The 72,089-nt window shown below is 43.4% G+C and overlaps 3 protein-coding genes and 1 long non-coding RNA gene across 4 annotated transcripts; all 4 read left to right on the forward strand.

Moving 5' to 3' along the window:
• The first annotated feature begins 9,572 nt into the window (after positions 1-9,572).
• On the forward strand, positions 9,573-11,828 carry LOC128458102 (ice-structuring protein A-like). Its single transcript, XM_053442755.1, has 2 exons — positions 9,573-9,913; positions 10,699-11,828. The coding sequence occupies exons 1-2, from the start codon at positions 9,858-9,860 to the stop codon at positions 10,916-10,918; spliced, it is 276 nt and encodes a 91-aa protein (XP_053298730.1). The 5' UTR covers positions 9,573-9,857; the 3' UTR covers positions 10,919-11,828.
• Positions 11,829-22,065: 10,237 nt separating this feature from the next.
• Positions 22,066-24,314, forward strand: LOC128458103 (ice-structuring protein A-like). Its single transcript, XM_053442758.1, has 2 exons — positions 22,066-22,406; positions 23,185-24,314. The coding sequence occupies exons 1-2, from the start codon at positions 22,351-22,353 to the stop codon at positions 23,402-23,404; spliced, it is 276 nt and encodes a 91-aa protein (XP_053298733.1). The 5' UTR covers positions 22,066-22,350; the 3' UTR covers positions 23,405-24,314.
• Positions 24,315-34,520: 10,206 nt separating this feature from the next.
• LOC128458107 (ice-structuring protein A-like) lies at positions 34,521-36,759 on the forward strand. The gene is made up of 2 exons (XM_053442762.1): positions 34,521-34,844; positions 35,630-36,759. The coding sequence occupies exons 1-2, from the start codon at positions 34,789-34,791 to the stop codon at positions 35,847-35,849; spliced, it is 276 nt and encodes a 91-aa protein (XP_053298737.1). The 5' UTR covers positions 34,521-34,788; the 3' UTR covers positions 35,850-36,759.
• Positions 36,760-45,778: 9,019 nt separating this feature from the next.
• Positions 45,779-48,434, forward strand: LOC128458112 (uncharacterized). The gene is made up of 2 exons (XR_008341985.1): positions 45,779-47,333; positions 48,120-48,434. It is a non-coding gene; the product is annotated as an uncharacterized LOC128458112 (long non-coding RNA).
• The last annotated feature ends 23,655 nt before the right edge of the window (positions 48,435-72,089 follow it).

Below are 72,089 nucleotides of genomic sequence, written 5' to 3' on the forward strand. Positions count from 1 at the left end.
AAGTTCAGGATCGGATCTGGACAGAGGATAAACTTCACACACACTAGACGTGATTCACGCTGAGCGAGGAGGGAGATAAAGGTTGAAGGACGAAGATCCAGAACCAAGACTTCAGAATAAAAATAACTGAAGCAACGAAAAAAAGAGATAAAGAAAGAAAGAAAGAAAGAAAGAAAGAAAGAAAGAAAGGGCAGACAAGGGAAGAAGTCGTCTCTATTTCTAGACGTTTGCACAATTAGATCAGTGGCATTTCTCTGCAATATGCATGAAATCAGACTAATCTGCTGGAAAGTGTGTTAGAGGAGGAGCCGTGACGGAGAGGAGGAGGAGCAGTGACGGAGAGGAGGAGGAGCAGTGACGGAGCGGAGATGAGGAGGAGGAGCAGTGACGGAGAGGAGGAGCAGACGGAGAGGAGGAGAAACACTGCTGGAGACGAGGAGGAGCAGTGATGGAGCGGAGACGAGGAGGAGGAGCAGTGACGGAGAGAAGGAGGAGGAGCAGACGGAGCGGAGAAGGAGCACTGACGGAGAGGAGAGCTGGAGGAGCACTGACGGAGAGGAGAGGAGGAGGAGGAGCAGTAACGGAGAGGAGGAGGAGCAGTGACGGAGAGGAGGAGGAGGAGCAGACGGAGTGGGGGAGGAGAGCTGGAGGAGCACTGACGTAGAGGAGGAGAAGGAGCAGTAACGGAGAGGAGGAGAAGCAGTGACGAAGTGATCATCTCCTCAGGTCATAAACACATAATGTGAAAGTTCTGCTGCTTCAGTTTAATTCATCTTTGAACTTTTTACTGTTGTGTTGAGATATTTTGCACGATAACAACTTTCATTTTTTATTCCTGTTTCTTCCAGACTTTCTTCATGTGGATTGAATTGTAGCTGTGCTGAATAAATCTCTTTTCACTGTCGCTCTGATCAGAGAACCGACTTCTTCTTTTGTGAAAAGACAAACTCCAGAACATTTGTGTCCAGAGTTCAATCTGAGAACAAACTCACACTGAAAGTTTAGATTCAGTTTAAAGCTGAACTCATTTAGTCTCTTCTCCATAAACCAGTAACAATGATGTAATACTTCACTGGGTTTACTGGAGCTCAGCAGAATGACCAGGGACTGAAGCTCTGCTGTGGACAGATGTGGTTTCAGGTTAAACTCTGTCGTCCGGGGCCGTGGAGGCGCTGGCTCCGGCCCTGCCCCTCCCTTTGTAAACCGTTTACTCTCTGATGGCCACATGGGGGCGTCCTCCTCCTCTGTGCTGCTGCAGACTCTCTCCTCATTTGCAGCCTTTGCCAGCTCCCTCCTCCCCCTCCTCCTCCTCCTCCTCCTCCCCCCTCCTCCCCCTCTCCTCCTCCTGGACCCCTCTCCTCGCTGCTCCTCAGATGGTCCGGAGGGAGGAGAGAGATGAACCCGTGCTCCCGCAGGCCGGCCCGGCTCCGCTCCGGGCTCCTGCTGGCGGCGGTGGCCGCGCTGCTGCTGCAGACCCTGGTCGTGTGGAACTTCGGCAGCCTGGACGGAGGCGCCAGGAGCCGGGAGAGGAGAGAGGAGCGAGCCGGCGGGGAGCAGCCGCGCTGGAAGAGGGGCGACCCGCCGCCGCTACTCGGGAAGGCGGCCGCTCGACACCAGCTGCAGGCGGTAGGTTCGAATCCCGAGGGTTGTGTGGTGGACACGTGAAGATGCTGCAGCTGCTTCACGAGCCTCGTTGTGAAGTGTGTAGATTTAACGCTTCTCCCGCGGATCAGCTGAGGAAACAACGACTCGTGTGTGAAGCAGCTCGACTGAACAAATTCATCATTAAACCCAGAAGCGAATCAGACCTGGACACAACTTCACTGGATCGAGCCCGGCTCCGTTCAACCGAGCTGCGAACACAAAACATTGATATCTGCTGAATGAAATGTCGATTAATCGATCATATCCGCGCCGAATGTAAGACCGAGGCGGATGTGTTCCTAAATGATCTTCAGTCTAGTTCTCCATCGTGTGTCCGTGTAACACAAACTAAAACCTGTTAAATGTCCCGTTGTGTTAAAGGACTTTTGTGTGACGTCTCTCTGCCGTTAGAAGCTCGCTGCTCGTTTCCTTCATGTTGTGAATCAGGTCTGAACCTGAACCTCCAGCTAACACGTTCACCTTCAGGTAAACACGCACACATCCTTCACACTGTGAGTCTGTCGTGGAGCTCAGTGATGAAGAGCTTCATTCAAACCCTGATCCACTGGGAGAGGAATCATTAAACTGGTCTGACAACACGACACTGGTCCTTTACACGCACGAGGGGAACGAAGGTTATTTGCTCATTTAAAGCTAATTGTCACTTTCAGGTCTCACTTCTATTTGATTTCCAGCTTTATTCCACTTTGCATCATCTCTGTTTGTGTGTGTGTGTGTGTGTGTTCTTGTAATCATCACGCTGTGGGGACCGTTGACTGTTTACACAGTCACGTGATGGGGACCGGTTGCGTTTTGGGGTCCAAAATCCCGGTCCCCATGAGGATAACCCTTTTAAATGACTACTAGAGCTACTCTGAAGGTGCCCTTGATGTTTTAAGCATTAGCCCATAAGACATGTTTTTTCGTGAGTGTGAGTGTGTGAGCATTGCTCATTGGTGGCCCTTCTGTTTCTAGCTAGTACTGCACCCACTGCTTCACACACACACATCTTCCAAATATGGTTGGGTGCCACCCACTTCCTGGTCCCCATTAGTAATGATTCAAGCAGCGATGACATTTTCAGCATCAAGAGGTAGCTATCATCGAGCGCCGTACATGGTCGCTCACTGCTCTGTGTGTCCTGCACACAGATGGGTTAAATGCAGAGGTTAAATTTACCTACCATTGCATGAGTGTGTAGTGCATGTCTGTACATGTGTTTGGTATAAATAAACTTATCTTAATCTTAATAGAAGATTATTTGCTGGAGAAACTAGCTAAGAAGATAAGAACTTGTGAAGAGGAGCAAAAGTAAAGCATAAGGTAACCACAGTTGTATCTTAAATAAGTATAAGCAGTGTTGAACCCTCAAATTACATTAATTACCTGTACCTAGCTAGCATGATTAATAGTTCTGATTAGCTAAAAAGGCATTTCTGAGTTTTGATTCTCATTTTGTTATGATGAACTTAAGATCAATATAAGTCCTGCTATGCATGTGTGTGTGTGTGTGTGTGTGTGTGTGGGAACAGTGAATTTGTTTTCTCACGTTGAGCAAATTATATTATTGTGTGTGTTGCTTTACCTGCAGGCATCCAGGTGTTCCAACGTGTTGTTAAGAAGTGAAAATACTGTACATGCTGTGAGTGTGTGTGTCTGTTTGTCTGTGTGTGTGTGTCTGTGTGAGAGAGAGAGAGAGGAGCAAAAACATGGGTTATATTGCAGGGATCCATTTTTACAACCTTTCATTACAGTTAACTGGATGCCCTGTGATCTTTCCTGTGTGTGTGTGTGTGTGCTGTGATATGTCCAGACAGTAGAGAGTAGAGACATTAGAGATACATGCCAGCACTTTTTATAGGACGGGAGTTTTGGAGGTGAAGAGAGACGGCGTATGAGAGACGGACGAGAGAAGAAAGAAGGGATGAAATGAAGGAGCAGCAGCTCGGTCTGAAAGTGAAATGACTAATAAGAGACGTGAAGACACAGCGAGCAGGGAACTCCTGTGTGTGATCAGTGTGAGTGTAACACACTGGTTGGTGTGTCTCTGTTTTGGGTAAAGACCTATGGTCGTGTTGACTCGACCATAGAAAGACACAACCAAGGACACACACAAACACACACAAGCTACCTTCCTACCTTATTTTTAAACCAATACATTTTACAAAATGCTTCTTCCAATAAAAACACCCCATAGAAACAGCCACGTTTTCAGCAGTTGATAAATTATTATCTTACATTTTCATACAGTTGCTGTTTTGCCTGCTGCTATGATCCATCAACTGAAGTGTTCAAGACTGCAGCGCCCTCTAGAGGACAGGGTGGGTGTTGCAAAGGTGTTCAAACGACATTTTATTTGTTCAGATCATATTCACAAACCACAGTTTCCCTCATCGTACTCAACAAGGTGCGACATATTCTGTCCAGAGAGAGGAAAGAATACAAGTTTATTTTTGTATTTTATTCACTCCCTGTAATTTAGAGTTCTTCTTCCTCTAAACGTTTGAATTAAACATGATTCACTTTACTGCACCGACATGTGTTATTCAATCACTTATAACAAATATATGATGTATGGTGGACGAGGGTCGTCTCTTTTTCTCATAGAACCACAAACATGAATATACTTGAAACCTTATTGACAGAGTGTATTATATTGATCAACTGAACATATTCATTTACAGACATGTATTGTGGGAGCCTTGCTATGCAAAAGCAGACAGTGGGTACACAAACCGGAAAAAGAGCAGTCAGAAGCGGAGGTTGTGGTGAACATAACATATGAGGTTTATTCATAAGTTGAGGTGAAAAGGGCGCACAAAGGTAACTCAGAACACTAAACCGGACTGGCATCTGGGATTCCGTCGGGCTCTTCCTGATCCAGCGAGAGAGAGAGACAGCAATTAATCCTCTTCATTCACAAACAGGCAGGCCGCTGGCCTCTTACCCTGAGACTGTCTGGCCACAGCGTTTGGGTCTCACTCCTCTGAAGCTCTCGGCCTCTCACTCCCTTGTTTGAGGTTTTAAGATGGCTCCTGATTGCCTGGCTGATTCACTCCAGCTGTAAGGGATAATCAGAGCCACCTGGGAGGGGAGGAGTTCCCTATGAGGATCCTCTGGAGTAGTACCGCCCATCCAACACCACGCCTCTTAGCTTCCTCTGCCTGGCTGTCCTCAGCCATGTGGGGCACTGCTCACCAGCTGGGTCCTCACAGTATATTAATATACATTGATATTGATTGATGTGACTTATTGGTAAAAATAGAAAAAATTCTTCAATTTCAATATAAAAATCTAATCCATTACTTCATGAAATGTGTTTTCTTCTCATCTGAACCACGTTCTTCCTAAAAGACAGAAGTACGAGATGCTAAACTGCTTTAACATATTTAAACTAAGTGCATTTTTAAAAGTTTACCTGATGTGACATGATTTTATTCATAATTAATTTAAATTAATCACATTTCTAGTTAATTCGGCTCTCACGTGATCTATATATCTTGATCTATAAATACCATTTTATTTGTGCATTTTTATTTTTTTATTGTTAAAAAAAAAGTTGAAAGACTCAGAGTGAGTGTGTCGTGTTTTCTTCTGTGATAAAGGTGCAGCAGAGAACTGGTTCATAAACAAACAGAGCAATAGTTTCAGATTAACTTCCTGTTGTAACGTGTCCATGACCTAGATTCAGAAGCAGTTTGTTGATTTGTCTGGCATCATCGTGTTCAAACAGGTTGGAACACTGCGTGAGTCACGTTAAACTGGGAAAAAAACAGTTGAACTGGGTCATAGTTCACTTTGTGACCCAGTTCACACATCATAATCACATTTCTCAGATATGAATCATCACCAATCTTCAGAGGCTGTTAGAAACATCAGAAATATAAAGCGAGACAGGGAGTGAACCTCAGACGATAGAAAAATGAATTCACTCAACATTATTCACTATGATCTTTGACCTTTGACCTCTGAAATATAATCATTGAGTCTGTGATTCCAAGTGAACGTTAGAGACAAAAGGATTCAGTCGAGGCGTTCGTAAGATAACAAGCTCACGTGAGTCAGAGTGAATGTTACGGGGGATTCGGATAAATCACCTTCACAAGAACATGTGGTCATCGTGACCTTGACCTTTGAACTAAAACACCAAAATCTATTCAGTTCATCTTTGAGTCAAACTGAGTGTTTGTACCAAATGTGAAGAGATTCCTTTATGGTGTTGCTGATATATCGTGTTCACAAGGACGGGACGAACAAACAACCTGAAAACACGACGCCTCGGTTTGTTAGATTGATTATTTCTGAACCAGTGTGTTGGAAAGTGAAGAATTGTATTGTCTGAGACGAAGGCACCGTCGACACATGAAAGAAGCACAGAGGAGAAACCTCATCACTGAAGAGTCACCACATGTTGTTCTCTCTGTGAAAAGCTGCAGCGAAGAATTCAGATGGAAACAAAGAAGTTCTCATCAGTGAATCTGAGTTAAATGCAGTTTACCATCGAGTTAAACTGTTGCTGCATCTTTTAAAAGTTAAATCAACTTTTAGAACTGTTTGGTTCAAAGTGTCAATTTCAAAAATAAAATCCCCTGGTTTGGTTCAGAATCATTCACTTACACTCAAAACAGGTCAATCTGAGGAGGGCTGCTTTAAATGATCCTTGTGGTATTTTGACCAAAATATGTTACAGACATTTCATTAAGACCCCAAGGAGCCATATCAACTGTGGTGAAATGGGCATACGATGGGTCCTTAAAATTTTTTCAAAGATTTAAAGAAAGCTTCACAAGAGGAAATACAACCAAGCTGTGGTGCAATACGAATGTTTATTTATTATTTTTTACACGAACCACGCGAGCTGATGAGTTCCATTTAAACTGCGTCATTAATTTTAATGACGCAGGAGACATCCATGTAAAATGTGTTACAAAACAAGTTCATACTGGCCTGGATGTTCGCCACACCTTAATTTTGTGGTGAACCAGTCAGAGCCGACAACCTGCTGCGTCACAAACTCGAAGTGAATAAATAAGAGGTGCTCCCTAAAAGTTTTCATCAGGACTCAGACACTTTTCACTGTCGAACACTAAGGTACGTGAACACTCACTTTGTTTAGCACCGCACGTGCCCATAACTATGTTACTGTATATGTTTTGTTCTATATTGTTTTTATATTGTTGTTTTATGTGCAGTGCACCAACGACACACGGCAATTTCCTGTATGTGCAAACATACTTGGCAAATAAAATAATTCTGATTCTGATTCTACAAATCTGGTTTACTGTAAATATCTTGGGAAGGAAGGAAGGATATCTGCATTATCCCAGAGGGGCCATTTGTTTTACAGCCAGTGGTAAAAGATGAAGATCTTCATCCGTGTTCGTCGGATGGAAAGTTTGTTCTGAAAAACTGGAAAACTAGTTTATATGCACAGAAGAAGAAGAAGTGATCTTTATTTCATCACTGTGGAAACATCAGCAGCAGTTAAAGTCTGTCTGCTTCAGTTTCACCGGCCAGTTCCATTGCTCATGTTTCTGATCAATTTGGTTTGAATGATATAAAACGGATGGAGTCCCTGTTTGACCCTGTTTAACACAAGATGACAACGTAGACCATCTTTATTAACATAATGTTTCACATCAGCACTTCCTGTTTTCAGCCCTAAACCTAAAAAGGCCTCAAGGAAACTTCCTGATGATCTGGTGACACCTGCTGGTTGAAGGAAACAGAGTTTGAGAGGCAGAAGAACAAATGATTTTAGTTTGAATGAAGAAGCTGTCATTTTATTTTATGTTGGGGGGGGTGGGGGGGTGGGATACTGAACACTGTCATCACTGGATTCGGTGAAAGTGACGGACCAGTACATGTTGGGATATATAATATTTTCAAAATAATTTTAATAATACCATTAATTTCTGCAGAATCACTGACATCAACATGGACGCCCCAGCCAAAGCCGCCGCAGCCACCGCAGCCGCCGCCAAAGCCGCCGCCGAAGCCACCGCCGCCGCTGCTGCCAAAGCAGCAGCCGCCACCAAAGCTGGCCATTAATGATCGTGGTCGTCTTGATGTGGGATCATGTGAACATCTGAGCAGCGAGATGTTACCAATCTGCTGAATAAACCTGAGAAGCTGTTTTTTGAAAACCAAGTGTCCTGTTCATTTCATCTCTGAAACTCCTTCACAGTTTCTGTAGATCATGTTTTTAACACATAAACCTCCAGAAATCATGATGCGTCACGTTTGCATTTGGGTCAGAATAAATACATAAGATATGATATGTTGGTGATCTTAAAGAGGTTCTTGTTTCCATTATGCTAAGCTAACAGATGACGGACTGCAGCTTTATATTTACACTTAGACTCCAGAAAGTGATGCCAATGTGCTGCCTGAAACCTGCATTCTCAGTCTGACCAGCAGAGGGCAACACAAAGAAGTCAGTTTCTAAAGAGGTTTACAAGGTTTCATATCAACTGATTTAGATTTTAAAATACTGACTGATTTTCACATTTCTGATTATTCGAGAAAAAGAACGCTCTCACTAGCTTTATGAGTATTCCTCCTTCAAGTAAACATTCAGGGGAAGTCCACCATTTTCGATTCAGGATGTGCCGCCACAGATGTGGCGGCCCGCTCCACGGCGACGAGCTCCCGGGAGGGACCGGCCAGCACCGCGAGAGGGTCGACCGGCTCCCTGAGGGGGCTCGTCGCTCTGGTACCGGAGGTATAAGATAGAGAGACAGACTTGATCAGTAGATGGCGCTGTTGGGACAGTGTCTTTATGAAACCAAAGGCCTTCTCTTCAGCCTATATGTGAAGTCAAAAGCCTGAAACCACATGTTCCATTGTTCTGGAAAAAGCCAGATCACAGGGAACTCAGTCTCCCAGGATTCCTCAACTTCACACAGAGGTGTGAAAAGCCACAAGGGTCACTCCTATTGGTCACTCTGTACCCCATGACCTGTGAGGTCCTGGGCAATATAAGTCGCTTCTCCCCCTCCCCGATCTCTTTCTTCAATCCGTCTGAGGGCGGAAGGATGTCCAGCCTCTCTTGCTGCATCGCAGACAGGAGAAGCCTGATTTCTCCAGCTCGTATCATCTCTACGCGTCCAACTCTACGAGAGGAGCGCAAAGGTGCAGCTTCCAGCTCATCTCACCAAGGAAACCTCCTCGCAACTCAAGCTCTACCAAACTCCTAGTAGCAACTCAATGTCCTGCAGGGGAACTTCAACCAGCAACCGAGTTCCACAGCTCAACAGAACCACGAAGGTAGAAATCAAAGGACCAGCCAGAAGACTTCACAGAATTGCGAACTGAACTGCAACTTCCTTTTTCCCTTTTCCTCGGACGAGTAACACAACTGGGCTTAACAATTATACTAGGCTAAGCAAAACTGTTTATTCGATTTTTTGTGGTGTTTATAAGTTTGATTTGTGTTGTGATACTTTGGTTATAAGTTATTCGAAAGTAATTTTAATTTGCTAGGCTCCTCCTCCCCAGTCTTTCTTTGCATTTCATTCTACACCCTTTGTCTGACTTAGAACCAACACAGACACACGCATATCTCTTCACATAGTTATCTCCTCCCACGCTACCTGTCGTAAAACCACTTCAAAAGAAGGGGGGCTGTTTCTTTAGGTTGACCAGCGACCATCTTAGAAGCACAGAGGAAGATGCTAACCTTTTGGACAGCCGCCATTTTGGGAGAACTCCAATTTACATAGACACACACACTCACATACACAACTTTGTTTAGTTAGCAAGTTGTTAGCAATTTGTGTTTTTATACTATATTATGTTCATAATAAATGTTCATTCATTAATGTTGCAGCAGAGAATTAGCGCAGAAACAAAGAGAGCCACGTTTGAGTTTAACTTCCTGACGCAACGTGTTCATGACCTCGTTTCAGAAGCAGTTTGTTGATTTGACTGAACCATCGCTGGCATCATCGTTTCCCACAGGCTGGAAAACTGTGTGAGTTCATTAAACTGGGAAAAACAAAGTGAACTGGGTCACATTTAAACTATTGATTTAGTTCATGAGATGTTTGAACTTAAACAAAACTGGGGGAGTGTTGTGCCAATCTGCTCAGATTGGTTGACAGTCAAGCGATGACTCAGGCTCCATTTACTACAAAACAGACTCACATTCGCCTGTATCTTTACCACATCTTCATTTTGTAGTGAAGCAGTGCTCCCTAAAAACTCTCAAAATGGCTCTCTCACTCTTCACCGTCGGACAATTAATTTTCTTATTTTGGACAATAAGGTACGTGAACACTCACTTTGTTTCTTCTATAAATCTGGTTTTACTGTAAATATCTTGGGAAGGAAGGAATGATATCTGCATTATCCCAGAGGGGCAGGCACGTGCACAGACATTTTGGGGGGCAAGTGCTAAAACCCCCAAAAAAGGGCACCCATCGCCAAAATTATTTATAAAATTGAAAATAATAATAATGAATAAATAGAAAACACAGTGGGATATTTTCAATTCATACTACTGTCTATTATGAACCATAATTTGTTTTACTAGTTGATGGCCTGATCCAAGATAAAAGAGAGCTGCTACCCTGAGCTGCTTGCTGCAGTTCCGTCCTTCTGCTTTTGGAGTCTCTCTTTTCTGGGCATTATGCTGCAAATTTTGTAAATGAGATAAATCAATGTTGTACATAATTATCAAGAGTGACTTACATATTCTCTATAAAGCTGACAACACAGTACACACAATTTTTTTTTTTACTGTTTTCTGACAGAGTTGAAGTATTAGCAGCATTACACTAATAATATACCACAATATACCTCACCAGACTGGCATATAGCTCAACTTAAGACCTACCTTTCATTTCAATAATTACTTGATTATTATGATTTTAAATGAAACAAAACTAGAGAACTTGTCTAATTTGTAGAACAGTAAAACTGCCTTTAATTTCTATCACACACAGATATTGAACACTGTCATCACTGGGTTCGGTGAAAGTGACGGACCAGTAAATGTTGTGATATATAATATTATCATAATAATTTTAATAATACCATTAATCTCTGCAGAATCAATGAAGCCAACCCCGACCCCGCAGCCAAAGCTGCCGCAGTCGCCGACCCTGCCGCAGCCGCTGTAGCCCCCGCCGCTGACGCCTTCTCAGCAGCCGCCGACACTGCCTCTGACGCCGCCGCCGCCGCAGCCGCCACCGCCGCTGCCGCCAAAGCCGCCGCCGAAAAAACCGCCCGAGACGCCGCTGCAGCAGCCGCAGCCACCGCCAGAGGTTAAGGATCGTGGTCGTCTTGATGTGGGATCATGTGAACATCTGACCAGCGAGATGTTACCAATCTGCTGAATAAACCTGAGAAGCTGTTTGTTGAAAACCAAGTGTCCTGTTCATTTCATCTCTGAAACTCCTTCACAGTTTCTGTAGATCGTGTTTTTAACACATAAACCTCCAGAAATCATGATGCGTCACGTTTGGACTTTGGGTTAGAATAAATACATAAGATATGATATGTTAGTGATCTTAAAGAGGTTCTTGTTTCCATTATGCTAAGCTAACAGATAACGGACTGCAGCTTCATATTTACACGTAGACTCCAGGAAGTGATGCCATTGTGCTGCCTGAAACCTGCAGGTCTACAAGGTTTCATAACTGATTTAGATTTTAAAATACTGACTTATTATTCACATTTTCGTTCTCACCAGCTCTATGAGTATTTCTCCTTCAAGTACAGATGTGGACAGTGTTGGTGGAATCCTGAAGTTTAGTACTTAAGTAAAAGTACAAGTACCCAGGAAAATATATACTTAAGTAAAAGTAAAAGTACTACATCAACAATCCTACTTAATTAAAAGTAAAAAGTACTTACTTTTAAATTTACTATAAGTATTAAAAGTAAAAGTATTGACGCAATGGGTTGCCTCTCAATGTCTAGGCTGTGCCATTTTGATAAAGAATGCAGATATAGCTACTGGTAATACTCATGCCTCTACAGATGTCACTACTAGTAATAATTATAAGCAACAACATTTGTTTATTGGAAAGGTTGGTGTACTTATTGTGCTTACCCTCTGTAATACTGTTCACACTCTATCTTACAATTCTGCGGATGACAAGTTATCTACCAGGGATTATCTGCAAAGTTAAAACCTTTAAGACAAACCAATAAAGACAACATGTTATATCTTTAAATCTTATATTTAATTGTAAGTGTGTAAAAAATGGAAACATGGAACATGAAAAACAACTAAAACTGGTCAGAACAAGGCAGATCTTAGAATGAGAAAATTTAAATGAAGGACCTTGAAATGAAAATTTGACCATTGGTCAGGCATTCAAAATATTCATCTTCTGAATATTTTGAAATGGTTTAGACGGAAGGAGAAATGTTATACTTTTATTTTGAAAAGGTAGTTCCTGAAAAACGAAAAAGATCGCTAAATGGCAGGTGTTCCTCGTTGTTGCATGAAAAAGCATTACGCTTAGTTGTTTAGCACCTGGCTGATAAAGGCACAAGCATTGTGGTTACTTCGTTACTTGTTTTCATTATTATAAACATAATTCTAAACGTCTTTTTGCGGTGTAAGGACACGTGTGTGTGTGTGTCCGTGTTTAAACTTCCAAAACAGCAACGTAATCCATATTTCCCGAAGCTGTGTTCATAAAATGTAACGAGTAACAACACATATTGTAGAAATGTAGTGGAGTAAAAGTATAGATAATAGCTGCAAAATGTAACGGAGTAAAAGTTTTAACTTAAGTCAAGTACAGATACGTAAACATTTTCTTAAGTACAGTAATGAAGTAAAAATACTTCGTAACATTCCACCTCTGGATGTGGATTATTAATAAATGAAAGTTCAGGATCGGATCTGGACAGAGGATGAACTTCACACACACTAGACGTGATTCACGCTGAGCGAGGAGGGAGATAAAGGTTGAAGGACGAAGATCCAGAACCAAGACTTCAGAATAAAAATAACTGAAGCAACGAAAAAAAGAGATAAAGAAAGAAAGAAAGAAAGAAAGAAAGAAAGAAAGAAAGGGCAGACAAGGGAAGAAGTCGTCTCTATTTCTAGACGTTTGCACAATTAGATCAGTGGCATTTCTCTGCAATATGCATGAAATCAGACTAATCTGCTGGAAAGTGTGTTAGAGGAGGAGCCGTGACGGAGAGGAGGAGGAGCAGTGACGGAGAGGAGGAGGAGCAGTGACGGAGCGGAGATGAGGAGGAGGAGCAGTGACGGAGAGGAGGAGCAGACGGAGAGGAGGAGAAACACTGCTGGAGACGAGGAGGAGCAGTGATGGAGCGGAGACGAGGAGGAGGAGCAGTGACGGAGAGAAGGAGGAGGAGCAGACGGAGCGGAGAAGGAGCACTGACGGAGAGGAGAGCTGGAGGAGCACTGACGGAGAGGAGAGGAGGAGGAGGAGCAGTAACGGAGAGGAGGAGGAGCAGTGACGGAGAGGAGGAGGAGGAGCAGACGGAGTGGGGGAGGAGAGCTGGAGGAGCACTGACGTAGAGGAGGAGAAGGAGCAGTAACGGAGAGGAGGAGAAGCAGTGACGAAGTGATCATCTCCTCAGGTCATAAACACATAATGTGAAAGTTCTGCTGCTTCAGTTTAATTCATCTTTGAACTTTTTACTGTTGTGTTGAGATATTTTGCACGATAACAACTTTCATTTTTTATTCCTGTTTCTTCCAGACTTTCTTCATGTGGATTGAATTGTAGCTGTGCTGAATAAATCTCTTTTCACTGTCGCTCTGATCAGAGAACCGACTTCTTCTTTTGTGAAAAGACAAACTCCAGAACATTTGTGTCCAGAGTTCAATCTGAGAACAAACTCACACTGAAAGTTTAGATTCAGTTTAAAGCTGAACTCATTTAGTCTCTTCTCCATAAACCAGTAACAATGATGTAATACTTCACTGGGTTTACTGGAGCTCAGCAGAATGACCAGGGACTGAAGCTCTGCTGTGGACAGATGTGGTTTCAGGTTAAACTCTGTCGTCCGGGGCCGTGGAGGCGCTGGCTCCGGCCCTGCCCCTCCCTTTGTAAACCGTTTACTCTCTGATGGCCACATGGGGGCGTCCTCCTCCTCTGTGCTGCTGCAGACTCTCTCCTCATTTGCAGCCTTTGCCAGCTCCCTCCTCCCCCTCCTCCTCCTCCTCCTCCTCCCCCCTCCTCCCCCTCTCCTCCTCCTGGACCCCTCTCCTCGCTGCTCCTCAGATAGTCCGGAGGGAGGAGAGAGATGAACCCGTGCTCCCGCAGGCCGGCCCGGCTCCGCTCCGGGCTCCTGCTGGCGGCGGTGGCCGCGCTGCTGCTGCAGACCCTGGTCGTGTGGAACTTCGGCAGCCTGGACGGAGGCGCCAGGAGCCGGGAGAGGAGAGAGGAGCGAGCCGGCGGGGAGCAGCCGCGCTGGAAGAGGGGCGACCCGCCGCCGCTACTCGGGAAGGCGGCCGCTCGACACCAGCTGCAGGCGGTAGGTTCGAATCCCGAGGGTTGTGTGGTGGACACGTGAAGATGCTGCAGCTGCTTCACGAGCCTCGTTGTGAAGTGTGTAGATTTAACGCTTCTCCCGCGGATCAGCTGAGGAAACAACGACTCGTGTGTGAAGCAGCTCGACTGAACAAATTCATCATTAAACCCAGAAGCGAATCAGACCTGGACACAACTTCACTGGATCGAGCCCGGCTCCGTTCAACCGAGCTGCGAACACAAAACATTGATATCTGCTGAATGAAATGTCGATTAATCGATCATATCCGCGCCGAATGTAAGACCGAGGCGGATGTGTTCCTAAATGATCTTCAGTCTAGTTCTCCATCGTGTGTCCGTGTAACACAAACTAAAACCTGTTAAATGTCCCGTTGTGTTAAAGGACTTTTGTGTGACGTCTCTCTGCCGTTAGAAGCTCGCTGCTCGTTTCCTTCATGTTGTGAATCAGGTCTGAACCTGAACCTCCAGCTAACACGTTCACCTTCAGGTAAACACGCACACATCCTTCACACTGTGAGTCTGTCGTGGAGCTCAGTGATGAAGAGCTTCATTCAAACCCTGATCCACTGGGAGAGGAATCATTAAACTGGTCTGACAACACGACACTGGTCCTTTACACGCACGAGGGGAACGAAGGTTATTTGCTCATTTAAAGCTAATTGTCACTTTCAGGTCTCACTTCTATTTGATTTCCAGCTTTATTCCACTTTGCATCATCTCTGTTTGTGTGTGTGTGTGTGTGTGTTCTTGTAATCATCACGCTGTGGGGACCGTTGACTGTTTACACAGTCACGTGATGGGGACCGGTTGCGTTTTGGGGTCCAAAATCCCGGTCCCCATGAGGATAACCCTTTTAAATGACTACTAGAGCTACTCTGAAGGTGCCCTTGATGTTTTAAGCATTAGCCCATAAGACATGTTTTTTCGTGAGTGTGAGTGTGTGAGCATTGCTCATTGGTGGCCCTTCTGTTTCTAGCTAGTACTGCACCCACTGCTTCACACACACACATCTTCCAAATATGGTTGGGTGCCACCCACTTCCTGGTCCCCATTAGTAATGATTCAAGCAGCGATGACATTTTCAGCATCAAGAGGTAGCTATCATCGAGCGCCGTACATGGTCGCTCACTGCTCTGTGTGTCCTGCACACAGATGGGTTAAATGCAGAGGTTAAATTTACCTACCATTGCATGAGTGTGTAGTGCATGTCTGTACATGTGTTTGGTATAAATAAACTTATCTTAATCTTAATAGAAGATTATTTGCTGGAGAAACTAGCTAAGAAGATAAGAACTTGTGAAGAGGAGCAAAAGTAAAGCATAAGGTAACCACAGTTGTATCTTAAATAAGTATAAGCAGTGTTGAACCCTCAAATTACATTAATTACCTGTACCTAGCTAGCATGATTAATAGTTCTGATTAGCTAAAAAGGCATTTCTGAGTTTTGATTCTCATTTTGTTATGATGAACTTAAGATCAATATAAGTCCTGCTATGCATGTGTGTGTGTGTGTGTGTGTGTGTGTGGGAACAGTGAATTTGTTTTCTCACGTTGAGCAAATTATATTATTGTGTGTGTTGCTTTACCTGCAGGCATCCAGGTGTTCCAACGTGTTGTTAAGAAGTGAAAATACTGTACATGCTGTGAGTGTGTGTGTCTGTTTGTCTGTGTGTGTGTGTCTGTGTGAGAGAGAGAGAGAGGAGCAAAAACATGGGTTATATTGCAGGGATCCATTTTTACAACCTTTCATTACAGTTAACTGGATGCCCTGTGATCTTTCCTGTGTGTGTGTGTGTGTGCTGTGATATGTCCAGACAGTAGAGAGTAGAGACATTAGAGATACATGCCAGCACTTTTTATAGGACGGGAGTTTTGGAGGTGAAGAGAGACGGCGTATGAGAGACGGACGAGAGAAGAAAGAAGGGATGAAATGAAGGAGCAGCAGCTCGGTCTGAAAGTGAAATGACTAATAAGAGACGTGAAGACACAGCGAGCAGGGAACTCCTGTGTGTGATCAGTGTGAGTGTAACACACTGGTTGGTGTGTCTCTGTTTTGGGTAAAGACCTATGGTCGTGTTGACTCGACCATAGAAAGACACAACCAAGGACACACACAAACACACACAAGCTACCTTCCTACCTTATTTTTAAACCAATACATTTTACAAAATGCTTCTTCCAATAAAAACACCCCATAGAAACAGCCACGTTTTCAGCAGTTGATAAATTATTATCTTACATTTTCATACAGTTGCTGTTTTGCCTGCTGCTATGATCCATCAACTGAAGTGTTCAAGACTGCAGCGCCCTCTAGAGGACAGGGTGGGTGTTGCAAAGGTGTTCAAACGACATTTTATTTGTTCAGATCATATTCACAAACCACAGTTTCCCTCATCGTACTCAACAAGGTGCGACATGTTCTGTCCAGAGAGAGGAAAGAATACAAGTTTATTTTTGTATTTTATTCACTCCCTGTAATTTAGAGTTCTTCTTCCTCTAAACGTTTGAATTAAACATGATTCACTTTACTGCACCGACATGTGTTATTCAATCACTTATAACAAATATATGATGTATGGTGGACGAGGGTCGTCTCTTTTTCTCATAGAACCACAAACATGAATATACTTGAAACCTTATTGATAGAGTGTATTATATTGATCAACTGAACATATTCATTTACAGACATGTATTGTGGGAGCCTTGCTATGCAAAAGCAGACAGTGGGTACACAAACCGGAAAAAGAGCAGTCAGAAGCGGAGGTTGTGGTGAACATAACATATGAGGTTTATTCATAAGTTGAGGTGAAAAGGGCGCACAAAGGTAACTCAGAACACTAAACCGGACTGGCATCTGGGATTCCGTCGGGCTCTTCCTGATCCAGCGAGAGAGAGAGACAGCAATTAATCCTCTTCATTCACAAACAGGCAGGCCGCTGGCCTCTTACCCTGAGACTGTCTGGCCACAGCGTTTGGGTCTCACTCCTCTGAAGCTCTCGGCCTCTCACTCCCTTGTTTGAGGTTTTAAGATGGCTCCTGATTGCCTGGCTGATTCACTCCAGCTGTAAGGGACAATCAGAGCCACCTGGGAGGGGAGGAGTTCCCTATGAGGATCCTCTGGAGTAGTACCGCCCATCCAACACCACGCCTCTTAGCTTCCTCTGCCTGGCTGTCCTCAGCCATGTGGGGCACTGCTCACCAGCTGGGTCCTCACAGTATATTAATATACATTGATATTGATTGATGTGACTTATTGGTAAAAATAGAAAAAATTCTTCAATTTCCATAAAAATCTAATCCATTACTTCATGAAATGTGTTTTCTTCTCATCTGAACCACGTTCTTCCTAAAAGACAGAAGTACGAGATGCTAAACTGCTTTAACATATTTAAACTAAGTGCATTTTTAAAAGTTTACCTGATGTGACATGATTTTATTCATAATTAATTTAAATTAATCACATTTCTAGTTAATTCGGCTCTCACGTGATCTATATATCTTGATCTATAAATACCATTTTATTTGTGCATTTTTATTTTTTTATTGTTAAAAAAAATAGTTGAAAGACTCAGAGTGAGTGTGTCGTGTTTTCTTCTGTGATGAAGGTGCAGCAGAGAACTGGTTCATAAACAAACAGAGCAATCGTTTCAGATTAACTTCCTGTTGTAACGTGTCCATGACCTAGATTCAGAAGCAGTTTGTTGATTTGTCTGGCATCATCGTGTTCAAACAGGTTGGAACACTGCGTGAGTCACGTTAAACTGGGAAAAAAACAGTTGAACTGGGTCATAGTTCACTTTGTGACCCAGTTCACACATCATAATCACATTTCTCAGATATGAATCATCACCAATCTTCAGAGGCTGTTAGAAACATCAGAAATATAAAGCGAGACAGGGAGTGAACCTCAGACGATAGAAAAATGAATTCACTCAACATTATTCACTATGATCTTTGACCTTTGACCTCTGAAATATAATCATTGAGTCTGTGATTCCAAGTGAACGTTAGAGACAAAAGGATTCAGTCGAGGCGTTCGTAAGATAACAAGCTCACGTGAGTCAGAGTGAACGTTACGGGGGATTCGGATAAATCACCTTCACAAGAACATGTGGTCATCGTGACCTTGACCTTTGAACTAAAACACCAAAATCTATTCAGTTCATCTTTGAGTCAAACTGAGTGTTTGTACCAAATGTGAAGAGATTCCTTTAAGCTGTTGCTGATATATCGTGTTCACAAGGACGGGACGAACAAACAACCTGAAAACACGACGCCTCGGTTTGTTAGATTGATTATTTCTGAACCAGTGTGTTGGAAAGTGAAGAATTGTATTGTCTGAGACGAAGGCACCGTCGACACATGAAAGAAGCACAGAGGAGAAACCTCATCACTGAAGAGTCACCACATGTTGTTCTCTCTGTGAAAAGCTGCAGCGAAGAATTCAGATGGAAACAAAGAAGTTCTCATCAGTGAATCTGAGTTAAATGCAGTTTACCATCGAGTTAAACTGTTGCTGCATCTTTTAAAAGTTAAATCAACTTTTAGAACTGTTTGGTTCAAAGTGTCAATTTCAAAAATAAAATCCCCTGGTTTGGTTCAGAATCATTCACTTACACTCAAAACAGGTCAATCTGAGGAGGGCTGCTTTAAATGATCCTTGTGGTATTTTGACCAAAATATGTTACAGACATTTCATTAAGACCCCAAGGAGCCATATCAACTGTGGTGAAATGGGCATACGATGGGTCCTTAAAATTTTTTCAAAGATTTAAAGAAAGCTTCACAAGAGGAAATACAACCAAGCTGTGGTGCAATACGAATGTTTATTTATTATTTTTTACACGAACCACGCGAGCTGATGAGTTCCATTTAAACTGCGTCATTAATTTTAATGACGCAGGAGACATCCATGTAAAATGTGTTACAAAACAAGTTCATACTGGCCTGGATGTTCGCCACACCTTAATTTTGTGGTGAACCAGTCAGAGCCGACAACCTGCTGCGTCACAAACTCGAAGTGAATAAATAAGAGGTGCTCCCTAAAAGTTTTCATCAGGACTCAGACACTTTTCACTGTCGAACACTAAGGTACGTGAACACTCACTTTGTTTAGCACCGCACGTGCCCATAACTATGTTACTGTATATGTTTTGTTCTATATTGTTTTTATATTGTTGTTTTATGTGCAGTGCACCAACGACACACGGCAATTTCCTGTATGTGCAAACATACTTGGCAAATAAAATAATTCTGATTCTGATTCTACAAATCTGGTTTACTGTAAATATCTTGGGAAGGAAGGAAGGATATCTGCATTATCCCAGAGGGGCCATTTGTTTTACAGCCAGTGGTAAAAGATGAAGATCTTCATCTGTGTTCGTCGGATGGAAAGTTTGTTCTGAAAAACTGGAAAACTAGTTTATATGCACAGAAGAAGAAGAAGTGATCTTTATTTCATCACTGTGGAAACATCAGCAGCAGTTAAAGTCTGTCTGCTTCAGTTTCACCGGCCAGTTCCATTGCTCATGTTTCTGATCAATTTGGTTTGATTGATATAAAACGGATGGAGTCCCTGTTTGACCCTGTTTAACACAAGATGACAACGTAGACCATCTTTATTAACATAATGTTTCACATCAGCACTTCCTGTTTTCAGCCCTAAACCTAAAAAGGCCTCAAGGAAACTTCCTGATGATCTGGTGACACCTGCTGGTTGAAGGAAACAGAGTTTGAGAGGCAGAAGAACAAATGATTTTAGTTTGAATGAAGAAGCTGTCATTTTATTTTATGTTGGGGGGGGGGGGGGGGGGGGGGATACTGAACACTGTCATCACTGGATTCGGTGAAAGTGACGGACCAGTACATGTTGGGATATATAATATTTTCAAAATAATTTTAATAATACCATTAATTTCTGCAGAATCACTGACATCAACATGGACGCCCCAGCCAGAGCCGCCGCAGCCACCGCAGCCGCCGCCAAAGCCGCCGCCGAAGCCACCGCCGCCGCTGCTGCCAAAGCAGCAGCCGCCACCAAAGCTGGCCATTAATGATCGTGGTCGTCTTGATGTGGGATCATGTGAACATCTGAGCAGCGAGATGTTACCAATCTGCTGAATAAACCTGAGAAGCTGTTTTTTGAAAACCAAGTGTCCTGTTCATTTCATCTCTGAAACTCCTTCACAGTTTCTGTAGATCATGTTTTTAACACATAAACCTCCAGAAATCATGATGCGTCACGTTTGCATTTGGGTCAGAATAAATACATAAGATATGATATGTTGGTGATCTTAAAGAGGTTCTTGTTTCCATTATGCTAAGCTAACAGATGACGGACTGCAGCTTTATATTTACACTTAGACTCCAGAAAGTGATGCCAATGTGCTGCCTGAAACCTGCATTCTCAGTCTGACCAGCAGAGGGCAACACAAAGAAGTCAGTTTCTAAAGAGGTTTACAAGGTTTCATATCAACTGATTTAGATTTTAAAATACTGACTGATTTTCACATTTCTGATTATTCGAGAAAAAGAACGCTCTCACTAGCTTTATGAGTATTCCTCCTTCAAGTAAACATTCAGGGGAAGTCCACCATTTTCGATTCAGGATGTGCCGCCACAGATGTGGCGGCCCGCTCCACGGCGACGAGCTCCCGGGAGGGACCGGCCAGCACCGCGAGAGGGTCGACCGGCTCCCTGAGGGGGCTCGTCGCTCTGGTACCGGAGGTATAAGATAGAGAGACAGACTTGATCAGTAGATGGCGCTGTTGGGACAGTGTCTTTATGAAACCAAAGGCCTTCTCTTCAGCCTATATGTGAAGTCAAAAGCCTGAAACCACATGTTCCATTGTTCTGGAAAAAGCCAGATCACAGGGAACTCAGTCTCCCAGGATTCCTCAACTTCACACAGAGGTGTGAAAAGCCACAAGGGTCACTCCTATTGGTCACTCTGTACCCCATGACCTGTGAGGTCCTGGGCAATATAAGTCGCTTCTCCCCCTCCCCGATCTCTTTCTTCAATCCGTCTGAGGGCGGAAGGATGTCCAGCCTCTCTTGCTGCATCGCAGACAGGAGAAGCCTGATTTCTCCAGCTCGTATCATCTCTACGCGTCCAACTCTACGAGAGGAGCGCAAAGGTGCAGCTTCCAGCTCATCTCACCAAGGAAACCTCCTCGCAACTCAAGCTCTACCAAACTCCTAGTAGCAACTCAATGTCCTGCAGGGGAACTTCAACCAGCAACCGAGTTCCACAGCTCAACAGAACCACGAAGGTAGAAATCAAAGGACCAGCCAGAAGACTTCACAGAATTGCGAACTGAACTGCAACTTCCTTTTTCCCTTTTCCTCGGACGAGTAACACAACTGGGCTTAACAATTATACTAGGCTAAGCAAAACTGTTTATTCGATTTTTTGTGGTGTTTATAAGTTTGATTTGTGTTGTGATACTTTGGTTATAAGTTATTCGAAAGTAATTTTAATTTGCTAGGCTCCTCCTCCCCAGTCTTTCTTTGCATTTCATTCTACACCCTTTGTCTGACTTAGAACCAACACAGACACACGCATATCTCTTCACATAGTTATCTCCTCCCACGCTACCTGTCGTAAAACCACTTCAAAAGAAGGGGGGCTGTTTCTTTAGGTTGACCAGCGACCATCTTAGAAGCACAGAGGAAGATGCTAACCTTTTGGACAGCCGCCATTTTGGGAGAACTCCAATTTACATAGACACACACACTCACATACACAACTTTGTTTAGTTAGCAAGTTGTTAGCAATTTGTGTTTTTATACTATATTATGTTCATAATAAATGTTCATTCATTAATGTTGCAGCAGAGAATTAGCGCAGAAACAAAGAGAGCCACGTTTGAGTTTAACTTCCTGACGCAACGTGTTCATGACCTCGTTTCAGAAGCAGTTTGTTGATTTGACTGAACCATCGCTGGCATCATCGTTTCCCACAGGCTGGAAAACTGTGTGAGTTCATTAAACTGGGAAAAACAAAGTGAACTGGGTCACATTTAAACTATTGATTTAGTTCATGAGATGTTTGAACTTAAACAAAACTGGGGGAGTGTTGTGCCAATCTGCTCAGATTGGTTGACAGTCAAGCGATGACTCAGGCTCCATTTACTACAAAACAGACTCACATTCGCCTGTATCTTTACCACATCTTCATTTTGTAGTGAAGCAGTGCTCCCTAAAAACTCTCAAAATGGCTCTCTCACTCTTCACCGTCGGACAATTAATTTTCTTATTTTGGACAATAAGGTACGTGAACACTCACTTTGTTTCTTCTATAAATCTGGTTTTACTGTAAATATCTTGGGAAGGAAGGAATGATATCTGCATTATCCCAGAGGGGCAGGCACGTGCACAGACATTTTGGGGGGCAAGTGCTAAAACCCCCAAAAAAGGGCACCCATCGCCAAAATTATTTATAAAATTGAAAATAATAATAATGAATAAATAGAAAACACAGTGGGATATTTTCAATTCATACTACTGTCTATTATGAACCATAATTTGTTTTACTAGTTGATGGCCTGATCCAAGATAAAAGAGAGCTGCTACCCTGAGCTGCTTGCTGCAGTTCCGTCCTTCTGCTTTTGGAGTCTCTCTTTTCTGGGCATTATGCTGCCTAAATGAGATAAATCAATGTTGTACATAATTATCAAGAGTGACTTACATATTCTCTATAAAGCTGACAACACAGTACACACAATTTTTTTTTTTACTGTTTTCTGACAGAGTTGAAGTATTAGCAGCATTACACTAATAATATACCACAATATACCTCACCAGACTGGCATATAGCTCAACTTAAGACCTACCTTTCATTTCAATAATTACTTGATTATTATGATTTTAAATGAAACAAAACTAGAGAACTTGTCTAATTTGTAGAACAGTAAAACTGCCTTTAATTTCTATCACACACAGATATTGAACACTGTCATCACTGGGTTCGGTGAAAGTGACGGACCAGTAAATGTTGTGATATATAATATTATCATAATAATTTTAATAATACCATTAATCTCTGCAGAATCAATGAAGCCAACCCCGACCCCGCAGCCAAAGCTGCCGCAGTCGCCGACCCTGCCGCAGCCGCTGTAGCCCCCGCCGCTGACGCCTTCTCAGCAGCCGCCGACACTGCCTCTGACGCCGCCGCCGCCGCAGCCGCCACCGCCGCTGCCGCCAAAGCCGCCGCCGAAAAAACCGCCCGAGACGCCGCTGCAGCAGCCGCAGCCACCGCCAGAGGTTAAGGATCGTGGTCGTCTTGATGTGGGATCATGTGAACATCTGACCAGCGAGATGTTACCAATCTGCTGAATAAACCTGAGAAGCTGTTTGTTGAAAACCAAGTGTCCTGTTCATTTCATCTCTGAAACTCCTTCACAGTTTCTGTAGATCGTGTTTTTAACACATAAACCTCCAGAAATCATGATGCGTCACGTTTGGACTTTGGGTTAGAATAAATACATAAGATATGATATGTTAGTGATCTTAAAGAGGTTCTTGTTTCCATTATGCTAAGCTAACAGATAACGGACTGCAGCTTCATATTTACACGTAGACTCCAGGAAGTGATGCCATTGTGCTGCCTGAAACCTGCAGGTCTACAAGGTTTCATAACTGATTTAGATTTTAAAATACTGACTTATTATTCACATTTTCGTTCTCACCAGCTCTATGAGTATTTCTCCTTCAAGTACAGATGTGGACAGTGTTGGTGGAATCCTGAAGTTTAGTACTTAAGTAAAAGTACAAGTACCCAGGAAAATATATACTTAAGTAAAAGTAAAAGTACTACATCAACAATCCTACTTAATTAAAAGTAAAAAGTACTTACTTTTAAATTTACTATAAGTATTAAAAGTAAAAGTATTGACGCAATGGGTTGCCTCTCAATGTCTAGGCTGTGCCATTTTGATAAAGAATGCAGATATAGCTACTGGTAATACTCATGCCTCTACAGATGTCACTACTAGTAATAATTATAAGCAACAACATTTGTTTATTGGAAAGGTTGGTGTACTTATTGTGCTTACCCTCTGTAATACTGTTCACACTCTATCTTACAATTCTGCGGATGACAAGTTATCTACCAGGGATTATCTGCAAAGTTAAAACCTTTAAGACAAACCAATAAAGACAACATGTTATATCTTTAAATCTTATATTTAATTGTAAGTGTGTAAAAAATGGAAACATGGAACATGAAAAACAACTAAAACTGGTCAGAACAAGGCAGATCTTAGAATGAGAAAATTTAAATGAAGGACCTTGAAATGAAAATTTGACCATTGGTCAGGCATTCAAAATATTCATCTTCTGAATATTTTGAAATGGTTTAGACGGAAGGAGAAATGTTATACTTTTATTTTGAAAAGGTAGTTCCTGAAAAACGAAAAAGATCGCTAAATGGCAGGTGTTCCTCGTTGTTGCATGAAAAAGCATTACGCTTAGTTGTTTAGCACCTGGCTGATAAAGGCACAAGCATTGTGGTTACTTCGTTACTTGTTTTCATTATTATAAACATAATTCTAAACGTCTTTTTGCGGTGTAAGGACACGTGTGTGTGTGTGTCCGTGTTTAAACTTCCAAAACAGCAACGTAATCCATATTTCCCGAAGCTGTGTTCATAAAATGTAACGAGTAACAACACATATTGTAGAAATGTAGTGGAGTAAAAGTATAGATAATAGCTGCAAAATGTAACGGAGTAAAAGTTTTAACTTAAGTCAAGTACAGATACGTAAACATTTTCTTAAGTACAGTAATGAAGTAAAAATACTTCGTAACATTCCACCTCTGGATGTGGATTATTAATAAATGAAAGTTCAGGATCGGATCTGGACAGAGGATAAACTTCACACACACTAGACGTGATTCACGCTGAGCGAGGAGGGAGATAAAGGTTGAAGGACGAAGATCCAGAACCAAGACTTCAGAATAAAAATAACTGAAGCAACGAAAAAAAGAGATAAATAAAGAAAGAAAGAAAGAAAGAAAGAAAGAAAGAAAGGGCAGACAAGGGAAGAAGTCGTCTCTATTTCTAGACGTTTGCACAATTAGATCAGTGGCATTTCTCTGCAATATGCATGAAATCAGACTAATCTGCTGGAAAGTGTGTTAGAGGAGGAGCCGTGACGGAGAGGAGGAGGAGCAGTGACGGAGAGGAGGAGGAGCAGTGACGGAGCGGAGATGAGGAGGAGGAGCAGTGACGGAGAGGAGGAGCAGACGGAGAGGAGGAGAAACACTGCTGGAGACGAGGAGGAGCAGTGATGGAGCGGAGACGAGGAGGAGGAGCAGTGACGGAGAGAAGGAGGAGGAGCAGACGGAGCGGAGAAGGAGCACTGACGGAGAGGAGAGCTGGAGGAGCACTGACGGAGAGGAGAGGAGGAGGAGGAGCAGTAACGGAGAGGAGGAGGAGCAGTGACGGAGAGGAGGAGGAGGAGCAGACGGAGTGGGGGAGGAGAGCTGGAGGAGCACTGACGTAGAGGAGGAGAAGGAGCAGTAACGGAGAGGAGGAGAAGCAGTGACGAAGTGATCATCTCCTCAGGTCATAAACACATAATGTGAAAGTTCTGCTGCTTCAGTTTAATTCATCTTTGAACTTTTTACTGTTGTGTTTCTTCCAGACTTTCTTCATGTGGATTGAATTGTAGCTGTGCTGAATAAATCTCTTTTCACTGTCGCTCTGATCAGAGAACCGACTTCTTCTTTTGTGAAAAGACAAACTCCAGAACATTTGTGTCCAGAGTTCAATCTGAGAACAAACTCACACTGAAAGTTTAGATTCAGTTTAAAGCTGAACTCATTTAGTCTCTTCTCCATAAACCAGTAACAATGATGTAATACTTCACTGGGTTTACTGGAGCTCAGCAGAATGACCAGGGACTGAAGCTCTGCTGTGGACAGATGTGGTTTCAGGTTAAACTCTGTCGTCCGGGGCCGTGGAGGCGCTGGCTCCGGCCCTGCCCCTCCCTTTGTAAACCGTTTACTCTCTGATGGCCACATGGGGGCGTCCTCCTCCTCTGTGCTGCTGCAGACTCTCTCCTCATTTGCAGCCTTTGCCAGCTCCCTCCTCCCCCTCCTCCTCCTCCTCCTCCTCCCCCCCTCCTCCCCCTCTCCTCCTCCTGGACCCCTCTCCTCGCTGCTCCTCAGATGGTCCGGAGGGAGGAGAGAGATGAACCTGTGCTCCCGCAGGCCGGCCCGGCTCCGCTCCGGGCTCCTGCTGGCGGCGGTGGCCGCGCTGCTGCTGCAGACCCTGGTCGTGTGGAACTTCGGCAGCCTGGACGGAGGCGCCAGGAGCCGGGAGAGGAGAGAGGAGCGAGCCGGCGGGGAGCAGCCGCGCTGGAAGAGGGGCGACCCGCCGCCGCTACTCGGGAAGGCGGCCGCTCGACACCAGCTGCAGGCGGTAGGTTCGAATCCCGAGGGTTGTGTGGTGGACACGTGAAGATGCTGCAGCTGCTTCACGAGCCTCGTTGTGAAGTGTGTAGATTTAACGCTTCTCCCGCGGATCAGCTGAGGAAACAACGACTCGTGTGTGAAGCAGCTCGACTGAACACATTCATCATTTAACCCAGAAGCGAATCAGACCTGGACACAACTTCACTGGATCGAGCCCGGCTCCGTTCAACCGAGCTGCGAACACAAAACATTGATATCTGCTGAATGAAATGTCGATTAATCGATCATATCCGCGCCGAATGTAAGACCGAGGCGGATGTGTTCCTAAATGATCTTCAGTCTAGTTCTCCATCGTGTGTCCGTGTAACACAAACTAAAACCTGTTAAATGTCCCGTTGTGTTAAAGGACTTTTGTGTGACGTCTCTCTGCCGTTAGAAGCTCGCTGCTCGTTTCCTTCATGTTGTGAATCAGGTCTGAACCTGAACCTCCAGCTAACACGTTCACCTTCAGGTAAACACGCACACATCCTTCACACTGTGAGTCTGTCGTGGAGCTCAGTGATGAAGAGCTTCATTCAAACCCTGATCCACTGGGAGAGGAATCATTAAACTGGTCTGACAACACGACACTGGTCCTTTACACGCACGAGGGGAACGAAGGTTATTTGCTCATTTAAAGCTAATTGTCACTTTCAGGTCTCACTTCTATTTGATTTCCAGCTTTATTCCACTTTGCATCATCTCTGTTTGTGTGTGTGTGTGTGTGTGTTCTTGTAATCATCACGCTGTGGGGACCGTTGACTGTTTACACAGTCACGTGATGGGGACCGGTTGCGTTTTGGGGTCCAAAATCCCGGTCCCCATGAGGATAACCCTTTTAAATGACTACTAGAGCTACTCTGAAGGTGCCCTTGATGTTTTAAGCATTAGCCCATAAGACATGTTTTTTCGTGAGTGTGAGTGTGTGAGCATTTCTCATTGGTGGCCCTTCTGTTTCTAGCTAGTACTGCACCCACTGCTTCACACACACACATCTTCCAAATATGGTTGGGTGCCACCCACTTCCTGGTCCCCATTAGTAATGATTCAAGCAGCGATGACATTTTCAGCATCAAGAGGTAGCTATCATCGAGCGCCGTACATGGTCGCTCACTGCTCTGTGTGTCCTGCACACAGATGGGTTAAATGCAGAGGTTAAATTTACCTACCATTGCATGAGTGTGTAGTGCATGTCTGTACATGTGTTTGGTATAAATAAACTTATCTTAATCTTAATAGAAGATTATTTGCTGGAGAAACTAGCTAAGAAGATAAGAACTTGTGAAGAGGAGCAAAAGTAAAGCATAAGGTAACCACAGTTGTATCTTAAATAAGTATAAGCAGTGTTGAACCCTCAAATTACATTAATTACCTGTACCTAGCTAGCATGATTAATAGTTCTGATTAGCTAAAAAGGCATTTCTGAGTTTTGATTCTCATTTTGTTATGATGAACTTAAGATCAATATAAGTCCTGCTATGCATGTGTGTGTGTGTGTGTGTGTGTGTGTGGGAACAGTGAATTTGTTTTCTCACGTTCAGCAAATTATATTATTGTGTGTGTTGCTTTACCTGCAGGCATCCAGGTGTTCCAACGTGTTGTTAAGGAAGTGAAAATACTGTACATGCTGTGAGTGTATGTGTCTGTTTGTCTGTGTGTGTGTGTCTGTGTGAGAGAGAGGAGCAAAAACATGGGTTATATTGCAGGGATCCATTTTTACAACCTTTCATTACAGTTAACTGGATGCCCTGTGATCTTTCCTGTGTGTGTGTGTGTGCTGTGATATGTCCAGACAGTAGAGAGTAGAGACATTAGAGATACATGCCAGCACTTTTTATAGGACGGGAGTTTTGGAGTTGAAGAGAGACGGCGTATGAGAGACGGACGAGAGAAGAAAGAAGGGATGAAATGAAGGAGCAGCAGCTCGGTCTGAAAGTGAAATGACTAATAAGAGACGTGAAGACACAGCGAGCAGGGAACTCCTGTGTGTGATCAGTGTGAGTGTAACACACTGGTTGGTGTGTCTCTGTTTTGGGTAAAGACCTATGGTCGTGTTGACTCGACCATAGAAAGACACAACCAAGGACACACACAAACACACACAAGCTACCTTCCTACCTTATTTTTAAACCAATACATTTTACAAAATGCTTCTTCCAATAAAAACACCCCATAGAAACAGCCACGTTTTCAGCAGTTGATAAATTATTATCTTACATTTTCATACAGTTGCTGTTTTGCCTGCTGCTATGATCCATCAACTGAAGTGTTCAAGACTGCAGCGCCCTCTAGAGGACAGGGTGGGTGTTGCAAAGGTGTTCAAACGACATTTTATTTGTTCAGATCATATTCACAAACCACAGTTTCCCTCATCGTACTCAACAAGGTGCGACATGTTCTGTCCAGAGAGAGGAAAGAATACAAGTTTATTTTTGTATTTTATTCACTCCCTGTAATTTAGAGTTCTTCTTCCTCTAAACGTTTGAATTAAACATGATTCACTTTACTGCACCGACATGTGTTATTCAATCACTTATAACAAATATATGATGTATGGTGGACGAGGGTCGTCTCTTTTTCTCATAGAACCACAAACATGAATATACTTGAAACCTTATTGATAGAGTGTATTATATTGATCAACTGAACATATTCATTTACAGACATGTATTGTGGGAGCCTTGCTATGCAAAAGCAGACAGTGGGTACACAAACCGGAAAAAGAGCAGTCAGAAGCGGAGGTTGTGGTGAACATAACATATGAGGTTTATTCATAAGTTGAGGTGAAAAGGGCGCACAAAGGTAACTCAGAACACTAAACCGGACTGGCATCTGGGATTCCGTCGGGCTCTTCCTGATCCAGCGAGAGAGAGAGACAGCAATTAATCCTCTTCATTCACAAACAGGCAGGCCGCTGGCCTCTTACCCTGAGACTGTCTGGCCACAGCGTTTGGGTCTCACTCCTCTGAAGCTCTCGGCCTCTCACTCCCTTGTTTGAGGTTTTAAGATGGCTCCTGATTGCCTGGCTGATTCACTCCAGCTGTAAGGGACAATCAGAGCCACCTGGGAGGGGAGGAGTTCCCTATGAGGATCCTCTGGAGTAGTACCGCCCATCCAACACCACGCCTCTTAGCTTCCTCTGCCTGGCTGTCCTCAGCCATGTGGGGCACTGCTCACCAGCTGGGTCCTCACAGTATATTAATATACATTGATATTGATTGATGTGACTTATTGGTAAAAATAGAAAAAATTCTTCAATTTCCATAAAAATCTAATCCATTACTTCATGAAATGTGTTTTCTTCTCATCTGAACCACGTTCTTCCTAAAAGACAGAAGTACGAGATGCTAAACTGCTTTAACATATTTAAACTAAGTGCATTTTTAAAAGTTTACCTGATGTGACATGATTTTATTCATAATTAATTTAAATTAATCACATTTCTAGTTAATTCGGCTCTCACGTGATCTATATATCTTGATCTATAAATACCATTTTATTTGTGCATTTTTATTTTTTTATTGTTAAAAAAAAAAGTTGAAAGACTCAGAGTGAGTGTGTCGTGTTTTCTTCTGTGATGAAGGTGCAGCAGAGAACTGGTTCATAAACAAACAGAGCAATAGTTTCAGATTAACTTCCTGTTGTAACGTGTCCATGACCTAGATTCAGAAGCAGTTTGTTGATTTGTCTGGCATCATCGTGTTCAAACAGGTTGGAACACTGCGTGAGTCACGTTAAACTGGGAAAAAAACAGTTGAACTGGGTCATAGTTCACTTTGTGACCCAGTTCACACATCATAATCACATTTCTCAGATATGAATCATCACCAATCTTCAGAGGCTGTTAGAAACATCAGAAATATAAAGCGAGACAGGGAGTGAACCTCAGACGATAGAAAAATGAATTCACTCAACATTATTCACTATGATCTTTGACCTTTGACCTCTGAAATATAATCATTGAGTCTGTGATTCCAAGTGAAGGTTAGAGACAAAAGGATTCAGTCGAGGCGTTCGTAAGATAACAAGCTCACGTGAGTCAGAGTGAATGTTACGGGGGATTCGGATAAATCACCTTCACAAGAACATGTGGTCATCGTGACCTTGACCTTTGAACTAAAACACCAAAATCTATTCAGTTCATCTTTGAGTCAAACTGAGTGTTTGTACCAAATGTGAAGAGATTCCTTTATGGTGTTGCTGATATATCGTGTTCACAAGGACGGGACGAACAAACAACCTGAAAACACGACGCCTCAGTTTGTTAGATTGATTATTTCTGAACCAGTGTGTTGGAAAGTGAAGAATTGTATTGTCTGAGACGAAGGCACCGTCGACACATGAAAGAAGCACAGAGGAGAAACCTCATCACTGAAGAGTCACCACATGTTGTTCTCTCTGTGAAAAGCTGCAGCGAAGAATTCAGATGGAAACAAAGAAGTTCTCATCAGTGAATCTGAGTTAAATGCAGTTTACCATCGCGTTAAACTGTTGCTGCATCTTTTAAAAGTTAAATCAACTTTTAGAACTGTTTGGTTCAAAGTGTCAATTTCAAAAATAAAATCCCCTGGTTTGGTTCAGAATCATTCACTTACACTCAAAACAGGTCAATCTGAGGAGGGCTGCTTTAAATGATCCTTGTGGTATTTTGACCAAAATATGTTACAGACATTTCATTAAGACCCCAAGGAGCCATATCAACTGTGGTGAAATGGGCATACGATGGGTCCTTAAAATTTTTCAAAGATTTAAAGAAAGCTTCACAAGAGGAAATACAACCAAGCTGTGGTGCAATACGAATGTTTATTTATTATTTTTTACACGAACCACGCGAGCTGATGAGTTCCATTTAAACTGCGTCATTAATTTTAATGACGCAGGAGACATCCATGTAAAATGTGTTACAAAACAAGTTCATACTGGCCTGGATGTTCGCCACACCTTAATTTTGTGGTGAACCAGTCAGAGCCGACAACCTGCTGCGTCACAAACTCGAAGTGAATAAATAAGAGGTGCTCCCTAAAAGTTTTCATCAGGACTCAGACACTTTTCACTGTCGAACACTAAGGTACGTGAACACTCACTTTTTTTAGCACCGCACGTGCCCATAACTATGTTACTGTATATGTTTTGTTCTATATTGTTTTTATATTGTTGTTTTATGTGCAGTGCACCAACGACACACGGCAATTTCCTGTATGTGCAAACATACTTGGCAAATAAAATAATTCTGATTCTGATTCTACAAATCTGGTTTACTGTAAATATCTTGGGAAGGAAGGAAGGATATCTGCATTATCCCAGAGGGGCCATTTGTTTTACAGCCAGTGGTAAAAGATGAAGATCTTCATCTGTGTTCGTCGGATGGAAAGTTTGTTCTGAAAAACTGGAAAACTAGTTTATATGCACAGAAGAAGAAGAAGTGATCTTTATTTCATCACTGTGGAAACATCAGCAGCAGTTAAAGTCTGTCTGCTTCAGTTTCACCGGCCAGTTCCATTGCTCATGTTTCTGATCAATTTGGTTTGAATGATATAAAACGGATGGAGTCCCTGTTTGACCCTGTTTAACACAAGATGACAACGTAGACCATCTTTATTAACATAATGTTTCACATCAGCACTTCCTGTTTTCAGCCCTAAACCTAAAAAGGCCTCAAGGAAACTTCCTGATGATCTGGTGACACCTGCTGGTTGAAGGAAACAGAGTTTGAGAGGCAGAAGAACTAATGATTTTAGTTTGAATGAAGAAGCTGTCATTTTATTTTATGTTGGGGGGGGGGGGGGGGGGGTGGGATACTGAACACTGTCATCACTGGATTCGGTGAAAGTGACGGACCAGTACATGTTGGGATATATAATATTTTCAAAATAATTTTAATAATACCATTAATTTCTGCAGAATCACTGACATCAACATGGACGCCCCAGCCAGAGCCGCCGCAGCCACCGCAGCCGCCGCCAAAGCCGCCGCCGAAGCCACCGCCGCCGCTGCTGCCAAAGCAGCAGCCGCCACCAAAGCTGGCCGTTAATGATCGTGGTCGTCTTGATGTGGGATCATGTGAACATCTGAGCAGCGAGATGTTACCAATCTGCTGAATAAACCTGAGAAGCTGTTTTTTGAAAACCAAGTGTCCTGTTCATTTCATCTCTGAAACTCCTTCACAGTTTCTGTAGATCATGTTTTTAACACATAAACCTCCAGAAATCATGATGCGTCACGTTTGCATTTGGGTCAGAATAAATACATAAGATATGATATGTTGGTGATCTTAAAGAGGTTCTTGTTTCCATTATGCTAAGCTAACAGATGACGGACTGCAGCTTTATATTTACACTTAGACTCCAGAAAGTGATGCCAATGTGCTGCCTGAAACCTGCATTCTCAGTCTGACCAGCAGAGGGCAACACAAAGAAGTCAGTTTCTAAAGAGGTTTACAAGGTTTCATATCAACTGATTTAGATTTTAAAATACTGACTGATTTTCACATTTCTGATTATTCGAGAAAAAGAACGCTCTCACTAGCTTTATGAGTATTCCTCCTTCAAGTAAACATTCAGGGGAAGTCCACCATTTTCGATTCAGGATGTGCCGCCACAGATGTGGCGGCCCGCTCCACGGCGACGAGCTCCCGGGAGGGACCGGCCAGCACCGCGAGAGGGTCGACCGGCTCCCTGAGGGGGCTCGTCGCTCTGGTACCGGAGGTATAAGATAGAGAGACAGACTTGATCAGTAGATGGCGCTGTTGGGACAGTGTCTTTATGAAACCAAAGGCCTTCTCTTCAGCCTATATGTGAAGTCAAAAGCCTGAAACCACATGTTCCATTGTTCTGGAAAAAGCCAGATCACAGGGAACTCAGTCTCCCAGGATTCCTCAACTTCACACAGAGGTGTGAAAAGCCACAAGGGTCACTCCTATTGGTCACTCTGTACCCCATGACCTGTGAGGTCCTGGGCAATATAAGCCCGCTTCTCCCCCTCCCCGATCTCTTTCTTCAATCCGTCTGAGGTCGGAAGGATGTCCAGCCTCTCTTGCTGCATCGCAGACAGGAGAAGCCTGATTTCTCCAGCTCGTATCATCTCTACGCGTCCAACTCTACGAGAGGAGCGCAAAGGTTCAGCTTCCAGCTCATCTCACCAAGGAAACCTCCTCGCAACTCAAGCTCTACCAAACTCCTAGTAGCAACTCAATGTCCTGCAGGGGAACTTCAACCAGCAACTGAGTTCCACAGCTCAACAGAACCACGAAGGTAGAAATCAAAGGACCAGCCAGAAGACTTCACAGAATTGCGAACTGAACTGCAACTTCCTTTTTCCCTTTTCCTCGGACGAGTAACACAACTGGGCTTAACAATTATACTAGGCTAAGCAAAACTGTTTATTCGATTTTTTGTGGTGTTTATAAGTTTGATTTGTGTTGTGATACTTTGGTTATAAGTTATTCGAAAGTAATTTTAATTTGCTAGGCTCCTCCTCCCCAGTCTTTCTTTGCATTTCATTCTACACCCTTTGTCTGACTTAGAACCAACACAGACACACGCATATCTCTTCACATAATTATCTCCTCCCACGCTACCTGTCGTAAAACCACTTCAAAAGAAGGGGGGCTGTTTCTTTAGGTTGACCAGCGACCATCTTAGAAGCACAGAGGAAGATGCTAACCTTTTGGACAGCCGCCATTTTGGGAGAACTCCAATTTACATAGACACACACACTCACATACACAACTTTGTTTAGTTAGCAAGTTGTTAGCAATTTGTGTTTTTATACTATATCATATTCATAATAAATGTTCATTCATTAATGTTGCAGCAGAGAATTAGCGCAGAAACAAAGAGAGCCACGTTTGAGTTTAACTTCCTGACGCAACGTGTTCATGACCTAGTTTCAGAAGCAGTTTGTTGATTTGACTGAACCATCGCTGGCATCATCGTTTCCCACAGGCTGGAAAACTGTGTGAGTTCATTAAACTGGGAAAAACAAAGTGAACTGGGTCACATTTAAACTATTGATTTAGTTCATGAGATGTTTGAACTTAAACAAAACTGGGGGAGTGTTGTGCCAATCTGCTCAGATTGGTTGACAGTCAAGCGATGACTCAGGCTCCATTTACTACAAAACAGACTCACATTCGCCTGTATCTTTACCACATCTTCATTTTGTAGTGAAGCAGTGCTCCCTAAAAACTCTCAAAATGGCTCTCTCACTCTTCACCGTCGGACAATTAATTTTCTTATTTTGGACAATAAGGTACGTGAACACTCACTTTGTTTCTTCTATAAATCTGGTTTTACTGTAAATATCTTGGGAAGGAAGGAATGATATCTGCATTATCCCAGAGGGGCAGGCACGTGCACAGACATTTTGGGGGGCAAGTGCTAAAACCCCCAAAAAAGGGCACCCATCGCCAAAATTATTTATAAAATTGAAAATAATAATAATGAATAAATAGAAAACACAGTGGGATATTTTCAATTCATACTACTGTCTATTATGAACCATAATTTGTTTTACTAGTTGATGGCCTGATCCAAGATAAAAGAGAGCTGCTACCCTGAGCTGCTTGCTGCAGTTCCGTCCTTCTGCTTTTGGAGTCTCTCTTTTCTGGGCATTATGCTGCAAATTTTGTAAATGAGATAAATCAATGTTGTACATAATTATCAAGAGTGACTTACATATTCTCTATAAAGCTGACAACACAGTACACACAATTTTTTTTTTTACTGTTTTCTGACAGAGTTGAAGTATTAGCAGCATTACACTAATAATATACCACAATATACCTCACCAGACTGGCATATAGCTCAACTTAAGACCTACCTTTCATTTCAATAATTACTTGATTATTATGATTTTAAATGAAACAAAACTAGAGAACTTGTCTAATTTGTAGAACAGTAAAACTGCCTTTAATTTCTATCACACACAGATATTGAACACTGTCATCACTGGGTTCGGTGAAAGTGACGGACCAGTAAATGTTGTGATATATAATATTATCATAATAATTTTAATAATACCATTAATCTCTGCAGAATCAATGAAGCCAACCCCGACCCCGCAGCCAAAGCTGCCGCAGTCGCCGACCCTGCCGCAGCCGCTGTAGCCCCCGCCGCTGACGCCTTCTCAGCAGCCGCCGACACTGCCTCTGACGCCGCCGCCGCCGCAGCCGCCACCGCCGCTGCCGCCAAAGCCGCCGCCGAAAAAACCGCCCGAGACGCCGCTGCAGCAGCCGCAGCCACCGCCAGAGGTTAAGGATCGTGGTCGTCTTGATGTGGGATCATGTGAACATCTGACCAGCGAGATGTTACCAATCTGCTGAATAAACCTGAGAAGCTGTTTGTTGAAAACCAAGTGTCCTGTTCATTTCATCTCTGAAACTCCTTCACAGTTTCTGTAGATCGTGTTTTTAACACATAAACCTCCAGAAATCATGATGCGTCACGTTTGGACTTTGGGTTAGAATAAATACATAAGATATGATATGTTAGTGATCTTAAAGAGGTTCTTGTTTCCATTATGCTAAGCTAACAGATAACGGACTGCAGCTTCATATTTACACGTAGACTCCAGGAAGTGATGCCATTGTGCTGCCTGAAACCTGCAGGTCTACAAGGTTTCATAACTGATTTAGATTTTAAAATACTGACTTATTATTCACATTTTCGTTCTCACCAGCTCTATGAGTATTTCTCCTTCAAGTACAGATGTGGACAGTGTTGGTGGAATCCTGAAGTTTAGTACTTAAGTAAAAGTACAAGTACCCAGGAAAATATATACTTAAGTAAAAGTAAAAGTACTACATCAACAATCCTACTTAATTAAAAGTAAAAAGTACTTACTTTTAAATTTACTATAAGTATTAAAAGTAAAAGTATTGACGCAATGGGTTGCCTCTCAATGTCTAGGCTGTGCCATTTTGATAAAGAATGCAGATATAGCTACTGGTAATACTCATGCCTCTACAGATGTCACTACTAGTAATAATTATAAGCAACAACATTTGTTTATTGGAAAGGTTGGTGTACTTATTGTGCTTACCCTCTGTAATACTGTTCACACTCTATCTTACAATTCTGCGGATGACAAGTTATCTACCAGGGATTATCTGCAAAGTTAAAACCTTTAAGACAAACCAATAAAGACAACATGTTATATCTTTAAATCTTATATTTAATTGTAAGTGTGTAAAAAATGGAAACATGGAACATGAAAAACAACTAAAACTGGTCAGAACAAGGCAGATCTTAGAATGAGAAAATTTAAATGAAGGACCTTGAAATGAAAATTTGACCATTGGTCAGGCATTCAAAATATTCATCTTCTGAATATTTTGAAATGGTTTAGACGGAAGGAGAAATGTTATACTTTTATTTTGAAAAGGTAGTTCCTGAAAAACGAAAAAGATCGCTAAATGGCAGGTGTTCCTCGTTGTTGCATGAAAAAGCATTACGCTTAGTTGTTTAGCACCTGGCTGATAAAGGCACAAGCATTGTGGTTACTTCGTTACTTGTTTTCATTATTATAAACATAATTCTAAACGTCTTTTTGCGGTGTAAGGACACGTGTGTGTGTGTGTCCGTGTTTAAACTTCCAAAACAGCAACGTAATCCATATTTCCCGAAGCTGTGTTCATAAAATGTAACGAGTAACAACACATATTGTAGAAATGTAGTGGAGTAAAAGTATAGATAATAGCTGCAAAATGTAACGGAGTAAAAGTTTTAACTTAAGTCAAGTACAGATACGTAAACATTTTCTTAAGTACAGTAATGAAGTAAAAATACTTCGTAACATTCCACCTCTGGATGTGGATTATTAATAAATGAAAGTTCAGGATCGGATCTGGACAGAGGATAAACTTCACACACACTAGACGTGATTCACGCTGAGCGAGGAGGGAGATAAAGGTTGAAGGACGAAGATCCAGAACCAAGACTTCAGAATAAAAATAACTGAAGCAACGAAAAAAAGAGATAAATAAAGAAAGAAAGAAAGAAAGAAAGAAAGAAAGAAAGGGCAGACAAGGGAAGAAGTCGTCTCTATTTCTAGACGTTTGCACAATTAGATCAGTGGCATTTCTCTGCAATATGCATGAAATCAGACTAATCTGCTGGAAAGTGTGTTAGAGGAGGAGCCGTGACGGAGAGGAGGAGGAGCAGTGACGGAGAGGAGGAGGAGCAGTGACGGAGCGGAGATGAGGAGGAGGAGCAGTGACGGAGAGGAGGAGCAGACGGAGAGGAGGAGAAACACTGCTGGAGACGAGGAGGAGCAGTGATGGAGCGGAGACGAGGAGGAGGAGCAGTGACGGAGAGAAGGAGGAGGAGCAGACGGAGCGGAGAAGGAGCACTGACGGAGAGGAGAGCTGGAGGAGCACTGACGGAGAGGAGAGGAGGAGGAGGAGCAGTAACGGAGAGGAGGAGGAGCAGTGACGGAGAGGAGGAGGAGGAGCAGACGGAGTGGGGGAGGAGAGCTGGAGGAGCACTGACGTAGAGGAGGAGAAGGAGCAGTAACGGAGAGGAGGAGAAGCAGTGACGAAGTGATCATCTCCTCAGGTCATAAACACATAATGTGAAAGTTCTGCTGCTTCAGTTTAATTCATCTTTGAACTTTTTACTGTTGTGTTGAGATATTTTGCACGATAACAACTTTCATTTTTTATTCCTGTTTCTTCCAGACTTTCTTCATGTGGATTGAATTGTAGCTGTGCTGAATAAATCTCTTTTCACTGTCGCTCTGATCAGAGAACCGACTTCTTCTTTTGTGAAAAGACAAACTCCAGAACATTTGTGTCCAGAGTTCAATCTGAGAACAAACTCACACTGAAAGTTTAGATTCAGTTTAAAGCTGAACTCATTTAGTCTCTTCTCCATAAACCAGTAACAATGATGTAATACTTCACTGGGTTTACTGGAGCTCAGCAGAATGACCAGGGACTGAAGCTCTGCTGTGGACAGATGTGGTTTCAGGTTAAACTCTGTCGTCCGGGGCCGTGGAGGCGCTGGCTCCGGCCCTGCCCCTCCCTTTGTAAACCGTTTACTCTCTGATGGCCACATGGGGGCGTCCTCCTCCTCTGTGCTGCTGCAGACTCTCTCCTCATTTGCAGCCTTTGCCAGCTCCCTCCTCCCCCTCCTCCTCCTCCTCCTCCTCCCCCCTCCTCCCCCTCTCCTCCTCCTGGACCCCTCTCCTCGCTGCTCCTCAGATGGTCCGGAGGGAGGAGAGAGATGAACCCGTGCTCCCGCAGGCCGGCCCGGCTCCGCTCCGGGCTCCTGCTGGCGGCGGTGGCCGCGCTGCTGCTGCAGACCCTGGTCGTGTGGAACTTCGGCAGCCTGGACGGAGGCGCCAGGAGCCGGGAGAGGAGAGAGGAGCGAGCCGGCGGGGAGCAGCCGCGCTGGAAGAGGGGCGACCCGCCGCCGCTACTCGGGAAGGCGGCCGCTCGACACCAGCTGCAGGCGGTAGGTTCGAATCCCGAGGGTTGTGTGGTGGACACGTGAAGATGCTGCAGCTGCTTCACGAGCCTCGTTGTGAAGTGTGTAGATTTAACGCTTCTCCCGCGGATCAGCTGAGGAAACAACGACTCGTGTGTGAAGCAGCTCGACTGAACACATTCATCATTTAACCCAGAAGCGAATCAGACCTGGACACAACTTCACTGGATCGAGCCCGGCTCCTTTCAACCGAGCTGCGAACACAAAACATTGATATCTGCTGAATGAAATGTCGATTAATCGATCATATCCGCGCCGAATGTAAGACCGAGGCGGATGTGTTCCTAAATGATCTTCAGTCTAGTTCTCCATCGTGTGTCCGTGTAACACAAACTAAAACCTGTTAAATGTCCCGTTGTGTTAAAGGACTTTTGTGTGACGTCTCTCTGCCGTTAGAAGCTCGCTGCTCGTTTCCTTCATGTTGTGAATCAGGTCTGAACCTGAACCTCCAGCTAACACGTTCACCTTCAGGTAAACACGCACACATCCTTCACACTGTGAGTCTGTCGTGGAGCTCAGTGATGAAGAGCTTCATTCAAACCCTGATCCACTGGGAGAGGAATCATTAAACTGGTCTGACAACACGACACTGGTCCTTTACACGCACGAGGGGAACGAAGGTTATTTGCTCATTTAAAGCTAATTGTCACTTTCAGGTCTCACTTCTATTTGATTTCCAGCTTTATTCCACTTTGCATCATCTCTGTTTGTGTGTGTGTGTGTGTGTGTTCTTGTAATCATCACGCTGTGGGGACCGTTGACTGTTTACACAGTCACGTGATGGGGACCGGTTGCGTTTTGGGGTCCAAAATCCCGGTCCCCATGAGGATAACCCTTTTAAATGACTACTAGAGCTACTCTGAAGGTGCCCTTGATGTTTTAAGCATTAGCCCATAAGACATGTTTTTTCGTGAGTGTGAGTGTGTGAGCATTGCTCATTGGTGGCCCTTCTGTTTCTAGCTAGTACTGCACCCACTGCTTCACACACACACATCTTCCAAATATGGTTGGGTGCCACCCACTTCCTGGTCCCCATTAGTAATGATTCAAGCAGCGATGACATTTTCAGCATCAAGAGGTAGCTATCATCGAGCGCCGTACATGGTCGCTCACTGCTCTGTGTGTCCTGCACACAGATGGGTTAAATGCAGAGGTTAAATTTACCTACCATTGCATGAGTGTGTAGTGCATGTCTGTACATGTGTTTGGTATAAATAAACTTATCTTAATCTTAATAGAAGATTATTTGCTGGAGAAACTAGCTAAGAAGATAAGAACTTGTGAAGAGGAGCAAAAGTAAAGCATAAGGTAACCACAGTTGTATCTTAAATAAGTATAAGCAGTGTTGAACCCTCAAATTACATTAATTACCTGTACCTGGCTAGCATGATTAATAGTTCTGATTAGCTAAAAAGGCATTTCTGAGTTTTGATTCTCATTTTGTTATGATGAACTTAAGATCAATATAAGTCCTGCTATGCATGTGTGTGTGTGTGTGTGTGTGTGTGTGGGAACAGTGAATTTGTTTTCTCACGTTGAGCAAATTATATTATTGTGTGTGTTGCTTTACCTGCAGGCATCCAGGTGTTCCAACATGTTAAGAAGTGAAAATACTGTACATGCTGTGAGTGTGTGTGTCTGTTTGTCTGTGTGTGTGTGTCTGTGTGAGAGAGAGAGAGAGAGAGGAGCAAAAACATGGGTTATATTGCAGGGATCCATTTTTACAACCTTTCATTACAGTTAACTGGATGCCCTGTGATCTTTCCTGTGTGTGTGTGTGTGTGCTGTGATATGTCCAGACAGTAGAGAGTAGAGACATTAGAGATACATGCCAGCACTTTTTATAGGACGGGAGTTTTGGAGGTGAAGAGAGACGGCGTATGAGAGACGGACGAGAGAAGAAAGAAGGGATGAAATGAAGGAGCAGCAGCTCGGTCTGAAAGTGAAATGACTAATAAGAGACGTGAAGACACAGCGAGCAGGGAACTCCTGTGTGTGATCAGTGTGAGTGTAACACACTGGTTGGTGTGTCTCTGTTTTGGGTAAAGACCTATGGTCGTGTTGACTCGACCATAGAAAGACACAACCAAGGACAAACACAAACACACACAAGCTACCTTCCTACCTTATTTTTAAACCAATACATTTTACAAAATGCTTCTTCCAATAAAAACACCCCATAGAAACAGCCACGTTTTCAGCAGTTGATAAATTATTATCTTACATTTTCATACAGTTGCTGTTTTGCCTGCTGCTATGATCCATCAACTGAAGTGTTCAAGACTGCAGCGCCCTCTAGAGGACAGGGTGGGTGTTGCAAAGGTGTTCAAACGACATTTTATTTGTTCAGATCATATTCACAAACCACAGTTTCCCTCATCGTACTCAACAAGGTGCGACATGTTCTGTCCAGAGAGAGGAAAGAATACAAGTTTATTTTTGTATTTTATTCACTCCCTGTAATTTAGAGTTCTTCTTCCTCTAAACGTTTGAATTAAACATGATTCACTTTACTGCACCGACATGTGTTATTCAATCACTTATAACAAATATATGATGTATGGTGGACGAGGGTCGTCTCTTTTTCTCATAGAACCACAAACATGAATATACTTGAAACCTTATTGATAGAGTGTATTATATTGATCAACTGAACATATTCATTTACAGACATGTATTGTGGGAGCCTTGCTATGCAAAAGCAGACAGTGGGTACACAAACCGGAAAAAGAGCAGTCAGAAGCGGAGGTTGTGGTGAACATAACATATGAGGTTTATTCATAAGTTGAGGTGAAAAGGGCGCACAAAGGTAACTCAGAACACTAAACCGGACTGGCATCTGGGATTCCGTCGGGCTCTTCCTGATCCAGCGAGAGAGAGAGACAGCAATTAATCCTCTTCATTCACAAACAGGCAGGCCGCTGGCCTCTTACCCTGAGACTGTCTGGCCACAGCGTTTGGGTCTCACTCCTCTGAAGCTCTCGGCCTCTCACTCCCTTGTTTGAGGTTTTAAGATGGCTCCTGATTGCCTGGCTGATTCACTCCAGCTGTAAGGGACAATCAGAGCCACCTGGGAGGGGAGGAGTTCCCTATGAGGATCCTCTGGAGTAGTACCGCCCATCCAACACCACGCCTCTTAGCTTCCTCTGCCTGGCTGTCCTCAGCCATGTGGGGCACTGCTCACCAGCTGGGTCCTCACAGTATATTAATATACATTGATATTGATTGATGTGACTTATTGGTAAAAATAGAAAAAATTCTTCAATTTCCATAAAAATCTAATCCATTACTTCATGAAATGTGTTTTCTTCTCATCTGAACCACGTTCTTCCTAAAAGACAGAAGTACGAGATGCTAAACTGCTTTAACATATTTAAACTAAGTGCATTTTTAAAAGTTTACCTGATGTGACATGATTTTATTCATAATTAATTTAAATTAATCACATTTCTAGTTAATTCGGCTCTCACGTGATCTATATATCTTGATCTATAAATACCATTTTATTTGTGCATTTTTATTTTTTTATTGTTAAAAAAAAAAGTTGAAAGACTCAGAGTGAGTGTGTCGTGTTTTCTTCTGTGATGAAGGTGCAGCAGAGAACTGGTTCATAAACAAACAGAGCAATAGTTTCAGATTAACTTCCTGTTGTAACGTGTCCATGACCTAGATTCAGAAGCAGTTTGTTGATTTGTCTGGCATCATCGTGTTCAAACAGGTTGGAACACTGCGTGAGTCACGTTAAACTGGGAAAAAAACAGTTGAACTGGGTCATAGTTCACTTTGTGACCCAGTTCACACATCATAATCACATTTCTCAGATATGAATCATCACCAATCTTCAGAGGCTGTTAGAAACATCAGAAATATAAAGCGAGACAGGGAGTGAACATCAGACGATAGAAAAATGAATTCACTCAACATTATTCACTATGATCTTTGACCTTTGACCTCTGAAATATAATCATTGAGTCTGTGATTCCAAGTGAACGTTAGAGACAAAAGGATTCAGTCGAGGCGTTCGTAAGATAACAAGCTCACGTGAGTCAGAGTGAATGTTACGGGGGATTCGGATAAATCACCTTCACAAGAACATGTGGTCATCGTGACCTTGACCTTTGAACTAAAACACCAAAATCTATTCAGTTCATCTTTGAGTCAAACTGAGTGTTTGTACCAAATGTGAAGAGATTCCTTTATGGTGTTGCTGATATATCGTGTTCACAAGGACGGGACGAACAAACAACCTGAAAACACGACGCCTCAGTTTGTTAGATTGATTATTTCTGAACCAGTGTGTTGGAAAGTGAAGAATTGTATTGTCTGAGACGAAGGCACCGTCGACACATGAAAGAAGCACAGAGGAGAAACCTCATCACTGAAGAGTCACCACATGTTGTTCTCTCTGTGAAAAGCTGCAGCGAAGAATTCAGATGGAAACAAAGAAGTTCTCATCAGTGAATCTGAGTTAAATGCAGTTTACCATCGAGTTAAACTGTTGCTGCATCTTTTAAAAGTTAAATCAACTTTTAGAACTGTTTGGTTCAAAGTGTCAATTTCAAAAATAAAATCCCCTGGTTTGGTTCAGAATCATTCACTTACACTCAAAACAGGTCAATCTGAGGAGGGCTGCTTTAAATGATCCTTGTGGTATTTTGACCAAAATATGTTACAGACATTTCATTAAGACCCCAAGGAGCCATATCAACTGTGGTGAAATGGGCATACGATGGGTCCTTAAAATTTTTTCAAAGATTTAAAGAAAGCTTCACAAGAGGAAATACAACCAAGCTGTGGTGCAATACGAATGTTTATTTATTATTTTTTACACGAACCACGCGAGCTGATGAGTTCCATTTAAACTGCGTCATTACTTTTAATGACGCAGGAGACATCCATGTAAAATGTGTTACAAAACAAGTTCATACTGGCCTGGATGTTCGCCACACCTTAATTTTGTGGTGAACCAGTCGGAGCCGACAACCTGCTGCGTCACAAACTCGAAGTGAATAAATAAGAGGTGCTCCCTAAAAGTTTTCATCAGGATTCAGACACTTTTCACTGTCGAACACTAAGGTACGTGAACACTCACTTTGTTTAGCACCGCACGTGCCCATAACTATGTTACTGTATATGTTTTGTTCTATATTGTTTTTATATTGTTGTTTTATGTGCAGTGCACCAACGACACACGGCAATTTCCTGTATGTGCAAACATACTTGGCCAATAAAATAATTCTGATTCTGATTCTACAAATCTGGTTTACTGTAAATATCTTGGGAAGGAAGGAAGGATATCTGCATTATCCCAGAGGGGCCATTTGTTTTACAGCCAGTGGTAAAAGATGAAGATCTTCATCTGTGTTCGTCGGATGGAAAGTTTGTTCTGAAAAACTGGAAAACTAGTTTATATGCACAGAAGAAGAAGAAGTGATCTTTATTTCATCACTGTGGAAACATCAGCAGCAGTTAAAGTCTGTCTGCTTCAGTTTCACCGGCCAGTTCCATTGCTCATGTTTCTGATCAATTTGGTTTGAATGATATAAAACGGATGGAGTCCCTGTTTGACCCTGTTTAACACAAGATGACAACGTAGACCATCTTTATTAACATAATGTTTCACATCAGCACTTCCTGTTTTCAGCCCTAAACCTAAAAAGGCCTCAAGGAAACTTCCTGATGATCTGGTGACACCTGCTGGTTGAAGGAAACAGAGTTTGAGAGGCAGAAGAACAAATGATTTTAGTTTGAATGAAGAAGCTGTCATTTTATTTTATGTTGGGGGGGGGGGCTGGGATACTGAACACTGTCATCACTGGATTCGGTGAAAGTGACGGACCAGTACATGTTGGGATATATAATATTTTCAAAATAATTTTAATAATACCATTAATTTCTGCAGAATCACTGACATCAACATGGACGCCCCAGCCAAAGCCGCCGCAGCTACCGCAGCCGCCGCCAAAGCCGCCGCCGAAGCCACCGCCGCCGCTGCTGCCAAAGCAGCAGCCGCCACCAAAGCTGGCCGTTAATGATCGTGGTCGTCTTGATGTGGGATCATGTGAACATCTGAGCAGCGAGATGTTACCAATCTGCTGAATAAACCTGAGAAGCTGTTTTTTGAAAACCAAGTGTCCTGTTCATTTCATCTCTGAAACTCCTTCACAGTTTCTGTAGATCATGTTTTTAACACATAAACCTCCAGAAATCATGATGCGTCACGTTTGCATTTGGGTCAGAATAAATACATAAGATATGATATGTTGGTGATCTTAAAGAGGTTCTTGTTTCCATTATGCTAAGCTAACAGATGACGGACTGCAGCTTTATATTTACACTTAGACTCCAGAAAGTGATGCCAATGTGCTGCCTGAAACCTGCATTCTCAGTCTGACCAGCAGAGGGCAACACAAAGAAGTCAGTTTCTAAAGAGGTTTACAAGGTTTCATATAAACTGATTTAGATTTTAAAATACTGACTGATTTTCACATTTCTGATTATTCGAGAAAAAGAACGCTCTCACTAGCTTTATGAGTATTCCTCCTTCAAGTAAACATTCAGGGGAAGTCCACCATTTTCGATTCAGGATGTGCCGCCACAGATGTGGCGGCCCGCTCCACGGCGACGAGCTCCCGGGAGGGACCGGCCAGCACCGCGAGAGGGTCGACCGGCTCCCTGAGGGGGCTCGTCGCTCTGGTACCGGAGGTATAAGATAGAGAGACAGACTTGATCAGTAGATGGCGCTGTTGGGACAGTGTCTTTATGAAACCAAAGGCCTTCTCTTCAGCCTATATGTGAAGTCAAAAGCCTGAAACCACATGTTCCATTGTTCTGGAAAAAGCCAGATCACAGGGAACTCAGTCTCCCAGGATTCCTCAACTTCACACAGAGGTGTGAAAAGCCACAAGGGTCACTCCTATTGGTCACTCTGTACCCCATGACCTGTGAGGTCCCGGGCAATATAAGCCCGCTTCTCCCCCTCCTCGATCTCTTTCTTCAATCCGTCTGAGGGCGGAAGGATGTCCAGCCTCTCTTGCTGCATCGCAGACAGGAGAAGCCTGATTTCTCCAGCTCGTATCATCTCTACGCGTCCAACTCTACGAGAGGAGCGCAAAGGTTCAGCTTCCAGCTCATCTCACCAAGGAAACCTCCTCGCAACTCAAGCTCTACCAAACTCCTAGTAGCAACTCAATGTCCTGCAGGGGAACTTCAACCAGCAACTGAGTTCCACAGCTCAACAGAACCACGAAGGTAGAAATCAAAGGACCAGCCAGAAGACTTCACAGAATTGCGAACTGAACTGCAACTTCCTTTTTCCCTTTTCCTCGGACGAGTAACACAACTGGGCTTAACAATTATACTAGGCTAAGCAAAACTGTTTATTCGATTTTTTGTGGTGTTTATAAGTTTGATTTGTGTTGTGATACTTTGGTTATAAGTTATTCGAAAGTAATTTTAATTTGCTAGGCTCCTCCTCCCCAGTCTTTCTTTGCATTTCATTCTACACCCTTTGTCTGACTTAGAACCAACACAGACACACGCATATCTCTTCACATAGTTATCTCCTCCCACGCTACCTGTCGTAAAACCACTTCAAAAGAAGGGGGGCTGTTTCTTTAGGTTGACCAGCGACCATCTTAGAAGCACAGAGGAAGATGCTAACCTTTTGGACAGCCGCCATTTTGGGAGAACTCCGATTTACATAGACACACACACTCACATACACAACTTTGTTTAGTTAGCAAGTTGTTAGCAATTTGTGTTTTTATACTATATTATATTCATAATAAATGTTCATTCATTAATGTTGCAGCAGAGAATTAGCGCAGAAACAAAGAGAGCCACGTTTGAGTTTAACTTCCTGACGCAACGTGTTCATGACCTAGTTTCAGAAGCAGTTTGTTGATTTGACTGAACCATCGCTGGCATCATCGTTTCCCACAGGCTGGAAAACTGTGTGAGTTCATTAAACTGGGAAAAACAAAGTGAACTGGGTCACATTTAAACTATTGATTTAGTTCATGAGATGTTTGAACTTAAACAAAACTGGGGGAGTGTTGTGCCAATCTGCTCAGATTGGTTGACAGTCAAGCGATGACTCAGGCTCCATTTACTACAAAACAGACTCACATTCGCCTGTATCTTTACCACATCTTCATTTTGTAGTGAAGCAGTGCTCCCTAAAAACTATCAAAATGGCTCTCTCACTCTTCACCGTCGGACAATTAATTTTCTTATTTTGGACAATAAGGTACGTGAACACTGACTTTGTTTCTTCTATAAATCTGGTTTTACTGTAAATATCTTGGGAAGGAAGGAATGATATCTGCATTATCCCAGAGGGGCAGGCACGTGCACAGACATTTTGGGGGGCAAGTGCTAAAACCCCCAAAAAAGGGCACCCATCGCCAAAATTATTTATAAAATTGAAAATAATAATAATGAATAAATAGAAAACACAGTGGGATATTTTCAATTCATACTACTGTCTATTATGAACCATAATTTGTTTTACTAGTTGATGGCCTGATCCAAGATAAAAGAGAGCTGCTACCCTGAGCTGCTTGCTGCAGTTCCGTCCTTCTGCTTTTGGAGTCTCTCTTTTCTGGGCATTATGCTGCAAATTTTGTAAATGAGATAAATCAATGTTGTACATAATTATCAAGAGTGACTTACATATTCTCTATAAAGCTGACAACACAGTACACACAATTTTTTTTTTTTACTGTTTTCTGACAGAGTTGAAGTATTAGCAGCATTACACTAATAATATACCACAATATACCTCACCAGACTGGCATATAGCTCAACTTAAGACCTACCTTTCATTTCAATAATTACTTGATTATTATGATTTTAAATGAAACAAAACTAGAGAACTTGTCTAATTTGTAGAACAGTAAAACTGCCTTTAATTTCTATCACACACAGATATTGAACACTGTCATCACTGGGTTCGGTGAAAGTGACGGACCAGTAAATGTTGTGATATATAATATTATCATAATAATTTTAATAATACCATTAATCTCTGCAGAATCAATGAAGCCAACCCCGACCCCGCAGCCAAAGCTGCCGCAGTCGCCGACCCTGCCGCAGCCGCTGTAGCCCCCGCCGCTGACGCCTTCTCAGCAGCCGCCGACACTGCCTCTGACGCCGCCGCCGCCGCAGCCGCCACCGCCGCTGCCGCCAAAGCCGCCGCCGAAAAAACCGCCCGAGACGCCGCTGCAGCAGCCGCAGCCACCGCCAGAGGTTAAGGATCGTGGTCGTCTTGATGTGGGATCATGTGAACATCTGACCAGCGAGATGTTACCAATCTGCTGAATAAACCTGAGAAGCTGTTTGTTGAAAACCAAGTGTCCTGTTCATTTCATCTCTGAAACTCCTTCACAGTTTCTGTAGATCGTGTTTTTAACACATAAACCTCCAGAAATCATGATGCGTCACGTTTGGACTTTGGGTTAGAATAAATACATAAGATATGATATGTTAGTGATCTTAAAGAGGTTCTTGTTTCCATTATGCTAAGCTAACAGATGACGGACTGCAGCTTCATATTTACACGTAGACTCCAGGAAGTGATGCCATTGTGCTGCCTGAAACCTGCAGGTCTACAAGGTTTCATAACTGATTTAGATTTTAAAATACTGACTAACTATTCACATTTTCGTTCTCACCAGCTCTATGAGTATTTCTCCTTCAAGTACAGATGTGGACAGTGTTGGAGGAATCCTGAAGTTTAGTACTTAAGTAAAAGTACAAGTACCCAGGAAAATATATACTTAAGTAAAAGTAAAAGTACTACATCAACAATCCTACTTAATTAAAAGTAAAAAGTACTTACTTTTAAATTTACTATAAGTATTAAAAGTAAAAGTATTGACGCAATGGGTTGCCTCTCAATGTCTAGGCTGTGCCATTTTGATAAAGAATGCAGATATAGCTACTGGTAATACTCATGCCTCTACAGATGTCACTACTAGTAATAATTATAAGCAACAAAATTTGTTTATTGGAAAGGTTGGTGTACTTATTGTGCTTACCCTCTGTAATACTGTTCACACTCTATCTTACAATTCTGCGGATGACAAGTTATCTACCAGGGATTATCTGCAAAGTTAAAACCTTTAAGACAAACCAATAAAGACAACATGTTATATCTTTAAATCTTATATTTAATTGCAAGTGTGTAAAAAATGGAAACATGGAATGTGGTGACTATTCAAAAAACAAAACTTGTCACCTGATGGTGGTTTGGGATGGTTCTTAACTCGATTCCAGAGTGAATAAAAAAGAAAGGTTGCGAAGGTTATGATGTCTTTGGGTGAGGTTCCCGTTTATTTCAACAAAAAGGATAAGGCAAGTTGACAAACAAAAAGCTTCTATTGATTCTCTGGCTGTCGTGTAAAAACTGTGTCTCTCCCACCACCACTCAACTCAAACTAATCAGCTCTCCTGATCTCTAACAGCTGGGGCAGATTCTGGGGTAAAAGAAAGGAACAGAAACAATACTGCACCCTTGTGGAAAAGTAAATACCTACACAACATAAAAAATGGCTCCTACACACCGGCCCCATAATTGTGTTGGTGTGCACTACAATTATATAAACATATTTCAAAAAGGAGCCAAAAAGAGTGTGTGTGTGTGCAAATCTTCTTCTTCTTCTTCTTTCAGAAGTCGGTGTCCATAAATCAAATCTTCTTTCCTTCATAAGTCAATCCATAAATCAGTCTTTAATAACAATCTTTATGTCTCCAATAGCATGCAGAGCTTGGTGACAGGCCTCTCCAGAAAGCCTGTCTTGGTCTTCAGCTGAACTGACCGGACAACACCTCTCCTGTCTGGAAAGGTTTTGGTCACTTTACCCATCAGCCATGAACTTCTTGGAGCAGAAGGGTCCATGATAACAACAACGTCGTCCACAGAAAAATTCCTTCGTGGCTTTGTCCACTTTTGTCTTTCTTGGAGCAGTGGAAGATACTCCCTTACCCACCGCTTCCAAAATAAATCTGACAGATACTGTACCTGTCTCCATCTTCGTTTGATGTATATATCACTATCATCAAAAAGTCCAGGAGGAAGAAGGGGTTTGGCCTTCAACAGAAGAATGTGGTTGGGTGTAAGTGTTTCCAGGTCATTAGGGTCATCGGATAGTTTGGTTATTGGGCGACTGTTGAGAATGGCTTCAATTTCACAAAGAATAGTGCAAAAGCTCTCATCATCCATGGTTTGCTGTTTGACAATGGAATACAGCACCTTTCTTATGAGGCGAATGATCCGCTCCCATGTTCCGCCGTAGTGAGATCCAGCAGGAGGGTTGAATGTCCATGCTATTCCTCTTTTTGCCAAAGCACTTTGAATTTTGTTGTGATCCAGGGCTCTAAGAGCTTCCCTTAGCTCTCTTTCAGCTCCAACAAAATTGGTGCCGTTGTCTGACCTGAGGTTGGAGATTTGCCCACGTCGACACATGAACCGTCGGATGGCATTTATGCATGAATCTGTTGTCAGTGAGTGGGCTGCTTCAAGGTGTACTGCCCGGCTGGTCATGCATGTGAAGATTACGCCATACCTTTTGACCATGCTGCGACCTCTTTTGATGTCAATAGGGCCGAAATAATCCACGCCTGTATTAGTAAACGGTGGCAAGTCTGGCAGGAGTCTTTCAGCTGGAAGGTCAGACATTTTCTGTTCTCCAACTCTCCCTTGAAGACGACGACAGGTATCACAATCAGCAATGATTTTCCTGCAGGCTGAGTTTGCATTTGTTATCCAGTAGGTTTTTCGAAGTGTAGATATCATATGATTACGTCCAGCGTGACCCACTTGCTTGTGAATATGTTGTAAGATAAGTTTGGATATGTATTGATCTTTAGACAGAATTATTGGATGTTTTACTGTTTCAGGCATGGATGCTTTTCTCAGGCGGCCTCCTACTCTCAACAGCCCATCTTGGAGTGTGGGATCCAACCTGTAGATGTCACTGTTGGTTGGCACAGATGATGCTCCTTTCTCCAAGAGGGAGATTTCCCTGTGAAATCTTTGCTGTTGGCAGAGGCGTGCAATTTCCAGTTCTGCATTATGTAAGTCATCCCGTGTCAATGGTTGAACATTGATCTTTGCTTTGTGTTGATGTCCTTTGTTGCATGTTTTACCTTTTTTCCTTAGCTGTTGAAGTAGGTCTTTAAACTTCAAAAACCAGGCGACTGAAGTTTTGAGTTTTTCCCAGTCTGAAAAATAGGTTAGAAGCTTGTTCATAGTATTGGATGCATCAACAACAACACAAGCATTAACTGTGAGGTCTTGTTTGACCTCGGGGTCATCCAAGCTGACGGCAGGTTTGTTTACCTCCTGTTTTGGCCAGGTCCTTTCCTCAGTCAGCAGAAACTCTGGTCCTTTGAGCCAACGTTCACATTTCAGAAAATCATCAGCTGACAGTCCTCTTGAAGCCTCATCAGCGGGGTTCTGTTTAGAGCCTATGTACCTCCACTGGACCACCTCTGTAGCTTCTCTTATGACAGCCACTCTGTTCGCTACAAATGTGTGGAATCTCTTTGTTTCACTTGAAATGTAATTAAGCACCGTCGTGCTGTCGGTCCAGAACACTGACTGGTCCAATTCCAGTTGAAGCTCCTTTGTAATCATCTTGTCTAGTCTGACAGCTAATACAGCAGCTGTGAGTTCAAGCCTTGGTATTGTGGTTTGTTTCATGGGGGCGACTCTGGACTTTCCAACCATGAAAGCAATGTTAACTTCATCAGAGATGCCTTTCAATCTCAGATAAGAAACAGCGCCGTATCCACACTCACTAGCATCTGAGAAGTGATGCAGCTGTGCATTGCTTACCTTTCCAAAGTTCTTCGGCTTGATACACCGTTCCACCTTTAACAGTGACAATTTATGCAGATTTGTCAGCCACTGTGTCCACTTCTGCAGAAAGGTTTGTGGTATTGTGTCATCCCAACCAATTTTTCTTTTGCACAGCTCTTGTAGCATCAGCTTAGGAGGCAGTGTGAATGGTGACAAGAAACCAAGAGGGTCATAGATAGAATTAACCACTGACAAGATTCCACGGCGGGTACATGGACGATTTTCCAGTGCAATCTTGAACATGAACATGTCTGTTTCTGCACACCAGTGCAATCCAAGAGCTCTTTCAACAGGTAAGTTGTCTTTATCCAAATTGAGCTCTTTGGTTGCTTTGGAACGATTTTCTTCAGGGATGCTGGCAAGAACTGCTCGACTGTTGCTCATCCACTTTGAGAGCCGAAAGCCTCCTTTGGCACATGCAGCAGTGAGATCTTGTACCATTTGCAAAGCTTCCTCTTCTGAAGACACAGACTTTAAACAATCGTCCACGTAAAAATTTTGCTTGATGGTCTGTAACACTTTGTCACTGTAATGAGCCGTGTTGTCATCAGCAACTCTCTTTAACGCATAATTGGCGCAGCTCGGTGATGAAGTTGCTCCAAATATATGAACTTTCATTCTGAAGACCACCAACGGTTGCATTACATTTCCATTATGCCACCACAAAAATCGGAGAAAATCAACATGTTTCTGAGAAACTTGGACTTGGTGAAACATAGCTTGAACATCAGTCATGATGGCAACTGCTTCTTGCCTAAATCTCAGAAGAACACCAAAGAGGGAATTTGTGAGGTCAGGACCTTGTAACAGCTGGCTGTTCAAAGATGTGCCTTTGAAACTTGCTCCACAGTCAAATACAACTCTCAGGGTTTTCTTCTTGGGATGATACACCCCATGATGTGGTATGTACCAGATTTTACCTTCAGTTCCGTTCAGTTGCTGTTGAGGCACCTGCTCCGCATAGCCACTTTTAATAACATCATTAAGGAAGTGCACATACTCCTGATGATACTCTTTGTTCCTCTGAAACTTTCTTTTCAAACTCATGACTCGTTGTTCAGCAATGCATCGATTGTTTGGCATTATGACATCATCATCCTTAAAAGGTAAATCAACACAATAATGGTTGTTTTCAAGACGAATTGTTTTTTCCATAATGTGGTGAAACCTCATATCTTCTCTTGACATTAAAGTGTCATCACATGACCTTTCATTGAAGTCTTGGTTGTATTGTGTGATTAACAACTGTTCCACTTTATCAATGGAGATCCTATTGACAGTGACAGTAGGGCAGCCATTCTTCCCTGTATCACTTCCACTTCCTTTAAGTGGGCCGTTCACCACCCCCCCAATAGGGTCCGAACAGCATAGGGTCCATCATTACAGCTGTTAATGATTTCCCAAGGCTCCAAAAGCTTTGAGGCATTTGTGCCAATCAACAAATCCACTCCAACTTCAAGCTCGGGAACTTTAATCTTTCGCAGGTAAGGCCATCTTCTGAGATCCTTTTCTGTCGCAATATTGTTTCTTGTAACTGGCATGGTTTGTTGAGTGTAAACCTCAGGTAGGTCTAGAAACCTGTTGTCATCATAACCAGCTACTTCCAGTCCAGTCAGAACATGAGTCTTTACAGTGTGTGCTTGTCCCATAGTTCGCAGGAAGATGTGTGTTTGGATACTGTCCATGTTCAGCTGTCTCATCAGGCGTTCTGTACAAAAGGTAGCTGAGCTTCCTGGATCAAGGAAAGCGTAAGTGGTCAACATTTTGTTTCCATTCTTAACCTTTACTTGTACAGGTACAATTGAGAGAACACATTTCTGTGTACCGGCCCCAGTGTGAGCACAGGTCTGCTGAGGGACAACAGTGTTGTTTGACTGTTCAAATGTTCTGAATTTAGCTGGATTGTGAAGCATTGTAGGATGTCTGAAGTTACATACATCACATGTTAGACGTTTTTTGCAGCTCTTGCTGATATGACCTGGTTTTAGACAACCAAAAAAAACACCACTTTGCCTTAAAAGATCAAGTTTCTCACGATGCACTTTGTTCTTAAGATGTACACAATCTTCTATTGCGTGATCCTCTTTACATATGCAACATGATGTAGTCTTGCTTTTTGATAAAGAAAAGGCATGGTAGAGCGGTGCAGACCTTATACCTGCTGAAGTGTTTACAGCTGCCACAGTTGCTGGATTTTTATTCCTGGGTGGAAATCTTGGGGGAGCTTTTCCTTTAAGTGTAGCAGTTTGTGTGTCTTGTAGGTTACCAAAAACAGGATCAGAGAGAATTTTGATCTGATGTTCCAGAAAGTTGACCAAATCAGAGAACAAAACTCTACTTCCTCGTCTCTCCTGTAGGTCACAAACAGCTGCTCTCCATCTTTCTTTTAATTTGTAGGGCAGTTTCATCACAAGCTGTTTCAGGTTTGATGGTACATTCATTTCTGCCATATATTGTAGACTTTCCATCATGTTGCAACATCCTCTCAAGAACAACATGTATGTTTGAAGAGCGGCAACATCTTCAGCTTTTATTGGTGGCCAACTTAAAGCTTTTTCCATGTAAGCTGCCCCAATCTTCATTTCATTGCCGAAGTGTTCCTTTAACAAATACTTGGCTCTGTGATAGCCTTGATCATTTGGCATGTGATAGCAGCTTCTGACCAGTTCTCTAGGCTGCCCCCTGGTGTGCTGTTCTAGGTAGTACAAGCAGTCCTGGAGATTATTGACTTTTCTTTCAACCCCCTGCTCAAAGGCCATGATAAAAGATCCATACTGTAGAGGGTCACCATCAAATATGGGTATTGCTCGAGGTGGAAGAGATGCTGAGTGTTGTTGTTGAACCAGCTGAGCAGTGATTTCTGTTTGTCGCTGCATAATGTTGCCAATGTCCTGTATTTTATTTTCATTTGTGTTCATTTGTGGTGTGGTACAAACATTGCTTGACCTGTGACCTTGCAGTGAATTGAAGACAGTTGTATGGCCTCCTGGTGGTCTTTGTAGGGATTGCATGGGTTGTATTGAAGTGAGGGTTTCCCATGGTTGTGTTTGGGCAGATTTTCTTTCCTTAGGGCGTGCATCATGCAGGTGTGAGGGTGGTTGCTGTGAGGGTGGTTGTTGCACTGGTTCTGACTTTGACCTTTGTGACATTTCCATTTTTGATTTTGTGGCTTTATTGAAATATGAGTCCATTCCATCGGATGGTGTAGAACCACTTCCCACCACACTGCTTTCCAGTATGGCTATTTTAGCTGTAGCAGCAGCTAGTTGGGTTTCCATTTCCAGTTGTTCCTTTTGTCTTTTCAATCTTTCCTGTTCTGCATGCAGTTTTTCCTCTTGAGCCTCCAGTGCATGTTTCCTCTCCAGAGCAGCCATGTGTTGGATTAGTGCTGCCTTTTCAGCTTTTGCTCGTAAGCATGCAGAGCTTGTGATGGAAGATTTAGACGAAGATTTAGACTTAGATGAGACCCGTGTTTTTCCAAGGGGGTAAACATTTGAAATACTATCATTGGGTTGAATCTCATCCTCCTGGTCAACATTTGGTTGAATCTCATCCTCCTGAAGTACAGACTCTTTGTCACAATGTGTTTGAGCATCCTTCAACCATTTATACACATCACACATGAACTTTTCATTTGCTTTAAATTTCTGTTCAAACCATGTTTGCTGCCTTTTCCATTCTTCTTCAGGCAGTGGCATTTCCATCAATGCATCATGAGTTTCAGCAGCAGCATCACACAGTTTATTAAACTCCTTTATAAGATTTTCAACATTGCTCAAAGAATCAGTTGTTATTTTGACAGATAACAGATCATTGATCTGCAACTTGATTTTGGATGCTTGATTCAAGGTTAACTTCCGGTTCTTTTGTAGGTTTTCGATTAGAAATGAAAGACCTTTTGCAGTTAATTTTCTCTCTCTTTTTGCAACATCACTTTTTACAGCACGTTCTTCAAGTTTTGCAACATCACTGTTTGCAGTTGCAACATCACTTTTTGCAACACGCTCCTCAAGAATAACATTTTCAACATCAGCATTTTTCTCCATTTCCACACTGTCAATATGTCAACATGTGACGTCAGCAGACAATAGCAGTCATTCACAGGTGATGATCATTTTCCTCCATTTTCCAATTAGCTTTCCATTTTCATTACCTTTTCCATTCATCAACATTCATGACATCCAGTTCCAAAATCCAATGCATCAACACAGTCCAGTTCCATTAAATCACTCAAACAGGCTCAGTTTCTTTGTTCGTGCAGTTTTATTGTCTGCTGTTTCCTTTACCTTTCTCATCTGGCTCTGTCTGGTGAAGAGGGGGAAGGGGTTGCAAGCTCCATGGCCTCCTCTTGATCCACACAGCAGCCTCTTTCCATCCAAGGCAAAGCTCCTTACTTGTCCTCCATCCAGGGCAAACAGTTTTTACTTGTGTGGTGACTATTCAAAAAACAAAACTTGTCACCTGATGGTGGTTTGGGATGGTTCTTAACTCGATTCCAGAGTGAATAAAAAAGAAAGGTTGCGAAGGTTATGATGTCTTTGGGTGAGGTTCCCGTTTATTTCAACAAAAAGGATAAGGCAAGTTGACAAACAAAAAGCTTCTATTGATTCTCTGGCTGTCGTGTAAAAACTGTGTCTCTCCCACCACCACTCAACTCAAACTAATCAGCTCTCCTGATCTCTAACAGCTGGGGCAGATTCTGGGGTAAAAGAAAGGAACAGAAACAATACTGCACCCTTGTGGAAAAGTAAATACCTACACAACATAAAAAATGGCTCCTACATGGAACATGAAAAACAACTAAAACTGGTCAGAACAAGGCAGATCTTAGAATGAGAAAATTTAAATGAAGGACCTTGAAATGAAAATTTGACCATTGGTCAGGCAGTCAAAATATTCATCTTCTGAATATTTTGAAATGGTTTAGACGGAAGGAGAAATGTTATACTTTTATTTTGAAAAGGTAGTTCCTGAAAAACGAAAAAGATCGCTAAATGGCAGGTGTTCCTCGTTGTTGCATGAAAAAGCATTACGCTTAGTTGTTTAGCACCTGGCTGATAAAGGCACAAGCATTGTGGTTACTTCGTTACTTGTTGTCATTATAATAAACATAATTCTAAACGTCTTTTTGCGGTGTAAGGACACGTGTGTGTGTGTGTCCGTGTTTAAACTTCCAAAACAGCAACGTAATCCATATTTCCCGAAGCTGTGTTCATAAAATGTAACGAGTAACAACACATATTGTAGAAATGTAGTGGAGTAAAAGTATAGATAATAGCTGCAAAATGTAACGGAGTAAAAGTTTTAACTTAAGTCAAGTACAGATACGTAAACATTTTCTTAAGTACAGTAATGAAGTAAAAATACTTCGTAACATTCCACCTCTGGATGTGGATTATTAATAAATGAAAGTTCAGGATCGGATCTGGACAGAGGATAAACTTGAACCACACTAGACGTGATTCACGCTGAGCGAGGAGGGAGATAAAGGTTGAAGGACGAAGATCCAGATCCAAGACTTCAGAATAAAAATAACTGAAGCAACGAAAAAAAGAGATAAATAAATAAAGAAAGAAAGAAAGAAAGAAAGGGCAGACATGGGAAGAAGTTGTCTCTATAATATGAATAATGTGAAAGTTCTGCTGCTTCAGTTTAATTCATCTTTGAACTTTTTACTGTTGTGTTGAGATATTTTGCACGATAACAACTTTCATTTTTTATTCCTGTTTCTTCCAGACTTTCTTCATGTGGATTGAATTGTAGCTGTACTGAATAAATCTCTTTTCACTGTCGCTCTGATCAGAGAACCGACTTCTTCTTTTGTGAAAAGACAAACTCCAGAACATTTGTGTCCAGAGTTCAATCTGAGAACAAACTCACACTGAAAGTTTAGATTCAGTTTAAAGCTGAACTCATTTAGTCTCTTCTCCATAAACCAGTAACAATGATGTAATACTTCACTGGGTTTACTGGAGCTCAGCAGAATGACCAGGGACTGAAGCTCTGCTGTGGACAGATGTGGTTTCAGGTTAAACTCTGTCGTCCGGGGCCGTGGAGGCGCTGGCTCCGGCCCTGCCCCTCCCTTTGTAAACCGTTTACTCTCTGATGGCCACATGGGGGCGTCCTCCTCCTCTGTGCTGCTGCAGACTCTCTCCTCATTTGCAGCCTTTGCCAGCTCCCTCCCCCCTCCTCCTCCTCCTCCCCTCCTCTCCCGCTTCTCCTCCTGGACCCCTCTCCTCGCTGCTCCTCAGATGGTCCGGAGGGAGGAGAGAGATGAACCCGTGCTCCCGCAGGCCGGCCCGGCTCCGCTCCGGGCTCCTGCTGGCGGCGGTGGCCGCGCTGCTGCTGCAGACCCTGGTCGTGTGGAACTTCAGCAGCCTGGACGGAGGCGCCAGGAGCCGGGAGAGGAGAGAGGAGCGAGCCGGCGGGGAGCAGCCGCGCTGGAAGAGGGGCGACCCGCCGCCGCTACTCGGGAAGGCGGCCGCTCGACACCAGCTGCAGGCGGTAGGTTCGAATCCCGAGGGTTGTGTGGTGGACACGTGAAGATGCTGCAGCTGCTTCACGAGCCTCGTTGTGAAGTGTGTAGATTTAACGCTTCTCCCGCGGATCAGCTGAGGAAACAACGACTCGTGTGTGAAGCAGCTCGACTGAACACATTCATCATTTAACCCAGAAGCGAATCAGACCTGGACACAACTTCACTGGATCGAGCCCGGTTCTGTTCAGCCGAGCTGCGAACACAAAACATTGATATCTGCTGAATGAAATGTCGATTAATCGATCATATCCGCGCCGAATGTAAGACCGAGGCGGATGTGTTCCTAAATGATCTTCAGTTTAGTTCTCCATCGTGTGTCCGTGTAACACGAACTAAAACCTGTTAAATGTCCCGTTGTGTTAAAGGACTTTTGTGTGACGTCTCTCTGCCGTTAGAAGCTCGCTGCTCGTTTCCTTCATGTTGTGAATCAGGTCTGAACCTGAACCTCCAGCTAACACGTTCACCTTCAGGTAAACACGCACACATCCTTCACACTGTGAGTCTGTCGTGGAGCTCAGTGGTGAAGAGCTTCATTCAAACCCTGATCCACTGGGAGAGGAATCATTAAACTGGTCTGACAACAAGACACTGGTCCTTTACACGCACGAGGGGAACGAAGGTTATTTGCTCATTTAAAGCTAATTGTCACTTTCAGGTCTCACTTCTATTTGATTTTCAGCTTTATTCCACTTTGCATCATCTGTGTGTGTGTGTGTGTGTGTGTGTGTGTGTGTGCGTGTGTGTGTGGGAACAGTGAATTTGTTTTTTCACATTTTAGCTAATTATATAATTTGTGTGTGCTTTACCTGCAGACATCCAGGTGTTCCAACGTGTTGTTAAGAAGTACTGTACATGCTGTGTGTGTGTGTGTTTGTGTGTGTGTGTGTGTGTGTGTGTGTGTGTGTTTGTGTGGGATTGTGTGTTTGTGTGGTATTGTGTGTGATTGTGTGTGATTCTGTGTGTATGTGGTGATATGTCCAGACAGTTTCTGGTTCTTAAAACATTAGAGATACATGCCAGCACTTTTTATAGGACGGGAGTTTTGGAGTTGAAGAGAGACGGAGTGTGAGAGACGAACGAGAGAAGAAAGAAGGGATGAAATGAAGGAGCAGCAGCTCGGTGTGAAAGCTAAATGACTAATAAGAGACGTGAAGACACGGCGAGCAGGGAACTCCTGTGTGTGATCAGTGTGAGTGTAACACACTGACTGGTGTGTGTCTGTTTTGGGTAAAGACCGGGGTCGGTGTGTGTGAAGCTGGAGAGATGTTTGGTCTCAGCTGCGTCAGAGTTCTGCAAACAAGGTTGAATATAGAAGGTTTTATGGAAGTGGGCCATGGATGGGCCAGAGTCTGTTTTCAAGACGGATACAAAGCACAATGCAGACACACAAAACAGCCATGAGATACACACAGAGACACACCACTACAAAGACACAAAACCACTACAAAGACACAAAACTGCTACAGAGACACAAAACGATGGAAGAGAGATAAGTGAGGACAAAATATTTTAAAATGGCCACAAAGTGTTATGGCCAGCCCAGTTTATTAAGTTAAGTTGGCTGGAGATTTATAACTTATTCTTGTTATGTGTTGTTGTTATTGTTTACTCACCTCTCCTCTCGTTTCAGACTCCTCACTCCCTCCCTCGTGTGTGTGTTCCACCTGGGTGATTGTCAGCTCCTCCCTGATTGTTTGCACCTGGTCCTCATCACCCGGTGTATTTAGTCTGTGTGTTCCTGTGTGGCGTTGCCAGTTCGTCTTTGTTTCTCAATGTTCCTAGCGTTCCAGCAATTCCTCCTGATAGCCTTCCTGTTACCGATCCCTGCCTGCTTAACGGTTTACGTCTCTGCCTTTTCCCTGCCGGATACCCTGCCCTGTGTTCGACTGCCCTCCCGTGTACCGACCTTGGACTGGAACGATTACGAACTCTGCCGCTGCCTGTCTCCTGTGGAATTATTGTACCCGTGTTTGGACTGCCGTGACGTGTACCAATATTCTACAGTAAAGCTGGTTAATTGCACCTTCTTGTGTCTCCGAGTCGTGCGATTGGATCCACACACCTGTCTGCACCCCTTACAGTACAAACTGGCCAATAAGATGGATTCAGCCGACTCCGGTTCCGGGCGCACTGTCCTGCCGGCACCATTACTGCAGCAGATGGAGGAACAATTTAATGCAGTTCACCTCAAGATGCAGGGGATGTCGGAGCGCCAGGAGAGCATTCACGGCCAGGTTAGTTTCTTGACTACTCAGGTCCAAAGGCTCATCACTCCGAGTGCTGTTCCAGCTCCGGTCCCAGCTCCAGCTGCAGCTCCACTTCCCGCTGCTTCCCCGCCTGCTGTCCCGCCACGTCTCTCACGTCCCGAAAGATTTTCCGGGGACTCTGGCGACTGTCGGTCATTTCTGGTTCAGTGTGGGCTTCATTTCGAGTTGAATGCGCCAGCTTTCCAGACGGAACGTTCCAAGGTGGCGTACGTGATTTCGTACCTCTCTGGCAGAGCAGAGAGATGGGCGACAGCTGAATGGTCAAGAAACTCACACATCTGCTCCTCGGTTCAGCTGTTTACAGAAACTCTAAGCAAGATCTTCAACTCCACTAATCCCGGTCGAGAGGCGGCGAGAGCACTGATGGGATTTCGCCAGGGCAATCGGCGTGTCTCGGATTACGCCATTGAATTCCGCACATTGGCAGCCGATAGCGGGTGGAATCAGGAGTCCTTGTTCGATGCGTTCTTATATGGGTTAGCAGAGCCCATTAAAGATCAACTCATCAACTGTGAGTTGCCAGAAGATGTGGACTCGCTCATTGCTTTGGTGGTCAAGATCGATAGACGTCTCCAGGACCGTGGGAGATCCAGACCGGAGTATTCTGCTCCTGTCCAGAGGGGGCAGTCGACTTCCGCTCAGCAGTCCTGGCAAGCTCCGGCGCGGTTCACACCCATGGCCGGCACAACAGCGCCCTATGCTGGAGCGGAGGAGCCAATGCAGCTGGGACGCACAAAGCTCAGTCCAGAGGAGCGTCAGCGTCGACTCCGTGAGGGTAGATGCATTTATTGTGGGCAGAAGGGTCACTACCTCTCAAACTGTCCAGTGAAGGACCAGGCAACGGCAAGATATACACTGGTGAGTCACACTACTGTGTCTTCTGTTCGACCTGTCATGCAAGCCAAGCTCATCACACCTTCTCAGACTGTCAGTTATCCTTTCTTGGTTGACTCTGGGGCTGATGAGAATTTTATGGACTGGAGGTTAGCGAAGAAATTAAATTTAAAATTAATTCCTCTGCCAAAGCAATTGGAGGCTCACGCCCTAGATGGATGTTTATTATGTAAAATAACGCACCGGACTGATCCAATTCAGAGGATTATTTCCGGGGAACATTCTGAAGTTTTGAGTTTTTTTCTTTTCGACTCTCCATCACACCCTCTCATTTTGGGTTTTCCATGGCTCTCTAAACACAACCCCCACATGAACTGGGCCACAGGGGAAATAACAAATTGGGACAGAAACTGTTCTGTAACCTGCATTCGCGCTGTGTCTATATCCAAGATATTCCACTCTTCTGATGTTTCTTCTCCCAAGTATCTAGAACTTCCTGCGTCTCGATCTGCGGTCAACTCTCCCCGCACGATTTCATCGGACGCTGATTTCCCAGATCTCTCCCGAGTTCCCCCATGTTATCTAGATCTCAAGGAGGTCTTCAACAAGACACGGGCTACCTCTTTACCACCTCATCGACCTTATGACTGCGCCATTAACCTGCTACCAGGTACTTCACCCCCTAGGGGGCGCCTCTATTCCTTATCTTCACCGGAGGTAAAAACTATGACAGAATATATTGACTCCTCCCTGGCGTCAGGACTCATTCGGCCATCTTCATCTCCTGCTGGAGCTGGGTTCTTCTTTGTGGCCAAAAAGGATAAAACGCTCCGTCCATGTATTGATTATCGGGGATTAAATGGGATTACCATCAAGAATCGATATCCTCTGCCCCTCATCTCCTCTGCGTTTGAGCTTTTGAGGAATGCTAAGGTCTTCACCAAGCTGGACCTGAGGAACGCCTATCACTTGGTGAGGATAAGAGAGGGGGATGAGTGGAAGACAGCCTTTAATACCCCAAGTGGTCACTATGAGTACCTGGTAATGCCATTTGGTTTATGTAATGCGCCAGCGGTATTCCAGGCGTTAGTTAACGACGTACTTCGGGATATGTTGAACCAATATGTCTTTGTTTATTTAGACGATATCCTCATCTTCTCCCCAGATGAGGAGACTCATGTCCAGCATGTTCACCAGGTTCTTCAGCGCCTTCTCACCCACCAACTTTTTGTTAAAGCAGAGAAATGCGAATTTCACGTGTCCTCTGTCGCCTTCCTAGGGTTCATCGTCTCTCAAGACAACATCCAGATGGATCCGGCGAAGGTTAGCGCAGTGACAGAGTGGGCTACTCCCACTTCTCGCAAACATCTCCAACGCTTTCTGGGGTTTGCAAATTTTTACAGACGTTTCATTAGGAACTTTAGCACTATTTCATCTCCATTGCATAAACTGACCTCCTCGAACATAAGGTTTCAGTGGTCACTACCGGCTGAGAGAGCCTTTCAAAGATTAAAGGAGAGATTTACTACTGCCCCAATCCTCACGCTCCCGGACCCTAATCTTCAGTTCGTCGTGGAGGTTGATGCCTCAGACGTAGGAGTCTGGGCCATACTCTCGCAAAGGTCAGAAGTGGACAAGAAGCTCCATCCCTACGCTTTTCTGTCTCGGAAACTTTCGCCCGCTGAGCGAAATTATGATGTTGGGAATAGGGAGTTACTAGCTATTAAAGTGGCTCTGGAAGAATGGCGTCATTGGTTGGAGGGGGCAGAACAGCCGTTCCTGGTTTTGACTGATCATAAGAATCTCGAGTACATCCGATCCGCCAAACGACTAAATTCCAGACAGGCCAGGTGGGCCTTATTTTTTAATCGCTTTAATTTTTCACTGTCCTATCGTCCTGGTTCAAAGAATACGAAAGCAGATGCACTGTCTCGTTTGTTTGACCCTGGTTCTGCCCCGAGATCTCCCTCTACTATCTTGCCTTCATCCTGTGTGATAGGGGCCGTTACCTGGGATATTGAACAGAGGGTCAGACAGGCAAATGTTAATGGTCAGGTGCCGGACGGATGTCCCCCGAACCGGTTGTTTGTGTCGATTCTACTTCGTTCCCAGGTCATCCATTGGGCCCATACCTCTCGGGTTTCTTGTCACCCTGGGATACGGCGGACTCTCTTTGTGGTCAAACAACGATTCTGGTGGCCATCCATGGAGAGAGAGGTCAGGGAATATGTGATGGCCTGTCCTGTTTGTGCTCGGAACAAGAGTTCGCGACGGCCACCCTCTGGTCTCCTGCAGCCACTTCCTGTGCCCCATCGCCCCTGGTCTGACATCTCTCTGGACTTTGTTACCGGGTTGCCTCCTTCGAAAGGTAACACCACTATTTTAACAGTTGTTGATAGATTCTCAAAGATGGTTCATTTTATTCCCTTGCCCAAGCTGCCTTCAGCCAAAGAGACTGCAGAGGCTGTTCTGTTGCATGTTTTTCGCATTCATGGATTTCCGAAGGATGTGGTGTCAGACCGGGGTCCACAGTTTGTTTCTCAGTTCTGGAGGGCGTTCTGTTCCCTCCTCGGTGCCACAGTCAGTCTCTCCTCCGGATACCATCCCCAGTCAAACGGTCAAGCGGAGCGGATGAACCAGGAGTTGGAGACCGGACTACGATGCCTGGTCTCTCAAAACCCGGCCACCTGGAGCAATCATATCATCTGGGTGGAGTATGCACACAACACATTACCCAGTGCATCTACCGGCCTTTCTCCATTTCAGTGTGCCTATGGCTACCAACCTCCACTGTTCCCCGACTTAGAGGAGGAGGTCAATGTTCCCTCTGCCCAGAGGTTCGTCCATCGGTGCCGTAGGATCTGGAGTGGGGTCCGGGAGGTCCTTCTAAGAAGCTCCGTCCGTACAAAGGGGGCGGCGGACCGACGACGGACCCGTGCACCCACGTACCAACCAGGCAATAGAGTCTGGCTGTCTACTCGTGACATTCCCCTACGTGTGGAGTCCCGCAAGTTGGCTCCCCGGTTTATTGGTCCGTTCCCCATCTCCAGGATTATCAACCCCGCTGCAGTGCGACTCAAGACTCCTCACTCCCTCCCTCGAGTGTGTGTTCCACCTGGGTGATTGTCAGCTCCTCCCTGATTGTTTGCACCTGGTCCTCATCACCCGGTGTATTTAGTCTGTGTGTTCCTGTGTGGCGTTGCCAGTTCGTCTTTGTTTCTCAATGTTCCTAGCGTTCCAGCAATTCCTCCTGATAGCCTTCCTGTTACCGATCCCTGCCTGCTTAACGGTTTACGTCTCTGCCTTTTCCCTGCCGGATACCCTGCCCTGTGTTCGACTGCCCTCCCGTGTACCGACCTTGGACTGGAACGATTACAAACTCTGCCGCTGCCTGTCTCCTGTGGAATTATTGTACCCGTGTTTGGACTGCCGTGACGTGTACCAATATTCTACAGTAAAGCTGGTTAATTGCACCTTCTTGTGTCTCCGAGTCGTGCGATTGGATCCACACACCTGTCTGCACCCCTTACACAAAGAGGTAAAAATTCCATAAAGAGACAGTAGAACAACCGAGTGTGTCTTACTATGGTCGTGTTGACACTGTTGTCACAGAAAGACACACAGCCAACATTTACAAAAAAATATATAAATGTATAATGTGATGGGATCTATGTTGTTGTATCACAGACCTAATTCATCAATCTGTGGGAGGATAGACACACGCACGCACACATACAAACACACACACAAGCTACCTTTCTACCTTATTTTTTAAACCAATACATTTTACAAAATGCTTCTTCCAATTAAAAATCCCATAGAAACAGCCACGTTTTCAGCAGTTGATAAATTATTATTATTATCTTATATTTTCATACAGTTGCTGCTTTGCCTGCTGCTATGATCCATCAACTGAAGTGTTCAAGACTGCACCGCCCTCTAGAGGACAGGGTGGGTGTTGCAAAAGTTTTCAATCAAACGATGACATTTTATTTGTTCAGATCATATTCACAAACCACAGTTCCCCTCATCGTACTCAACAAGGTGCGACATGTTCTGTCCAGAGAGAGGAAACAATACATGTTTATTTTTGTATTTTATTTACTCCCTGTAATTTAGAGTTCTTCTTCCACTAAACGTTTGGATTAAACATGATTCACTTTACTGCACCGACATGTTTTATTCAATCACTTATAACAAATATATGATGTATGGTGGACGAGGGTTGTCTCTTTTTCTCATAGAACCTCAAACATTAATAAACTTGAAACTTTATTGATAGAGTGTATTATATTGATCAACTGAACTTCACATAAATTTACATATATGTATATTAATATAAATTGATATTGATTGACGTGACTTATTGGTAAATATAGAAAAAATGCTTCAATTTCCATAAAAATCAAATCCATTACTTCAGGAAGTGTGTTTTCTTCTCATCTGAACCACATTCTTCCTAAAAGACAGAAGTACGAGATGCTAAACTGCTTTAACATATTTAAACGAAGTGCATTTTTAAAAGTTTACCTGATTTTATTCATGATTAATTTAAATTAATCACATTTCTAGTTAATTCGGCTCTCACGTGTTCTATATATATATCTTGATCTATAAATGCCATTTTATTTGTGCATTTTTATTTTTATATTGTTCAATAAACAGTTGAAAGAGTGAGTGTGTCGTGTTTTCTTCTGTGATGAAGGTGCAGCAGAGAACTGGTTCAGATACAAAGCGAACTATCGTATCGTGTCCATGACCTAGTTTCAGAAGCAGTTTGTTGATTTGTCTTGCATCATCGTGTTCAAACAGGTTGGAACACTGTGTGAGTCACGTTAAACTGGGACAAACCAAGTGAACTGGGTCATAGTTCACTTTGTGACCCAGTTCACACATCATAATCACATTTCTCAGAGATGAATCATCACCAATCTTCAGAGGCTGTTAGAAACATCAGAAATATAAAGCGAGTCAGGGAGTGAAACTCAGACGATAGAAAAATGAATTCACTCAACATGATTCACTATGATCTTTGACCTTTGACCTCATTATATATAAACTGATATAATCAGTGAGTCTGTGAGTCCAAGTGAACGTTAGAGATGAAAGGATTCAGTCGAGGCGTTCGTAAAATAAAAAGCTCACTTGAGTCAGAGTGAACGTTACGGGGGATTCGGATAAATGACCTTCACAAGAACATGTGATCATCGTGACCTTGACCTTTGAACTAAAAAGTGTGCATTTTGACTTCTGGGGCCTTCATACTACTGGACTTCTTAGATTCAGGGTTAGGGTTAGTGTATTCTTTAATAAGCTTCTCTACTAAATTACTATTGTATCTGTTGTCTTAGGTTAACTAGATTGATAGTTTCAATTGTTTGGTCTCACCTGGAATTGTATGACACAGGTGATTCTTTGTTTTTTAATTCTGTTTACTGCTTCTAGTTTCAATCAGGTGATAGAGAGTTAAAATAGGAACCAGCTAAAGGTTAAATTGCTTTCTTTTTATTCCAATTCTGTTAAAGACTAAATTCTATTATACTTTCTACCTGCTGAGGTAAATAGCCTTTGTCCAGAAACAGTTTCTGGCCAAATAGTAAATTTAGGGAAACTAACTGGTCAGCACAGCTGTAGCCAACCATCGTCAACTTTGGTTTAAAACCAGGAATTGTTTGGAGCGTCAGCTTCAGCGTCTGTGAAGACTCGGAGGATAAAGACATGAGTCTTTCGGGGGAGGCTGAGTATAAAGCTGCATTTTTATTTTTAATATGTGTAAACTTTCTGTGCGAATTTCTCATCGTAGTTACTATAGGCCTTGGACTCGTTCAAACCAACACTGTAACCTTTCCTGTCTTATCTATTCAACCCGCTCCACACATACCCAACACCTTGTCACAGGGGGCCTATGGAACTGCCAGTCAGCTACCCGCAAGGCAGACTTCATCTCTGGCTTTGCTACACAGCAATCGCTTGACTTCCTTGCTCTCACTGAGACCTGGATTACACCGGACAACACATCCACCCCAGCTGCCCTCTCCACTGCCTTTTCTTTCACCCACACACCTAGACCCACTGGTAGGGGTGGCGATACAGGTTTACTCATTTCACACAAATGGAGTCTTTTCTCTACTCGCTTCCAATTTTTACCCCAACATCGTTTGAATTTCACGCTGTGACTGTTACTCAACCGGTACAATTAACTATTGTTGTTCACTACCGTCCACCAGGTTCTTTGGGAGATTTTTTGGAGGAATTAGACGTCCTCCTGTCAAACTTCCCAGAAAATGGCCCTGCACTTATCCTTCTGGGTGACTTTAACATCCAGACAGACAAGTCATTTGACCTTTTACTTTTACTGTCTTCTTTTGCTCTCTCACTCAGTCCTTCCCCTCCTACTCACAAAGCCGGTAACCACCTGGACTATATTTTCACCAGAAACTGCTCAACATCTAACCTCACTGTAACCCCACTTCATGTCGGCGACCACTTCTTTATCTCTTACTCTCTCCCATTATCTCAAACTGACAACTTTAACACATCTACAGAGTCTGTACCTGTCCTTCGCAACATTCGTTCCCTCTCTCCTTCCTCTCTAGCCTCCTCTGTATTATCAGCCCTCCCTTCCACTGACTCTTACTCACTCATGCATCCTAACTCTGCCACAGACATTCTCCTTTCTACTCTGTCCTCCTCTCTTGACTCTCTCTGTCCTCTTACGTTACAACAGGTCCGCAAGTCCCCCCCAGCTCCGTGGTTGTCTGACTCGGTGCGTGCCGTCAGAGCCACTATGCGAGCATCAGAAAGGAAATGGCGGAAATCTAAACACCTGGACGACCTGCTAGCTTATCAGTCTCTTCTCTCCTCTTTTCTGCCTCTATTTCCACAGCCAAAAGCACTTTTTACCAAACTGCAACTCAAGCCTCATTTTCTAACCCCCAAAAACTCTTCTCCATCTTTTCCAACCTCCTCAACCCTCCCAGTCCCCCTCCTCCTTCCTCCCTTCTACCAAGCCACTTTGTCAACTACTTTACAAAAAAGATAGATGACATACGCTCTTCATTTTCTGATGCTCCTTCCATAACCACACTTCCATCAACTTCATCTTCAACCCCTTCGCTCTCCTCTTTCACCCCCCTGTCTCCCAATCAAGTTCTGACCTTGATAACCTCCGCCCGCCCAACGCCCTGCCCCCTTGACCCCATCCCTTCTCACATTCTCCAGTCTATTGATCCTCACCTTCTTTCTTTTCTTACCCATCTTATCAACACTTCCCTGTCAACTGGCTGTTTCCCTAATTCTCTGAAGGAGGCAAGAGTAAATCCTCTCCTGAAGAAACCCACCCTCGACCCGTCTGAAGTAAATAACTACAGACCTGTCTCTCTCCTTCCCTTTGTTTCCAAAATTCTTGAGCGTGCCATCATTAATCAACTTTCCTCCTATCTTAACCACAATAATCTTCTTGACCCTCACCAGTCTGGTTTCAAGGCAGGTCACTCAACTGAGACTGCCCTCCTTGCTGTCTCTCAGCAGCTTCACACTGCTAGAGCAGCCTCTCTCTCCTCTGTCCTCATCCTTCTAGACCTCTCTGCTGCATTTGACACAGTGAACCACCAGATCCTCATTTCCTCCCTTCAGGACCTCGGTGTCTCAGGCTCTGCTCTCTCCCTGCTCTCTTCCTACCTCAATGAACGCACTTATAGGGTAACTTGGAGAGGATCTGTGTCTGAACCTTGTCCCCTCACTACTGGGGTCCCTCAAGGTTCTGTCCTTGGTCCTCTCCTCTTCTCTTTGTACACCAACTCCCTCGGCTCTGTCATTCACTCACACGGCTTTTCCTACCATAGCTATGCCGATGACACCCAACTAATCCTGTCTTTTCCCCGATCTGAAACACAGGTAGCAGCACGAATCACTGCCTGTCTGACCGACATCTCTCAGTGGATGTCTCAACACCACCTGAAGATTAACCTTGACAAGACTGAAATACTTTTCCTTCCAGGGAAAGACTCTCCCATCCACGACCTGACTATTAACTTTGACAACTCTGTGTTAACCCCCACTCAGACGGCTAGGAACCTGGGCGTAACACTCGACAGCCAACTCTCCCTTACTGCCAACATTACTGCAACAACACGGTCCTGTAGATTCATGCTGTACAACATCAGGAGAACTTTCTTGATTCTACCAAACTCCTAGTAGCAAATCAATGTCCTGCAGGGGAACTTCAACCAGCAACCGAGTTCCACAGCCCAACAGAACCACGAAGGTAGAAATCAAAGGACCAGCCAGAAGACTTCACAGAATTGCGAACTGAACTGCAACTTCCTTTTTCCCTTTTCCTCGGACGAGTAACACAACTGGGCTTAACAATTATACTAGGCTAAGCAAGACTGTTTATTCGATTTTTTGTGGTGTTTATAAGTTTGATTTGTGTTGTGATACTTTGGTTATAAGTTATTCGAAAGTAATTTTAATTTGCTAGGCTCCTCCTCCCCAGTCTTTCTTTGCATTTCATTCTACACCCTTTGTCTGACTTAGCACCAACACAGACACACGCATATCTCTTCACATAGTTATCTCCTCCCACGCTACCTGTCGTAAAACCACTTCAAAAGAAGGGGGGCTGTTTCTTTAGGTTGACCAGCGACCATCTTAGAAGCACACAGGAAGATGCTAACCTTTTGGACAGCCGCCATTTTGGGAGAACTCCGATTTACATAGACACACACACTCACATACACAACTTTGTTTAGTTAGCAAGTTGTTAGCAATTTGTGTTTTTATACTATATTATATTCATAATAAATGTTCATTCATTAATGTTGCAGCAGAGAATTAGCGCAGAAACAAAGAGAGCAACGTTTGAGTTTAACTTCCTGACGCAACGTGTTCATGACCTAGTTTCAGAAGCAGTTTGTTGATTTGACTGAACCATCGCTGGCATCATCGTTTCCCACAGGCCGGAAAACTGTGTGAGTTCATTAAACTGGGAAAAACAAAGTGAACTGGGTCACATTTAAACTATTGATTTAGTTCATGAGATGTTTGAACTTAAACAAAACTGGGGGAGTGTTGTACCAATCTGCTCAGATTGGTTGACAGTCAAGCGATGACTCAGGCTCCATTTACTACAAAACAGACTCACATTCGCCTGTATCTTTACCACATCTTCATTTTGTAGTGAAGCAGTGCTCCCTAAAAACTCTCAAAATGGCTCTCTCACTCTTCACCGTCGGACAATTAATTTTCTTATTTTGGACAATAAGGTACGTGAACACTCACTTTGTTTCTTCTATAAATCTGGTTTTACTGTAAATATCTTGGGAAGGAATGATATCTGCATTATCCCAGAGGGGCAGGCACGTGCACAGACATTTTGGGGGGCAAGTGCTAAAACCCCCAAAAAAGGGCACCCATCGCCAAAATTATTTATAAAATTAAAAATAATAATAATGAATAAATACAAAACACAGTGGGATATTTTCAATTCATACTACTGTCTATTATGAACCATCATTTGTTTTACTAGTTGATGGCCTGATCCAAGATAAAAGAGAGCTGCTACCCTGAGCTGCTTGCTGCAGTTCCGTCCTTCTGCTTTTGGAGTCTCTCTTTTCTGGGCATTATGCTGCAAATTTTGTAAATGAGATAAATCAATGTTGTACATAATTATCAAGAGTGACTTACATATTCTCTATAAAGCTGACAACACAGTACACACAATTTTTTTTTTTACTGTTTTCTGACAGAGTTTAAGTATTAGCAGCATTACACTAATAATATACCACAATATACCTCACCAGACTGGCATATAGCTCAACTTAAGACCTACCTTTCATTTCAATAATTACTTGATTATTATGATTTTAAATGAAACAAAACTAGAGAACTTGTCTAATTTGTAGAACAGTAAAACTGCCTTTAATTTCTATCACACACAGATATTGAACACTGTCATCATTGGGTTCGGTGAAAGTGACGGACCAGTAAATGTTGTGATATATAATATCATCATAATAATTTTAATAATACCATTAATCTCTGCAGAATCACTGAAGCCAGCCCCGACCCCGCAGCCAAAGCTGCCGCAGTCGCCGACCCTGCCGCAGCCGCTGTAGCCCCCGCCGCTGACGCCTTCTCAGCAGCCGCCGACACTGCCTCTGACGCCGCCGCCGCCGCCGCCGCCACCGCCGCTGCCGCCAAAGCCGCCGCCGAAAAAACCGCCCGAGACGCCGCTGCAGCAGCCGCAGCCACCGCCAGAGGTTAAGGATCGTGGTCGTCTTGATGTGGGATCATGTGAACATCTGACCAGCGAGATGTTACCAATCTGCTGAATAAACCTGAGAAGCTGTTTGTTGAAAACCAAGTGTCCTGTTCATTTCATCTCTGAAACTCCTTCACAGTTTCTGTAGATCGTGTTTTTAACACATAAACCTCCAGAAATCATGATGCGTCACGTTTGGACTTTGGGTTAGAATAAATACATAAGATATGATATGT

Source organism: Pleuronectes platessa, chromosome 16 (assembly GCF_947347685.1).
Source record: "Pleuronectes platessa chromosome 16, fPlePla1.1, whole genome shotgun sequence".
Classification (NCBI taxonomy): domain Eukaryota; kingdom Metazoa; phylum Chordata; class Actinopteri; order Pleuronectiformes; family Pleuronectidae; genus Pleuronectes; species Pleuronectes platessa.

Coding starts and splice junctions, on each gene's coding strand:
- LOC128458107 (XM_053442762.1), top strand. CDS start 34,789: ATGGCTCTCTCACTCTTCACCGTCGGACAATTAATTTTCTTATTTTGG. Junction 34,845..35,629: donor TTCTTATTTTGGACAATAAG/GTACGTGAACAC, acceptor TAATCTCTGCAG/AATCAATGAAGCCAACCCCG.
- LOC128458103 (XM_053442758.1), top strand. CDS start 22,351: ATGGCTCTCTCACTCTTCACCGTCGGACAATTAATTTTCTTATTTTGG. Junction 22,407..23,184: donor TTCTTATTTTGGACAATAAG/GTACGTGAACAC, acceptor TAATCTCTGCAG/AATCAATGAAGCCAACCCCG.
- LOC128458102 (XM_053442755.1), top strand. CDS start 9,858: ATGGCTCTCTCACTCTTCACCGTCGGACAATTAATTTTCTTATTTTGG. Junction 9,914..10,698: donor TTCTTATTTTGGACAATAAG/GTACGTGAACAC, acceptor TAATCTCTGCAG/AATCAATGAAGCCAACCCCG.